Source organism: Silene latifolia, chromosome X (assembly GCF_048544455.1).
Source record: "Silene latifolia isolate original U9 population chromosome X, ASM4854445v1, whole genome shotgun sequence".
Taxonomy (NCBI): Eukaryota; Viridiplantae; Streptophyta; class Magnoliopsida; order Caryophyllales; family Caryophyllaceae; genus Silene; species Silene latifolia.
The window spans coordinates 259,369,768-259,430,715 of record NC_133537.1 but is presented as its reverse complement, the minus strand read 5'-3'; the positions used below and the strand labels follow the sequence as shown (position 1 = coordinate 259,430,715).

At 35.9% G+C, this 60,948-nt stretch overlaps 3 protein-coding genes and 1 long non-coding RNA gene across 4 annotated transcripts; 3 read left to right on the top strand and 1 right to left on the bottom strand.

Annotated features, from left to right (window-relative positions):
* Positions 1-1,155: 1,155 nt before the first annotated feature.
* On the top strand, positions 1,156-3,824 carry LOC141620003 (uncharacterized). Its single transcript, XM_074436989.1, has 6 exons — positions 1,156-1,600; positions 2,941-3,027; positions 3,129-3,260; positions 3,347-3,415; positions 3,493-3,589; positions 3,670-3,824. The coding sequence occupies exons 4-6, from the start codon at positions 3,356-3,358 to the stop codon at positions 3,822-3,824; spliced, it is 312 nt and encodes a 103-aa protein (XP_074293090.1). The 5' UTR covers positions 1,156-1,600; positions 2,941-3,027; positions 3,129-3,260; positions 3,347-3,355.
* A 13,161-nt stretch (positions 3,825-16,985) lies between these two features.
* LOC141620002 (UPF0496 protein At4g34320-like) lies at positions 16,986-17,453 on the top strand. The gene has a single exon (XM_074436988.1). It carries the CDS (start codon positions 16,986-16,988, stop codon positions 17,451-17,453), a length of 468 nt encoding a protein of 155 aa, XP_074293089.1.
* An 8,384-nt stretch (positions 17,454-25,837) lies between these two features.
* LOC141621783 (uncharacterized) lies at positions 25,838-26,259 on the top strand. The gene is made up of 3 exons (XR_012532670.1): positions 25,838-25,868; positions 25,966-26,143; positions 26,232-26,259. It is a non-coding gene; the product is annotated as an uncharacterized LOC141621783 (long non-coding RNA).
* A 3,769-nt stretch (positions 26,260-30,028) lies between these two features.
* Positions 30,029-31,474, bottom strand: LOC141620001 (protein FAR1-RELATED SEQUENCE 5-like). The gene is made up of 2 exons (XM_074436987.1): positions 30,961-31,474; positions 30,029-30,834 (listed from the first exon to the last, which is right to left on the bottom strand). The coding sequence occupies exons 1-2, from the start codon at positions 31,472-31,474 to the stop codon at positions 30,029-30,031; spliced, it is 1,320 nt and encodes a 439-aa protein (XP_074293088.1).
* Between the last annotated feature and the right edge of the window lie 29,474 nt (positions 31,475-60,948).

Below are 60,948 nucleotides of genomic sequence, written 5' to 3'. Positions count from 1 at the left end.
CCATATTTGTATAACTTTAGGCAAATTTTGTATAACTTTAGTCTATTTTTTTATAACTTTAGTCCATAACAGTATAACTTTAGGCAATTTTTGTATAACTTTAGTCCATTTTTGTATAACTTTAGTCCATAAAAGTATAACTTTTGCCCATAACTGAAAAATTTATAATAACTTTAAAAAAACGACATTTGTAAAAATAAAAAAAACAAGACGAATTTTAAAGAAACGACATTTGTAAAAAAAAAAGACGATATTTGAAATGTTAAAATATGCATTATAATAACTTTAATATGTCTAAGATTAATACTAACAAATAGAAAAAAAACAACTCCACCCAAAAGTTATACAAAAGTTGTACCGCTAAAACATTAAAGTTATACAATTTACGACTAAAGTTATACTCGTAAAACATTAAAGTTATACAATTTACAATTAAGGTTACACTTTTTATATTTTTTTTTTGGAGTGTTATTGTTTGTGTTATTTCAAATCTGAGTTTTTTTTTATAAAAAAGCGAGAATTGAGAAAATAAGTAAAAAATAACGAATGAAAAATAAATAAATAAAATACAAGATAACAAAAATAACGAATGGAAAAAAACAACTCAATACATAAAAACTAACACGAAAAAAAAAAGAAAAAAAAGAACAAAAAAAAAATCGTCGGGGCGGTGGCGGAGGCCGAGGCGGCGGGTGGTGGGGTGGTGTCGGGTAGGGTGGTGGTGAATGAGGAAGAGATGAATGAATGATTTTTTTGGGTTTTGATTTTTTGGGGTTTTTGATTTTTTTGGGATTTAGATAGGAAAGAGAATTGAGATGTAGAGAGATGAGAAGAAGTTGTGATAATGAGATGATGAATGATTAGTGAGGTATGTTAATAGAATTGATGAGCTAATTAGAGAAAAAGGTGAAGAGATTAATTTGTAGCCATCCATTGAGATCTAATCCTAGCCTTCCATTCTCTTCATCCAAGGGCCTTTAGAAGGACTTATGGACTCATAAGATGTAATGGACTTAGTTGATCTCTTCTATATATATATATATATATATATATATATATATATATATATATATATATATATAGGGTCGGGGTCGTGTACTAAAGTACGGTGCGAACCGTACGAACTACCCAAAATCAATAAAACACGCGCTTGACATTTCAATTGTAAATTATTCCCCCACTCTATGCTCCCAGACATTCAATTATTCATATCCTCTCTCTCTCTCACACCGACACAGGCTACTATTCCACGATCGCCGACGCCGAACCATCAATCACAGCCGAAAACACAGAAAACCCCACTGCAACCGCCTAATCTACCAGCGATGCCGACCTTCAACATAGCCGAACCCGTCTTATTTCGTTTGTATCCTTCATGCTTCACATCATTGGTTCATCTCGCCGGAAGAACAAGACCTGCACGCCGGAGAAATTAAATTTGTGACGGGAAATCGTCGGCAATAGTATGATCAAATCGTCCTTCATGCTCTTGATGATGAATTAGGGTTCTGAACTCCACTTGATGTGCATTATTTGGGAAATAGATCCATCAAATTCGAAGAAATCAAAATGAGTTACCACCGACAAGTCAAATTCCCAGGTACTCCCGATTTTTTCCCCATTTCTTGTTTAAACTTAAAATTACCATACATTCAGCTGTTAATTGGTTATGAGTTTACATTTTTACTGTGTAATTAGTATTTGTTTGCTTGATGATTTGTCTTCTGTCTGATTAGCCAGAAAATTGTGAGTTTTCCTTGCATTTTTAGATTACAAAAGGTATAATTGATTTTCCCTGAAATTGCAACAATTAGATTCAATTGAAATTGCAACAAGCCATGTTGTGTTATTTCACCTTTACTTGATATTGTAAAAGAGAAGCTTCTTGACCATATTACCTTCACAGGGCTTGTTTCATCATTCTCTGTTTGTTTGTTCTTATACATTTGAGTGTATCTAACAAGGTACGGGTATGTATCTCATAACTTATTGGAGTGTATCTAACTAACTAAAGGTATGTATCTAGTAACTTAAATCAATGTATCTAGCAAATTAAAGGTATGTATGTAGTAACTTAAGAGTGTATCTATCCAAAAGTAGGACGCGTAAGGGTTTAGGGTTGGATTAGGCGGCCCGAACCCAACCCTAAGCTCTTTCCCTTATTATGTATTAGAAAGCTACATGTATCTATCTACTAATTTAAATAAGTGTATCTAGCTAGCTAAATGTCTGTATCTATTAACTTAAAGTAGTGTATCTAGCAAACTAAAGGTATGCATCTAATAACTTAAAGAAGTGTATCTATGATTCATCCATTCATAAGCTAGTTCTAAGTAGGAACTAAGCTAAGTATCGGGATTATATAGCTGTAGGAGAAGGGCAAACAAAATATAAAGTGGTATAATTAAATATGCCTTCCTCATATTTTTAATGCGTATCAAAACTTGGCCCTTCACATGATCCTTGTCCTGGAGGATCATAATAGAGATTTTTTGAAACTACACATAAGTACATAACATAATACCATCCGTGTTGCAAACATGTTACCACAGAATCAATGATAAGCCCCGTCAATAGTCCTCCAGGATCGAACACATATGGAGTTTCTGATAGTTTTCATCTCTGTTGTGTTTGAGGCACTTACCAATTTTTATTTAGAATCTGATGGTATATTGTACAAAGTTTTGTTATGATATGTATGTGTAATATGCTAGGGTTAGTAGCTTAAAACACGGAGCTTGACATATTAGCGTGAGTTGCGGTATGTGCAAGTTTTCGTCGTGCAAGTTTCCATGCTTATTTTATTAAGGAACATTGCTTCTTTGTGTATGATCATGGTAAATCACAGCGGGATTTTTGCTTTATCTATGTTTGCATATGTACTTAATTTCCAAGGTTGACAGCAATGTATTCATGTATAGGTTGGTTTTACATTTTCAGGCGTTGGTGCTGATACACAGATTCTTTGCCTTGTCACTTGTTGTATTTTTCGTGTTATGGCATTCTTCAGGAGCCTCCAATCTGAAGGTAGGATCGCTAAATATTGGTGGTCAGTCAATATCCAATTATAATCACAATTTATTTCTCTTGTAATGCTTTAGCTGTTTTAATCCCTTATTGTCTCCCAGAATTCAGTCGATGCACCTTCTTCTTCAGAACATGTTCAAAATCCTGATGAGAATGACACTAATCTCGCCCAATCAGGTTGGGATGGCCACTCGTGGTACTACATCTCAGTTAGAATTGGACTGTTCCTGTGGGTATGATAATATCCTTGTTTTAAGTGTACCTCGGTTCTCTGTTTTGAAATTAAAGCTTCTAATTTGATGTCATCGTACCTCTTTAGATTGCTTTGATGAACCTGATAACCATATCTTCAACATGGGCAAGAGTTGTTGATGTTATGGATGGCGAGGTTTGTTATTGTCTGCCTACCTTCTCAGTGTAACATGTGTGGATTTCTGTGCACCTGTAAATGTCATTTGCGTTCAGTCAGGTTCAAGATTGTTTGGGTTTATTGGCGCTGGTGCTACACTTGGGCAGCTTTTCGGGTCATTATTTGCGACGGGGATGTCTTGGATGGGATCATGTACGTTCTAAACCTAATTTGTTAGAAATACATGGTATGATTGTTTCCTATAGCAACCTGACATTCTCTCTGGCTTTCAGATTTACTCCTAGTATCTGCTTTGCTGATGGAACTTGCTGCACAGTTATCTAAGGAATCAAACAAGATGACATTCATCTCTCTGAGGAAGATCGAACTTTTAAAAAATTCCTGGCATGCGGAAAGAAGACATGTGGGAACGAGGGGAGCGCACTAGTAGAAAAAGTAGAATAGGCTAGAAGAAAAGGCTATGGTTCCTCTTATTAACCGTAGCCTTTTATAAACAGCTACGGTTGTTGATAAACAGCCGAAGCCATAACTGTGGGTCAAAGAAAAAGGCTACGGTTTAAATTACCTTACTGGTACAGAGTACATGATTTGGGTATTTGACCCTTAGTAAACAATATTTGTATAGTTTATAAGACAATTTAAATTTCTAAAAGTGGAGTGTTATTACAGTTGTTATATTTCCTCACATTTCATGTATGTCTTTTTGAAGATTCTGGGGTGTATGTTGTGTATCCGTGCTTGTTTGATGCATTTCATGCCTTACTGATTGACAAGTTTCAAAATATAAATGTTTTTAAGTGGCTGATTTTATTCATTTTTTAAGTCAATTTCAATACAAACTTGCAAGTGATGGCTTTGGAATTCTAGCTAAAGTGGTTTTGGGTTGAGAAACATTCATAAGTTATTAAGTTACTCTGATTCTATCAAGGATCAATAAGAATAGGGATCGTGTAGCTAAAGTTTGTATTTTCATAGCTTGGCTTAATATGAATTTGCCAATGCTACAATAGTTTTATACTTTCATATAGTAGATCTCGTAGAATTAGACGTTACATTAAGAGATTATATTATTGCGAGATTCTGTCCTTTTCCGTGACTTATGATTCTTGCGAGATTTGCTAATATGAACACTTTCTTGTTGCAGTGACAGTTTTTTGTAGAACCAACCATTCCGATGATGGTAACTAATTATCAAAATTGGGTTATTGAGCTACTGAAAGAGTATCCTCCAGCATATCCATGGATCTCGTGCACTTCAGAACTAGGTACAGTCAATATTATCCTCTGAATTACTGGCCGTGTTAGGGTCTTCATGATTGTGGAATTAGGTTCATTTCGAACTTGTCTTGGTCAATGAGCATTAGGGACCAAGTTATGATGCTAGACTTAGAAATAGATGGCGATAATAAACACTTGATAGTGAATGAGTTAATCAGCAAGCTAACATTTGCTAGACGTAGCAAATAGATGACGATAATAAACACTTGATAGTGAGTGAGTTAATCGGGCCAATATTGTTGGGAAATGTGTCCTCAACAATAGTGCGATCACATGATTTAAATATCATTATTAAATCTCATTTTAAAGAATACAATTGGGAAGTAATTTTGTTACTGTCAACTGGTCAACATATATCGGTAATGATTGGCTGACTAGAGTTTGACATTACTGTCGTGTGACGGTGGTGATCAGTTGACCCCCTAGGTCATACCTAAAGGGCAATACACTTAATTGATTATTTAATTAATCGTATAATGTTACGAGTTAATTAAATTACTTGAAAAATTGACGGACGATTTTGGAAGTAAAATTTTCGTATCAAATTGAAATGTGATTAAATGAGATACGGTCTGAGTAATCAAATTATTACTCGGATGAAATTATTGTTTAAAGAAACAATTGGATTTGAATGAATTATTATAAATGCGATTTATAAACGGTAAAATATTTTGGCACAAGTAATTATGAAATTACTAAGTCGATTTTTGTATGTGACGTATTTTTATTAATACGTTGATTTTTAACATGTTAAAAATTACATAACAAATTTATGTCACACATGACATGTGACATGTTGACATTTGACAAAAATAATATGGACTCCATATTAACATATGTGCCGAAATTGGGAGGATATTTGAACAAATATTGTGTTTGTTTAAATTAATGGGAAACATAATGATGATTACTCATATATAGGCTTGCATACCTAATGCTTTTTGTGTAAGAGGACAAAGGCCATGCATAGGCCATTTTCCCTCACCCTACCCTTGTTCTCCCTTGGAAAGAACAAGGGTTCTTTTCTTATTTTTCTATTATGCACTATATGGATTAGTGTGTGGAAAAATTTTTCATTCATTCTTATCACAAATTATTTTAGTGTGACAAAAAAAAACACTCTTCCTCTCCTACTCTCTCAACCGGTTTTGAGAGCTCAAAACCAAATATTTTTGGTTCAATTTTTCTACAAAATTAATATCACACTAGTATTTGTAATGTTAATTTAATTAAGAGGAAGCCTTGGGTATAATACATAGGGAGAGATCTTACACTTAGATCTTTGTTCTTCCATTGGAAAAGCTTAAGAACAAGAAGAGAAAGGAGATCTCTCTTGTGCCCATAATACCGAAATCATCAATGTAAGGATATGATTTCTCCTCTATTTTATTATATTGTTTGCTTGCATAAGATCCGTTTTAATTTATGACAAATTAATTAGACATATATGAGTATGTTAGAGTGTACATGAATCTACATTTCCTTCAATCGGTATCAAGAGCCACGGTTGTTTGCATGCAAATTGGTTAAAAGTTTTTCCGAGTTATATGAATAACAAAATAAAACTTGTAAAATTTGTGTTATTATGATATATCACGAAATTATTACATGCATGTTAATATTTCTGGTCCTAAAGTGTTTTAGGGTATTTTGGTTAATTTTTCGGATTTTTATTGTTCATAATTTACTATAATGGCATTTAAATGTGATTTTATGAGTAAAAATGTCATTTTTGGTCGAAAATTAGCTATACTTCGAATTTTAAGTTGGTTTTTGGATATGTTGTCACACATATTATTTTGAGATAACCTGTAATTTTTCATAATTTTTGCACTTGTTATGCTCGAAAAATGAATTTTTCATTATTAAATATGGATTTAAGAGAAAAATAGGTTAATATGAGTTAAATTTCGAATCTGGTCATAGAAAATTTATATGTTGTCACATGCAATTTTACAAGATGTGTGTAAAATAATTGGCTATAAAGAAGTCTTTTAGCATGATTTATGAATTTTTGAAGAAAAATGACATAAATAGTGACATTATTAGTGAAAATTAATAAAATATATTCTATGACTTAGGAAAAACGTCTAATGTTGCATTTTATTGTATTTTTCAGATCTAAAATTGAAAAGTTAATGAAAATAATTTTTCCATGATTTTATGATTATTTTATTAAATATCGATAAACCGCAACATTGTTTTTCCTAAAATTTTCAAATTTTTTAACCTAAGATTTTGAACATTATGAGTGTCATGGAATTTTTCCAGAATGTTCATGAATTTAAATTTCAAATTTTGAATTTATTTGGAATTTTTGGATTTATTTGAAGTTTAATAGCTTATTTTTGTAATTTTGGTCCATTTATGAACAATTTTGTAAATAAAAGTTAATTATGGTCAAAATAATTAGTGAAGACTATATTTTGAGTCCTAAGAGGTTAGGGTAATTAACTCATGCATAAATATGAGTTTATGTATTATTGTGATTATAAAATGTTGAAATCACGCAAATCCGTAAAAACCGAGTAATATACGATATTGGCTAATTAAAAGGCGATTTAGCATAAAATTGAGCATGTTCATACATATTATAATGCTGCATTTTTCTTTATGATTCTCATAATTTTAATTTATGTAATTTTGAATTATGTAATTTACTTAGTATGGCCTTAGATTTTAATTGGTATTTCCCGAAATGTATGGGAATATCGATTCGGTTGTAATTTTTATTGTGATCTCGTATCACCGTTTTGTAATTTAATAGATTTAATTTTATTTTAGTTACAAATGTATAATAGGAAATTATGTAATTTATTATGTAATTTTATTCATTCCGGAGTTCCAAAAGACGGATTACTTCAAGAATGGCGTTACATAAAGACGGTGTTACCTCGAGATGTGTGCCACAACCGAAGTTCAAGGGACCAATGGAGTTGGTTTCCGAATATGTAATTGATTAATAGTTTTCTATTTTAGGAAGGCCATACTAGGATTTATTTATCTTTATGCTTGCATTTTATTTTATGTCACATGCATCGCTAAATCGCCATAACTAAAACATGCATCCTTATTTTATCGAGTTTATCGACCGTGTCAAATATAATTATCGTAGTTCACCGCTTTAGTTCACTTAAAACGTGATAGATAATAATTTGACATGACCTCTCGCTAAAACAATCAATTGAGACATAGCCTTACCAAATAGTAGAAACCATGAAAACCTATTTCGCGAGGGAGTGCACTCGGCCACACCGGGGTACAAACCTTGTTACGTAGGGGAAGTGGGTGATGAATGTTTATCCACCGAGTTCATGTTAATGAGGGGTATTTCGGCACACCGTGCCCTAAATTGATATGGGTTTGGATTATGGACACATTTATTCGAAATTTGGGTTGTACTCAACGAAAGTATTCACGACGTATTTCCGGATGTGTTTCGGGCTAGAGATGAATATTAATGTAAATATCATCGACCAAGAGTTCTAAAAGTAGAATCGATTAAAGAGTTAATCTACCGAGTTATATTGATGAGGGGTATTTCGGCACACCGTGCCCCAAGTTGATATGAATTTGGGTCTTGGAATCATTTATCTAGTTGGGTAGAGGTCACTAGAAAAATGCATAAAACTTGTTATCTACAAGTATTATTAAAACGATAAATGTTAAGTTTTCCACTATTCCGTTATCATTTTGTTCTATTTCTTTACCTCGATTCATATACGATATCATTTCGATTTTTCAAAATCTCCATTAAAACATCGTAACTAGAGACAAAATTTGAATTTTCTTCTAAAGACCTCGAATTAACCATTGCTAAGGATCTCTTGTAAAGAGTATAGATTAAAGTTATCTATTATCAAACAGGTTTTTGATTCTGGACTAACACATCTACTTACAATGGATTGTTTTTCATGTACTTAAAAGAATTAAGTACCTTGAAATGATTATTTTGGTAATTAGTTTTGTCGAGAATTCGTAATTGACCAAAATAACGCAACCACCTCAATGAAAGTTTTTAAGACTAAAACAAACAAATGAAGAGTGTTCTTCATGAATTCAATTTTGCTTCTCAAAGCAAAGGCTCATTGAAATAAGTGGGAGCATTCTCTTAAACCGTTAAGATGAGAACGAGGTTCAAGAAGTAAAGATTATAATGGAATTGATACAAGGTAATGTTAAAAGTAAAGTTGTTGAGAATGACGATACTAAACCTATCAATCCCGACCGATAAAGTTTCCATTGTCTCAAATATTGGACACGAGAAAGGAAACTACCCCAAATTTTTGAAGAATCAACTAGTTAGTTGTGGGACATCTAATGGGATCTTCTTCTTTAAATGTTTATTTGATTAAACATAAATTTTGCTAGTACCACTTCGTCAATATTAGAAACCAGTGGTGGTTTTCATCATTATGTTTGATACATAGGATGATTAGAATATGACGACTAGCAACAATGAAGTCGAGAGATAGAGTCATTGTGTACTAAATCTAGTTTTTGGGTTTGGAGTTGTACTTAATTGTGACTATTAAGTACAAAAACTCTAAATAAGAATACAAACTTGTTAAGATACAAAGAAGGTTTCAATTTTTGTGACCCTATACACCACGATTTGATGTATGGCTAGCCCATTATCAAGGTGATAATATTCTAAACCAAACTAGAATGATATATCATGAAGATGATGCAAGACTCAAATTGGCAACCCAAGATTAAACCTTAAATTTTGGAATGATGAACGCAAAGAGTTATCGAGTACTCTTGAAACCATTAGATTGTCAATGGTATATGCGTATCTTGTATTCAAAGCAAGATGTCTCGTGCCTTTTGGTTGAAAAGGAGATCGAGGTTGTAAATCATTGATCCAAAATAGGTTGATCATTTTCTTTTACCAACAATTTAAGTTGATAAGGTAAATAGAGAAATCTTTGAAGAAGTTCAAAGAATTCAGGGAATCACGATTTAGTCGTGATGGGATTATCAAAGTGAAGACTTTGATATAAGCCAAAGGAAATGTGATATAGTATCACAAGTTAATCTCTCTTAGCACGCATTATGGAGTAATGTGTGGTTGGATAAGAAATCAAACGCTATTCGATATGGTTTGGACTTCAATCAAGTTACTTTGAGTTACTTGATCCTTTTGGGGATTTTATCATTTTTGTCTAAACTATTTTTCTACTAAATAGAATCATATGAGATATGAAATGGTAAGGGTACCATGTTTGTAAGTTTTCACAAGAAACAAATGCTCATTTTTCCCTTGCAATTATCACGAGCACGACGGGTTTGCGGCTCATGAAGCTGTCTTTCTAAAATACAAGTTTATTTCTAGAAGACAGAGTGGGAGAAATTATTCAAGAGCCACAAAGAATGTTGTGTCGCAAGAAACTGGTCTTTCTTGGCTACATGAGACGTTTTGTGTAAGACATTGTTTCTTCAAAACCTAGGAGGTTAAATTCGTCACTTGTTAAAAATGATGAATTCATGCTACTTTTAAGAAAGTAAAGAGCTTATAACTTACAAAAGAAATTGGTTGATTCAAGTTGATTACTTCTAGAAAGTAATGAACATATGACTTACATAAGAGTGTTTAAAGTCACAACTCAATACAAGGCTTAGAGCCATGAAAATCCGAAACGAAAAGGCTTGATTAGTGACAAAGGGTTTTGCACTAATAAAGAGATATTTCAAAGCAAGATTGGTTGCAAAGGGTTTTGCACTAATTGAAATGCTTAAGTCTATTTGGATCTTCTTAAGGATTGTGTTTCATTATGAGGTTATGAAATACGTAGCAAGTGAATCTAAAACCCGCTTCTTCAATAGAAGGAATGTATTCAATACATGTCATGAGTTTATTAGATTCTTGCAATCCTAAGATAATGTGAAACTTAAGAGATGGTCTTAAGTAGGACATCAATGAGTTAGAATCAATGTTTTGATCATGTTATAAAACTTTTCTCGATAAGTCGAGAAGTTGTGTTTATACATGGAGTTTAGTGGGAGTTACGGAAATGTTTATTAGTCTTATATGTGAATAACATATTAATCATCGAGAATGATTTAAGACTTTTGGAGTATTATAATACATCTTGAATATCCGGATTTATGAAGATAAATCCACATGATATTAGCGTCAGTAAGAAGTCTTATGTTGATAAGATTCATGACTAGTTCAATTAAATTGAACATATTTGATTGATTTCATTTGCTTCCGCTGCCGAATCAATTGAAAAGAAATGATGTATAACACTTCATATGCTATGAGTATGATGAATTGTTTTCAAAATCGAATTTAAGTAATCTTTGCCAAGTACGCCATAAAGATTACCCTTAAGTGCATACAGAAGCATTAAGGAAGTAAAGCAAAGTGTTTATGATGCAATTTTGTGTAAGTGTGTTACACAAGTGACAATTGACAATTGAGGTTGCGCATGGTTTCCGACAAAACCATAATCAAAACACATTAGGATGGTTAAGATACCATTGTGGCTATGATAATTAAGAAGTAGATTTTCTAGAATCGTTCTAGGCAATAAAGAACAATGAGAGATATTTATAACGAAAATTGAGTACACTTGCGATCATGAGATGTGCAAGTAGGATGAGTCCCACACACTCGTGAAAACAAAGTGGGAGCTATTCTTAGGCTAGAGAGCCTATGTCTTGATTGGATCTCGACACGTACTCAGAAAGTTTTGTAATGCAAATGTATACATTACAAAGGAAAACGAGTATGTAGTGAGGTTGAGTAAGGTACAAGAAGTTGATAAAACCTACTAACCAAAGCCTTCTCAAAGGCTAAACATGATGAGTCATGTCATTTCAATTGAATTGAAATGGACAACTACGTACAAGATCAGATTAGATTATAGAATATGAAATAGTAATCAAGCATTGACTATTCATATGTGATAATCGCATTTGTCGTTCGAGTTTTACTTTAAAACTCTTTTATTATACTTTGTTACATCCAAACGGGTTGTGGAGACAATTGAACCCCGTTAAAGTGAACACGGATTAACATTGTATTCGCCCATAGTCACTTGTATGAGGTGACGTCTCGAAGTGACTAGAGTGTGATGCGATTGATGGCAAGTTCAAGTGCCATACAGTCATGAGAGATGACTAGTCGATCACATAGGCAGATGTTAGGAACACCTTGTCGGGCCTTATGACCGCTTATAGAGTTCTGGCAAATTTATATAGCCTGGTCGTGGCGAGAGCTGCTATAGTATTCTAATGAGTCGATTCTTTTGACTAAAGACTATTCACCTAAGATGGCTCAGTTTCAGATTAACTTTGATTTGTGTTACTACGACCTTCGTAAATGGGGTCAAATGGGCATATTTTGGGTTATGATGGTCAATAGTCGAAGGGAATGAGTGCGATAGGAATTGTCCATCCCCTTGTCAGGGTTAAAACAATATCTCGGGGCCACTCGAGGAGTAATGAATCGAAATGCGTGGCCACGCTCGGAAGGTATCCGAGTGGATAAATCCGGTCAATCGCTTATTCTCCGGATCGAGGAAACCACTCTCGATATGATCACTTGCAAGTACGACCTGAAAGACACCTTGCATTGAGTGGGAGATAGTAATAGGACAAGAGAATTGGTGACGCACACTTGTCGAGGACAAGTGGGAGATTGTTGGGAAATGTGTCCTCAACAATAGTGCGATCACATGATTTAAATATCATTATTAAATCTCATTTTAAAGAATACAATTGGGAAGTAATTTTGTTATCACAACTCGGTCAACATATATCGGTAATGATTGGCTGACTAGAGTTTGACATTACTGTCGTGTGACGGTGGTGATCAGTTGACCCCCTAGGTCATACCTAAAGGGCAATACACTTAATTGATTATTTAATTAATCGTATAATGTTACGAGTTAATTAAATTACTTGAAAAATTGACGGACGATTTTGGAAGTAAAATTTTCGTATCAAATTGAAATGTGATTAAATGAGATACTGATGCGAGTAATCAAATTATTACTCGGATGAAATTATTGTTTAAAGAAACAATTGGATTTGAATGAATTATTATAAATGCGATTTATAAACGGTAAAATATTTTGGCACAAGTAATTATGAAATTACTAAGTCGATTTTTGTATGTGACGTATTTTTATTAATACGTTGATTTTTAACATGTTAAAAATTACATAACAAATTTATGTCACACATGACATGTGACATGTTGACATTTGACAAAAATAATATGGACTCCATATTAACATATGTGCCGAAATTGGGAGGATATTTGAACAAATATTGTGTTTGTTTAAATTAATGGGAAACATAATGATGATTACTCATATATAGGCTTGCATACCTAATGCTTTTTGTGTAAGAGGACAAAGGCCATGCATAGGCCATTTTCCCTCACCCTACCCGGTTCTCCCTTGGAAAGAACAAGGGTTCTTTTCTTATTTTTCTATTATGCACTATATGGATTAGTGTGTGGAAAAATTTTTCATTCATTCTTATCACAAATTATTTTAGTGTGACAAAAAAAAACACTCTTCCTCTCCTACTCTCTCAACCGGTTTTGAGAGCTCAAAACCAAATATTTTTGGTTCAATTTTTCTACAAAATTAATATCACACTAGTATTTGTAATGTTAATTTAATTAAGAGGAAGCCTTGGGTATAATACATAGGGAGAGATCTTACACTTAGATCTTTGTTCTTCCATTGGAAAAGCTCAAGAACAAGAAGAGAAAGGAGATCTCTCTTGTGCCCATAATACCGAAATCATCAATGTAAGGATATGATTTCTCCTCTATTTTATTATATTGTTTGCTTGCATAAGATCCGTTTTAATTTATGACAAATTAATTAGACATATATGAGTATGTTAGAGTGTACATGAATCTACATTTCCTTCAAATATTTGCTACACCATGTTAATGAACTTAACATGGCTTTCTGTATCTGCAGTATTAACATACTTTAGGCTTGGTCAAGTATTGCCTTATCTCAGAGATGAAATATAGCTTGCTTGTACAGTTTTTTATACATCACAGTCGTTGATTTTGAATGCATATTAGTTCTGTGCACTTTGAGAGCGAATTCAGTCTGTCATAAGGTTTATAAATTTTGTTGGGATATAGGTCATTTGTAGCAAGTGACTGCGGCACGTATATTTGAATTGTTTCTATCTATGGCATGGCCTTCTTATGGTTCCATAAGTATTGTTTTCAAGCATATGAACCTACCGCTACCATAAATTTTGGCATTTTATATAATTTTGATATGAAATTTTTCCTTTTCTGAAACATTCATTAGTCACTGACATAATTCTTAGGCTCTTGAAGGGCTCTTATTTATTCTTTATCTGGTGTGATAGGGGATGTTCGATGGTGCCAGGTTTCAAGCCTAAGTGTACATTAATCATACATAAGGTAGCATTAGCTGTATAATGCACCAGATTCTGTTTCTAGATTAACCAAGTGTTCTGTAGGGTTAAAAGTGTTTAAAATACGTGTTAAATAGTCGTGTTGTTTTTCTTATGTTGTGAATGTTTAGGTGTGGGATGATGCAATCATTGACACAGCCTTGGAAAGATACTATGGTTCAAATTTGACGAGCCTGATAGAAGCAATCAAGAGAAATACGACAGTAAGCTTCTTGCCTTTCTAGTATACTTAAGCCTTCATCGTCTAAATGTTTCTTTCCGTTAAATCTTCATAAAATGCGAACCATAATGTTTACTTGTAGTTTAGTAGTACAAAACTTGTACCTATACTTCTTGATTTAATTACTGAATAAGCTTTAAGATGATAAGATCATAATGTGCTGCTGAATTGAGATGTATTTATATTAACATATACTCGTCTTTGATAGTTAACGATTCCTGGTCATTAAGCTGCATGGATTAGGGGTTTGGTGAGAGGAAATATGATGCATTTCTGATTATGTGTGTTCTAGCAGAACTTACACTTCTACAGCTTTGAAATTCAGACAATCAGTTTTGCATTATATCCTTATTTTAACGTCTTTTTTTAAACTGGTTGTTTTAATTTCCTTACGCATTTAACTACTAGTATGTTTATGGGCGAGCAGAAAGCTTTGCATATGGACATAATATCAAGTCTTCTTGATCAAATTTGGCAGGCCCGAAAACATATGATGTATAAAATCAAGTCTAATGATGCTCTACTTGAATCATGGAGAATATCGGGGGCTTCAGCTGTCCGAGTAGAATATGATTATTTATTTTGTTTAACTTTGAATATTAATGTTGATTTGTAATGGCAATTGTAAGTTAAACATTGTAATTAATTATTATCTTTATAAAAAGTTTACATTCACCAGAAAAAATATATTGGAAATAATTTTTTTTTTTTAAATTTTAATTGAGAAACGACAACGGTTGTTAAAAAGGTCCGTAGCCTTTTATCAACTTATGGCTACGGTTTAACCTTAATAACCGTAGCCAAAAGTCACTTTAGGCTACGGTTCCCAGATATAACCGAAGCCAAAAGTCACTTTAGGCTACGGTTTCTAACCGTAGCCGTAAGTACTTGATCTAAGGCAACGCCCCGATTTACTACGGTCGAGGGACCGTAGCCTAAAGCCTTTTTTAACCGTAGCCAAAAGCCATTTGTGTACTAGTGGCGAGAGCAAAGCTAGTTCAAGTGGCGGGATGTCTTCAAGTTCCCCAAAAAGGCTTGTTTAATTATGCATTTATAGTTGTAATCCTTTGTTTGGAGAAAAAACAAAGGATGAGAGGGAGGGAGAAAGAATGAAAGTATGAACAACTCTTCTTGTCTATAAAATCCTTTCTATATTGAAAGTGTTTTGATTTGGATACAATTATCATGTTTGTAAATACAAAAACCTTGACGTTTGGCGGGTAGGCACAATCTCCCTCACCACACTAAAAACCTTGGAAAATCCTTCCAACATAACATCAACATTAGCAAGACACCCTCTTTATGTTGATGACCACCCTCCCTTTAAACCACAATCTTCCATTAGTTTTTTCTTCTGAAAATGGTTTAGTATATAATTACCTAGCAATACGCCACGTTGACAAATTGTACCTCATATCATTTGTGGGATACATATATTTAACTTGTTAGATACATTTCTTTAAATTACTAGATACATATCTTTAACTTGCTAAATACTCCTTTAAGTTACTAGATGCATACCTTTAGTTTGCTCGATACATTAATTTAAATTACTAGATACTTACCTTTAACTTGCTAGATACACTCCTTTAAGTTACTAGATACATACCTTTAGGGTGCTGGATTCGCTCTTTTAAATTACTAGATACATACCTTTAACTTGCTAGATACACTCCTTTAATTTAAATGAGTGTATCTAGCTTGCCTAAGATGCGTATCTAGTAAGGTACACGAGTGTATTTAGCAAAGTAAAGAAGCGTATCTAGTTTGATAAAGGAGTGTATCTAGCTTGCCTAAGATGCGTATCTAACAAGGTAAAGAAGTGTATCTAGTAAGGTAAATGAGTGTATCTAGCTTGCCTAAGATGCGTATATAGCAAGGTACATGAGTGTATTTAGCAAAGTAAAGAAGTGTATCTAGTTTGATAAAGGAGTGTATCTAACAAGGTAAAGAAGTGTATCTAGTAAGGTAAATGAGTGTATCTAGCTTGACAAAGTTGTGTATCTAATAAGGTAAAAGAGTGTATATAGCTTGTCAAATACGTGTATCTAATAAGGTAAATGAGTCTATCTAGTTTGTCAAAGATGTGTATCTAACAAGGTAAAGGAGTGTATCTAGCTTGTTAAATATGTGTATCTAACAAGGTAAAGGAGTGTATCTAACAAGGTAAAGGAGTTTATCTAGCAAGATAAAAGGGTCAATTGGGTCGGGTCTAGATCGGTCCATCTTAGGCACATTATACATTTCGTTTCGGGTTAATTTCGGATGTGCTTTTGTCGGCACATTTTTGGGTTTCGCTATTAATATTCGCAATAAAAATGATTGATAACAATGTCAGCACAACTCGAAAAAATGAATGCTTACAGATAACGGAAAGCAAGTACAATGCACAAAGAATACCATAACAGACTGAAGAACAATACACTTTCACTATAAGATAAGTGTCATACGCGAATCTAAACGGAGCAATACAACAATGAACAATCATGTGCTGTAAACAAACATCTTAAAAAATAAACAAATGTTACCACTATTGGCGCCCACCACCACCAACACCATTGAAATCGACAATCTGCAGTACATAACCGGTCTCACGTGATAAACTCGTTAGCAGTCGGAGTTGAGGTTCGCTCCCTTTCGTTTGATTCCTTGAAGGAAATGACTTGTTTGTTAGACATGAACCATGAAGTTGTCAAAGTAATCCTGGAATGCAAGCAAGATATTTGGAAAACCCCTGATTTATTCGACCTTGTTGAAGAATACTTCGAGAACAGTTTACAAACTCTTGATTTAAATCTTTGCCTTGAGAAATGTCTCAAAAGGGTTCGAGATGGCCAGTTACTTATAATGGTCGCGTTGCAGCAATTTGAAGGCGAGAAAAGTGCAGGGGAGACGGAGTATTTGAAAACATTGGAAGAGCTTAAGATTTTCAAGGAAGCCGGAGATCCGTTCACTGATGAGTTTTTCCATATATTTCAGTCTGTTTATAGACAACAAGCATCAATGCTTGAGAAATTGCAGATTCAGAAAAACAAGCTTGACAAGAAGCTGAAAAACGTTCACGCTTGGCGAAAAGTTTCCAATATCATATTTGTAGCCACCTTTGACGCAGTTGCTCGGTGGTGACAGCCGCTGTTGCTGCACCCCCAGTGGCAGCAACTTTTGATAGCACCGACCAATTAACTCACCACACCACCACCACCACCTCAATCGACATGCCATTGCAACTAACGTGGCTGATACAACATCGCCCCTTCATCACCATTGTTCTCATCTACATACACAGCCACAAAGCCACAAGTTATCAGCGGCGGTCACGACTATCCGACAACCACAACTACAGTACAGCCACACCTCAGCACTTATCCGACCTCCTCTTCCTTATCTTATCTTGCACAACTATACTTTGTTTTTAATAGATCTAAGATTACAATAACAAATATTTAAAGAATATATAGAATAATTGAGATTTAAACCACCAAAATAACTCAATGAACTACCAGCTTAGCAAAGTCACCACCATTGTTCGTGGTAACCAGTGATGTCACCGATGACGTCTTCTGGTTTAAGAGAACATAGAAACAGGAAAGAAAAAGAGGTCGAACTCCGGCGACACGCTTGTCGGAGTGTCGGGCAGATAGCTTGTCGGAGCTCCGGCACCGGCGTCACTTTATTAACCAGCAGTAGAAGTTAGTAAAGCAAACTTAGTAGGGGTGGGTAGTGTGTGAGAGTACTCGTGGAAGTGGTAGTTGGTGTGAGTGGAGACCATAGATCTGCTTTTAATTGAAGGTTATTATTGAGTTCGTAAGTTCGCACCGAACTTTAGGTTCGCACATGATCCTATTTCTATATATATATATATATATATATATATATATATATATATACACATATATATATATATATATATATATATATATACACATATATATATATATATACATATATATACATATATGTATATATATATGTATGTATATATGTATATATATATGTATATATATATATATGTATATATATATATATCTATATATAGAGATAGGTTCAGGTAAGTCCTTCATTTTGGTTGAGTCCCTAAGTCCTATTCTCAGCCACACATTTTCTGAGTGTAACTCTACTGTATTATGAGTGTAACTGTATTCATTTAGTGACTTTTTAATGACTTTTTAATGTAACTTTAACTTTTATAGTGTAACTTCAACCTTTTCAAGCTTTTTTTTTTCAAAAATTTTAATTTATGGTAAAAAAATGTAATTTTAAATAAATAAATTTGAATTTATGTAATTTTAGGAGTGTAACTTCACTGTCTTATAAGTGTAACTTTAGTCGTTTTAATTGTAACTTTAGTCCTATGATGGTTTCTATGCATAAATTTGAATTTATATACTTTTACGAGTGTAACTTTACCCCTTTTAAGTGTAACTGTAGTCGTTGGAGTCGTAACTTTAGTTATATATTAGTTTGTATGTAAAAATTTAAATTAATATACATTAATTTTGTAATTTTAGTCCTTTCAGGTGTAACTTTTGTTTTTCAAGATTGTAACTTTAGTCTGGAGGTGAAAAGTTTAGTCAATAGAGATGTAATTTTACTGTCCTACGAGTGTAACTCTAGTCCTTGAATTTGTAACTTTAGTCCCCAGAATTGAAACTTTATACTAATAAAACTTACTTTTATCAACCACCTTCTACCCCCATCCACGACTGCACCACCACCACGGTCCCACCACTAGTAAAAAAAAACACGGCAACCAATACTAACCACTTATTTTCTCAGATCTGAATTTTTTTTTTTTAAAAAAAAAAAAGAAAGAAAGATGGAGAGGAAGGCGGCAGAACCACCGCGCACCACCAGCCGTATCTCCCACATACCGCAACAACCAACCCCAACTCCTAATTTTCTCATATCCGATTTATAAAAAAAAAAAAAAGAGAGAAAGGGAGGCGGCAGACCCACCGACCACATTTCCCACATCCACCACCACCACCAAAATGCAACAACCAACAACACCAAACTCTTAGATCTAGAAAAAAAATGAGAAAAGAGAAGGGGATAGAGGCGGCAGAGGAGGAAGGTGTGGCGGCGTGGTGCGGCACAGGAAAGGAGGTGGAGGAAAGGAGGCGCGGCAGAGGTACGTGGTGCGGCAGGGGCGACAAGAGGAGAAGAGGTGGTGATGGTGGTTGATTTAGGGTTTGTTTAGAGAGAGAAGAAGAAGAGAGAAATTAGGGTTAGTGTGTTGTGAGAGCAGTGAAATGAGAAAAAATGAGAGGAAATAGGGTTTATATTCAATTCATTCTCAGCCACATATTTTAATCTAATCTCAACCCTTCATTCCTTCATTTTGATCTAATCTCAACCCTTCCTTTTTTCCATCCAAAGGCTTAGATTAGAACTTATGGACTCAACCAAAAAAGGTGGACTTACATGATCCTTTCTCTGTATATATATATATATATATATATATATATATATATATATATATATATATATATTATAGATCTGGGATCCTATGAGAACCAACAAGATAATGAGAACCATGAGAACCACTTATAATTGAACCCAACTTTGTAACACACGCTATTACCCAAACCCGTCCCATTTCTATTGTACAAATTCCCCTTTTCACTCATCTCCCTTTCTCTCTCTTCGAAAATATCGTTCTAGATCCTTCATCACTTCCATTGTACAAATTCCCCTTTTCAAAAATATTCCGATCAATTTCCTCGCCGATCAAAATCTTCGACGCTTTTTCCAGCAACAGATCCTGGTAATTCAACGAGGTAAACTTCCGATATTCATGATTAATTTTTAGCGAAATTAGGGTTTCTGTGTTTCTGTCTTTGCAATTTTTATGTCGACTAAATTAGTTGAACTTAAGCGTTCATTAATTTGTTATAGTCGTAATTATGAATTATGTTTGTCAAATTAGGTACATTATTTGAAATCATGAAATTAGGGACTGATTTTGCGAAATTAGGGTTTCTGTGTTTCTGTCTTTGCAATTTTTATGTCGACTAAATTAGTTGAACTTAAGCTTTCATTAATTTGTTATAGTCGGAATTATGAATTATGTTTGTCAAATTAGGTACATTATTTGAAATCATGAAATTAGGGACCGATTTTGCGAAATTAGGGTTTTACGTGTTTTTACTGTCTTTGCAATTTTTATGTCGACTAAATTAGTTGAACTTAACCGTTCATTAATTTTTTATAGTCGGAATTATGAATTATGTTTGTCAAATTAGGTACATTAGTTGAAATCATGAAATTAGGGACTGATTTTGTGAAATTAGAGTTTCAGTGTTTCTGTCTTTGTAATTTTTAAATTTGTCGACCATATTTGTTGAATTTACGCCTTCATTAATGTGTTACAGTCGGAATAATGAATTATGTTTGTTAAATTAGGGTTTTGGTGAATTAAATTGGGGGAAACTTGGAAATGAGGGTTGGGGAAGTTAAGAAACTAAGTACATTAGTTGAAATCATGAAATTAGGGACTGAACTTCCAAAAATTTTGCTAATTACGCTAATTCATTGTCCTTATATGGCAGATTCTTAGATTTGTAGTCTGGTTGTTCACATTTTCGCTAATTAACCTAATTACGTAATAATCAAACCCTGATTCCCCATGTTGTTGATGTTTGTTGCTGATTTTCTACTGAAATTGTTTCAATCTCAAGCTCAAACAATGCACACTAAGTAGAATATGCGCTGTGAGTAAAGCTACTAACGTTAGTAACTATTATACTGAGTCAAGTAAATTTTTGCATATTTTCTCCATTAAAAAGTATTCCTTCTTTTCAATTCTGCATACAGAAACATTAAAAAATGGAAAATTGGTGCAAAGGTTGGGTAGTCAATCGCGAGGAAGTAGAACAAGAACTTTTTATCCAACATTATGTCAAAGAGAAAACTGACTCTCTGACTTACTCTTTCTTTTCTTCCCGTATTCACCTGGTGTTCTGATAGCTTACCTGCAAACTTTGCGATTTAATGACATTAATGGCGTGAGGATAGCGCGTAGTCGTGGTAGACTAATTTCCAAAAGATGCAAGTGTTTTATGACGGGTAATATGGCAGCCAAATTCGTCATGCATGTTCACCAACGAAGAAATGTTTTTCAGAACACCCATCTCAATCCACTTAATGACAGTCAAATTAAGCAAGTTGATGAGATGTTACGAGATATGCCACCTTTGTCACATGAAGAAGCGAAAGCAATAGCAACACCCTGACTAGCTCGTCGAAGGTTCTCTTATGTTGAAGTCATTGATTTGACGTAGGTCTATCAGAAGTTTGTACAACTTTCTGGCCAACGTACTGTATTTGTACTTAGGCCACTTACGGTATTGAACGTTAAGGTTTAAATGTTCCTTTTTATCAGGCTTTACTAATAATTATGTAATTAGTTTTGGCATTTTGGATTGTAGAAGTTGTTATGAATGTTGGGTTGACATATATATATATATATATATATATATATATATATATATATATATATTATATTTTCGGTTTGACTTTCACAGCTTATTTTCATTTCCTAATTTTACTTAGTTTTCATCTGTATTCATCAAGTTGTATTATGCTTTTCACCATTGTTTTGCAACATAATTAACTGTGAAATGCTGCAATCTGCCTTCATTATAAACATGTGATTTGTAGAACAGTTTGTCTTTCAACTGTCTTTACAATATCCCTCAAATGATTGATAGATATGGGGCGAAAGAGTGTTGCAGCAAGGAAAAAAGTTCTACTACAACGAGGTCGGTCAGTCAAAGATTATTTTTCAGCAAAATCGAAAGCTGCAACAACTGATGCTGTTGACCCAAGCAATTTGAGTAAGAAAATCAGTTTACTCTTGCACATTCATGAAAACAAAATTCCTTTCTCGTCTCGTTTTAGGATACGCGGCAACATATGTTTATTAACACAATCGTGTACATGCATGACAAAGCAGAGTATGTGCATTAAACAGTCTTCCACATGTCTGAAAAATAAGGGAAAGGGTTGAGGGTTGGATTAGGCGGATCCGCGGTAGCGGTCCGCCTAATCCAACCCTCAACCCTTTCCCGTCCCGTTTTAGGATACCCGACCCTCTACTTTAACTCCCGTCCCAAAAAAAAAAGGGTTCACTCATCCTCTCTAGGGTGTCTTCTGGTCTCGCGGTCGATAATGTGAGAAGGGAAAGGGTTGAGGGTTGGATTAGGCAAATCCGCGGTAGCGGTCCGCCTAATCCAACCCTCAACCCTTTTCCGTCCCGTTTTATGATACCCGGCCCTCTACTTTAACTCCCGTCCCCAAAAAAGGGTTCACTCGGCCTCTCTAGGGTGTCTTTTGGTCTCGCGGCCGATAATGTGAGAAGGGAAAGGGTTGAGGGTTGGATTAGGCGGATCCGCGGTAGCGGTCCGCCTAATCCAACCCTCAACCCTTTCCCGACCCGTTTTAGGATAGTCAGCCCCCTACTTTAAATCCCGTCCCCAAAAAAGGGTTCACTCGGCCCCTCTAGGGTGTCTTTTGGTCTCGCGGCCGATAATGTGAGAAGGGAAAGGGTTGAGGGTTGGATTAGGCGGATCCGCGGTAGCGGTCCGCCTTATCCAACCCTCAACCCTTTCCTGTCCCGTTTTAGGATAGTCGGCCCCCTACTTTAAATCCCGTCCCCAAAAAAGGGTTCACTCTGCCCCTCTAGGGTGTCTTTTGGTCTCACGGCCGATAATGTGAGAAGGGAAAGGGTTGAGGGTTGGATTAGGCGGATCCGCGGTAGCGGTCCGCCTAATCAAACCCTCAGCCCTTTCCCGTCCCGTTTTAGGATAGCCGCCCCCTACTTTAAATCCCGTCCCCAAAAAAGGGTTCACTTGGCCCGTCTAGGGTGTCTTTTGGTTTCGCGGCCGATAATGTGAGAAGGGAAAAGGTTGAGGGTTGGATTAGGCGGATCCGTGGTAGCGGTCTGCCTAATCCAACCCTCAACCCTTTCCCGTCCCGTTTTAGGATACCCGGCCTTCTACATTTATCCCGTCCCCAAAAAAGTGTTCACTCGACCCCTCTACGGTGTCTTTATTAAAACAACCTTGTACATGAATGAAAAATCATACTATGTGCATTAAATAGTCTTCTAAATGTATGACAAAGCACTATATGTGCATTAAAAGTTTACATCTGTTGCTATGCTATTTGATGCAACTTCTGTTGATACATTAATGCTAAAATTTCTCATTTTAGGTGAAATGCTGAAACATTACTACACTAAAAACTTCTGTATATGACCTAATTGATGTTGTTTAACATTTGACAGATGATGGGGATGCCTTATCAGAAACAGTTGACAACGAAGCTACTAAAACAGAAACAGTTGACAAGGAAGCTTCTAAACCAGAAACAGCTGACAAGGAAGCTACTAAAACAGAAGCAGTTGTTCCGCGTCGAGTTAGTCCTCGTATTAAAAGACCAGTTGATGAGGATGTCTTACCGAAAGATGTTGAAGAACCATCTACCAAGAAAAGGAGAGTGTCCACTGTTACTGATAACAAAGATGCTAGCAGCATTGCTAGTAGGAAAGGTAGCCCACATAGGAAGTGTGGTAAAGATTATGATACGCTGGTAACTAGGATGAGTCCTTCTTTGATAATTAATTTTATCAAGTCGAACCCGTCTGAGAAGCAAATTGAAGCTATTCAGACCATGGGTTTCGGAGAGCTGTTAAAACTTCAGTCGGAAGAAATCCATGTCCATTTGGCTAGATGGATTGTGGAGTCTTTCAATCCATTCACTTGTTCGTTGATGAATGGGGATTTGACTATCACAGATGAGGATGTCTACCTTGTCTCGGGAATTCCTATGGGTCCATTAGATATCAATCCAGTTGGGAGGTACTGTAAAGAGGAGGGTTATTTAGAGGCTGTCCGGAGATTTAAGGAGCAATTTAGTACCACACATATTACCAAGAAGGTTTTACTAGAGAAGATGATTGAGCAGCGGGATGCTGGAGATGATTTTAAGAGGAATTTTCTTGTATATATTGCTTCTGTTCTGTTGATGGGGGTAGCTAGTGATTATCCCAGCACTCGTATATTAAGCTGCCTGTCCGATCTGTCTGATGTACCTAAATTTAATTGGTGCAAGTTTGCACGAGTCAACATGATTGAAAATGTCATTTCCTGGAAAAAGGCAGCAGCTAAAGACCCTGGTACGTCCTTTAAGGGACCAATTCTCATTTTCTGTCTTATCTACTTGGATAGAGTCGTTTTCAAGACAAGAACGGTCGTTCGATCTTTCCCTTTGTTAGCCAATTGGTCTGACGAACGTATCAGAGAGAGGGTGAAGATGGAAAAACATGAGGCAAATGGTTTTGGAGAGGGGCGTGTAGAAGACAGATTTGTTTATAAAGCACCCGTGTCTGAAACTGACAAACGGGTTGATGATGCAGTGACGACAAAGGGAAAGGAAAATGTTGAGGGTGCTGGAGTGACGACAAAGGGAAAGGGAAAGGTTGAGGATACTGAAGAAGGAGGTCCCGTTGATAAGAAAACAACAAATTGTATCAAGTTTTTAGCGGGGACTGATATTACTCTTGCAGACAGTTATGGTGCATTCTCAAAGGCAATCATGCAAGCAAAGTTTGTGGTTCCTGGTATGGAAGCTGTTACCAAAATGTCGACTTTGGCAGATTTGTTATTTAAAGGTTTCACTTTCGCAGCAAAGTAAAGAAGAATCTGAGATGGAAGAAGAGGAGAGAAAGGATGAGGAGAAATATGACCATGAAATGGAGGAAGAGGAGAGAAACGATGAGGGTAAAGTGGAGGATAAATTTGAGAAGGTCAAGGAGAAAGATGACCATGATATGGAGGAAGAGGAAAGAAAGGATGAGGGTAAAGTGGAGGAGGGGAAGAAGTATGTGGATTATATGGACTCTGATGAGTTTTACAATGATTCCAACATCTTGGCTGATTTAGAGGGGATTCTGAATAGTGCAAATAACCGTGTTGGTGAGGCATTTAAAGAACACCAAGTTACGAAGAAAAAGATGGACAAGGAACTCATGGAGGGACCATCTTTCAGTCTCTTTCACGGTGAGGATGCGTTATATATATCTCAAGAGTTCCGCGAAGCACAGAGGTCTGGTGATATGTGTGATGTTCCCCATGCGAGCACGTCAACTGCACCTATCATTCCATCCCCTCCCCGTGCAACAACGTCAGCTACACCTTCAATCCCATCCCCTCCCCGTGGAAGCACTTCCGTTGCACCTTATATTCATTCCCCTCCCCGTGCAAGCACATTAGCTGCACCTTCCAATCCATTCCCTGCATCACCAATACTTATCTCGTCACAACTGTCATTGAATGAATCTCCAATTATGCCTTCTTCTCCGCTTGTAGAACTGTCCCCAACCGTCCCCTCCCAGACTCGGAAGTGTAAGAGAAAAGTTGAGTTACCTGACGTTTTTCGTTCATCTTTTTTCATACGAAATGTGAACGTGATGGATTCCTTGAGTCAGTTTGAAAAATTGATGGGTGACTATGCATTTGCTGCTGACTTAGATGAAGGGTATGTATTAGTCTATTAATTTTGCTTTTTTTTTTTTTTCTTATTCGGTATATGTATTATATTTTCTTTCTATAACACTAAGGTTTTATTTTTGTAGCGAGGTTCTGTTCAGCCGTGGCGGCAAGATTCTTACACGATATGATATGAAGACCTTGCTATTTGGTGGTAGCGTTAACATCGACGTGATCAATGTGTGGTGTGATTATCTGAATAATGGAAACAGGTTAAGAGATCGTAGATCAATTTCCCGTCTCTTTCTCACTGAAACAACTGATGTAAGTTTGATATTTAAATTTTGTTGGTCTAAGTTATCAACTTGTATCTTTTTATTCTATAATACGGGTCACCTAATTGAAACAACAGATAGCCTCATTGGATATCAACTATAGAGATGTGAAATTGGTAAGTTGTTCAATATTTTAAAAGTTTTCAAAATACATAATTAAATAATATAAAAATCCAACTAACCATTGTTTGACAAGTTTTATTCCCTGTTTTTGCACCCAGCCCACTTCTTCATTGTTTTGATATTGATCATAACTTGTATGAAGTTATACACCCGTGTGATCCGGGGTGTGTAGATTTTCATGTCAGTGTTCAATATGTGGTATGTGTTCACACTCTTTGGCAATAATTATGTTAAATGTCTGATTTAATTCTTATATAACGAACTTATTTGCTTGGCATTGTCTTACATCTAATGAAGAAAAGCGATTTAAGTGCAAAGCTTTCTTCCATGATTCCAAAGCTGCATGCTACATATTTTGTAGTAGCCAAAGAGTATGTTCCGAATAAAAGTTTCTCTGTCGAGCGTGATACTGGAATTTACATGATGCGACATATGGAGACGTACAATGGGAATAAGTGTCGATACTTTAAAGTCGCTCAAGCACGTAAGTCTCCATTATTTAAGTCAAATTTTTAGTTGGTGTTTCTATATTTCCGACGCTTAAGCCATCAACATGCATGTATTAGTTTTGTTCTTTCATGAATCAGCCTTGTATGTGTATTAGATATGTAGGTATGTGTATTAGATGTGTAGGTTCTGCGGTTGATTTCACTTTATATCATTGTTCAGAGAACTGATGTGAAGCGTTAAATTGTGAGGGTTTGCAATGAAATTTTGACTTGGCAAGACAACACGTGAAAGATCAAGTGACGTCTAAAGCAAAGGCTTACAAGAATGGTCATGTGATTCGAATCGAAATCTTTTACCAACAATGCTTCTCATTACTATATGATGACTCCATCGTTTATTAAAAGTGTGCTATGGTTATGTAATTGTTCTGTGTTTTCCCTTTTTCTCGCCAGGAATAAAGTTCCACGAGACTTGCCCTATACAGATGAACACTTGATGAATTTTATTAGGACAAATGTGGCAAATAAGGAGTAAGTTATCACTGACCATATAACATCTTTTTGAGTTGTTTTTGTCCACTTTGCTGTTCTGTGTGCATCTAATTACAATATGTGCCTTATTAGTGACATTGTGGTAGACACTCCATGGCTGCAAGTAACCCAAGAAGGAATGTCGACTTTGTTTGGAGAAAAATGGATCATGGATATGGTAATTGACCTTGTTGGTCTTCGTTTAACACTTGAAAGACCAAATCTTGTGTACTTTCCGACAATAATCAAGGTATTCATATTCATCCTTAGTAACCGCTAATGTTTCTACTTGGAATTTCCAACATTTTTCACAAATTTTCTCAACTTTCAGGATGTTGTCGCTAAAAACAGTTTTCAAAGTCAGTACATTAACCTTCAGTACTTGCCCAAAAGTTTAACCAAAGCTAAACTGGTAATTATCCCGTCACTTTTTTATATTATTATATCGACGGAATTTACTACTTGCACAGGAAAGAACTTAATTAATTATCTTGTCTAACCTGTTTGTATATTATCCCGTCAAACTGGTAATTATCCCCTCACTTTTTCATTTCCCTATGGGCGTTTTTGCAGGCTTTCTTCCCTTACCGTGTTGACCGTGAACATTGGTTTGCTTGCGTGTCTGACTTTGTTAAAAAGACCAACTTTATACTTGACTCAAACTTGCCTAGGCGTCCTGACACAAGATGTAAATTTTTAGTTGAAACGGTATGATTATATCCGTATGCCTTATTGGTTTGTTACCTCAATTTTGTGTTGGTTTTCCTTCGCTTTTATATTATTGTGTTTTTCTTTTTTTGGTTTTTTGTAGTTATTTCCTACTTTGGGGATTATGGCAAGGGACTTTCCAGGATACAAAAAGCTATTGCAAATAAACAATTTTCCGTTTGTGAGTGTGGATGTGCCTCGACAAAAGAATGGGTACCTTACATGTTTAAATTATACTCTACTCGTTTTTAATATTTTCGATGGGATACACACCATTTTAAAGCGTTTAACAAATTTCCTTATTTCAAAAGGTATTCTTATGAGTCTATTTGAAGTTTCTAGAAAACTTGAGTTGTCAATCATTATGGTCCGATCAGACTTGTTACGAGGTAATGATGTCTAAACCAAGTTATATTAGTCAAATATTATTCGGCATATTTTATTGCAACACTTTCAATATTGTTGTCAAATATATATGCAGAATTTGGATGAATATGGTGAGAGTATGATTGTAGATCTTATCAGATGGGAGGAAAACAAGAGAATGGTAATAACAATATCTTCCGAATGCTTTATCTAATTTTGTTTCTATTATTTCCCAATCTTTTAACTGCAAGACTTTCAATATTGATGTCAATTGACTTTAAACGTAACAATATTTCCCTACCTTTTTATTGTAGGATTATAACTAGGTGTTATTTTTGCATAAATATGGTGAGAGTTTGCGTGCTTAGCAAACGGGAATGGCAGAGAACCTTCTCACTGTCTTTTGTTGATTCTTTGATTTGGGCAGGCATTAGTTTGTAGGTGGAGTAAATTTGTTGGTTGCATATGTGTAGGTACTCCAAATAACTTTTGCGTGTATGAAAGACCCGCCTACGTGCATGAGAAGACGTTGTATGTGTATGCAATACCTTTCTACGTGCATGTAATTTGTCGACTTTCGGGTCCATTTAACGAGACTTGAGCGTGCCTGAGGAGGCGCGTTATATGTGTATGTAACAGCCTTTTTAACCGTGTGGGGCACAATTATGTCACTAGATTATGGCCTTTTTTAATGAGACTTGTAATGAGAATTACCCCATTTGTCAGGGTGTTGTTGTTTTAAAATCCCCAAGTAACTTGCATATTTACATGCATGAGAAGGCGTTATATGTGTATGGAACAGCCTTCTACATGCATGAAATTTTTCAAAACAAAATTACTTGCATTATTTAGAGTTCGCCTAGGCTATGCTCGGTCATGGCCTGTGTCATGCTCCTGTCGTGCTTGAGCGTGCCTGACTAATTCTTCAACTTTAAACCAACTCCTATGTACTTTGAGCGTGCCGTGCTGGGCCGTGCCTAAAGTGCTGATAAGATTAGCCCGACTTCTTCAATAATCACTCACATTTAAGTTTCGAGACTTGAAATGAGAATTAAAACCCACATTTAAGTCTTGAGACTTGAAATGATCCTAAAAACAAGTGTTGTAATGAGAATTAACCCATCTCATGGGGATTATCCCATTTGGGTTATCTGTGCATAAAATGGCCTTCTATGTGCATGGAATAACCTTTTATGTGCACGATATTAAACGACTTGTCGTACACGATGATGATTCAACTAATCACATTTTATTGCTGGCATAAAATGATCACATGTTTCAGCTTTTTAATTACCAAATTTGGAGAAATAATTATCACATGTGCATAAAATGACCTCGTACGTGCATAAAATGAGCTCGTATGTGCATGCCATAATTGCTCAGGGAAACATATGTTTTGTATTCTTAAATCGAATGACAATTTCATCTTCTCAAATATACAATTTAAAAATTGAGAAGACTCCAGTTACATTTATTACAAAACAATTGTAAATGAAAAAAAATAATCCTAAAAACAAGTGTTGACTTCTCAAATGATGCTCAAAAATTCCGCTGCACAAGTCCAATTCCTCGCAAAAAACTTCAATCTCACACATAAGAAAGCAAATGTCAGCAAAGATAAAAATTAGACGGAAACAAAAAAGGTAAAAATAGAAAACTTGCGCTAATAAGAGACATCACTTATACTCGACTATTTGTCAGTGATCCTTTGGTCGGTCACAATTCCTGCCGTCGTGGTTTGCCATCTGCCCACAAGCCTTGCATCTTCTTAGTGGTTTCTTATTGACTTCCCCCGCTCTTTCTCTTTGTGAAATCATTCTTTTTCCCGAGCCTTTGTTTTTGCATTGTCTTGGAGGCAAAATTGTAATTTCGCTAGGCACACTTGTACCCAAGAGCATTCCAATTTCCGCATTTTTGTCCCTTTTCTTTCCAATACTACTATAACCACCATCATCAGCGACACTACTTGTTGTTTCTGCAAGTACCCTTTCCTTGAACCCGCGTAAAATGGTTAGTAACTCATCACAATTAACATGACTCTGTTCAATTAGTGATACACAAGTGAACATTTCTGACCACAATTCAGTCAGTTTGTTCTTTTGTGCATCGACTGATCTGCAATCAGCAAGCAACTGCCCATCAAAATTGAAGATTGGCTGGCAGGTTGCTAGTTTACTCCACCTATTAAGTAGGTATTCGCTTGGAATTTTCTCAAAACCATAATCTTTAAGGACACAGAGAATATGTCGACAAAGTATTCCATGTCGTTCAAATTTCTTGCAATTGCATACTAGTTTCATTTCAGCTGTTTTATAACCCACCTTATAGTCTTTCTTTCTCTCACGATCCTTGACGTCTATGTAGAGAATTACATGATTCTTATCTTTTTCTTTGTCCCCAATGGCACATGTAAAGCATGCTGCTTTTATTTCCACTTTGAACTCCTCGAAAATTCTCGGAGTGTAGGTTTCTGCTGCATGCTTTTCTAGGTCTAGAGGAGTAGCTAAGTCAGGAAACGAGTACTTAGATTGTGCAATCAGTTTTGATTAAGCCCATCGTTGTGTATCCATTGCACTCTCAAAGCGCATCCAAAATTCAACAAGGGTCAAATTTGGATTAGTGAAATTGCCAAAAAAATGATTTTCTGACTCGGACTTTGAGGTGGTTCTCATCAACCCTCCTAAGAACAAGTCACGAAAGTAAGCTGGAATCCAAAATTGTCTAATGCCATACTTTTCCTGAAGCCACTCATTATCCGACAACCCATGAGCTTCCACAATGGCTGTCCATCTTTCCTCAAATTCAAAGAGCTCCACATCTTCGCCCCAAACACATGAGTTTATCTCTTTCAAAAACTCAGTTTCTCTACATATCACAGGCCCTACCTTCTCTGGCAACTTCTTCAATATGTGCCACATGCAATATCTATGTTGCACTTTATCTTTAAAAACTTTCTTAAGTCCTCCTTCTATCCCCAAATCTTCGTCAGTTATTATACACACAGGATAACGACCCCCCATAGCTTCTAGAAATTTCGTAAATAACCAAGCAAATGACTCCTTGCTCTCATTAATAAGAGGCCCAGCCCCAAAGGTCACACATCTCTTATGATGATCCACCCCTGTGAAAGGGGGGAATATCATTTTATACTTATTTTTCCTAAAGGTAGTGTCAAAGGATGTCATGTCCCCAAATAGCAAATAATTTTTTATACTAATAGGGCCAGCCCAGAAAACATGTGACAATCTACCTTTCTCATCTACCTCAAAGTCAAAGTAAAAGGATGGACACATTCTTTTATTTTCATAAAATGCTCAATAAGCATTTGAGCATCCCCTTCTGACAAGAACTTTTTGATATCCCTTGAAAAGTTTTTAAAGTCTTCCAATGAAGCACCCACATTCTGATAACCTCTGACATACTCCTTAAACATTATATAGGTCATAACTGGACCTTTGTTAACCTTTGAGTTGTCAACTATCATTTTTTTATGAACTATATTCAATTCTCTCGTTTGCGTCAGATGTACCATTGTTAATGGTGTAGCTCGCATATGATTATGCCCTTCAACAAAACCATAAATTTGGTATTTACCGTTAGCAATTCGTTTAAAGTTAATCCTAGCAAGGCAACCTACCTTAATCCTTTGCCTACGGTGTTTTTTGCCTTTGGCTTCACATTCTCCAGCCTTATTACACAAACAAGTTTTATGTGTAGTGACACCCTGTTTATTCTTTTGTGAGCCTTTTCTAGTCACAAAGCCACATTCTTTTCCATATGCTTCATAAAAGGCAATACCGAGTTCAAGTGTATCAAAGACCATACCAATAACAGGCTTGAGATGGGTAGGACAACCAAAAATCCGATTCATGTTGCTTGAACCGGACGCCTCCTCCTCCTCCTCTGCATCCTCTATTACCTCTGCCTTCTCTATTACCCCTGCCTCGTCTACTACGTCATCTGCAAATGTGATGAAATTAAAGTAGAGTTAGGATTTAGATTTACTGAATAACTCAAGTATACAACAACACAGTTATATAGAACAGTATCTGATCATTCAACAGTTCAACAGAATTGTACCTTGTACGATTTCAGGAACATCAATGTTAAGGGCAGATATTTCTGATATGGATTGAGATGCAATAACTTCAACCATCTGTCCTTCATTTGTAATGTCATTTGTAATGACATTAGAAGAACTACGCGACCTCATTGAACTAAGAATGTCATTGCTGCAATAACAACGACTTAAAATTAAATAACTGACAATAAAATCATATCAAGGAATTATTACTAAAACTAAATTTAGAAATTTTGATGCACATAGCAATAATTTGATGCACGTAGCTAATAGTTTGAAGATTGTAAAACCTGTCTAATTCATAAAACTGAGCCAACAATATCACGATTTCAACCAATTTAAGCAATTTCTAATTTTACCGAACCCTAATTTCTTAAATTACGAAACCCTAATTGCTCAAATTCAACAACTTTAATCGATTAATTGAAAAATTACAAACAGATCAAACTATAAACCCTAATTTTAATCGATTAATTGAAAAATTACAAAAAGTTCAAACTATAAACCCTAATTTTAATCGATTAATTCAAAAAATTACAAACAGTTCAAACTATAAACCCTAATTTTAATCGATTAATTGAAAAATTACAAACAGATCAAACTATAAACCCTAATTTGACGCACATTGCAACAATTTGATGCACGTAGCTAATAATTTGATGATTGTAAAACCTGTCTAATTCATAAAACTGAGCCAACAATATCACGATTTCAACCAATTTAAACAATTTCTCAAATTACCGAACCCTAATTTTCAAATTCAACAAATTAATCAACAATTTCGAAATATTACCTTGAATAAAAAGGTTCCATTCATGAAGGACGCGTCAAATAGGTAGATCGTTGAAGAGATTGATGGATCAGTAGTTGAGGATCAATGGCGCGCATAAAATGGTGTTGTGAAGATGGTGATATTCGAGGAGAGAGAAAGAATGATGAGAGGGAACGAAAATCGGAGAAATGACGGAGTTTAGAATGTTTAGGGGTAGGTGATTTGGCGCGCGCGTCTAGTATTGTATTAGATTAAGGTGGTTCTCATGGTTCTCATTATATGAGTGGTTCTCACTGGATCCCGACCTTATATGTATATATATATATATATATAGGAATGGGATCATGTAAGTATACCCCATATATTTGAGGATTGAGGATTAGTGTAGGTCGTCCGATCAGAGAGATCCAATGGCTAGAGACTCACGCGTGTTTAAAACTAGGGGAATAATGTCCTAAAATTTAGGACGAGAAATGGTTTAGGGTTGGATTAGGCAGCTCCCCGGACCCTAAACCCTTTCCCTTATGATGGGAACGGGTTTAACTTAAAATTAATGTCCTTAACCAACATTAATTAGATGCAACTGGAGAACCTTTTAATGCACATGTAACCTTATTCCATGCACATAGAATCTTATTGCATGCCCATATAACACACTTATTTCATGCATGTACACGGTTGTTTGATGCACATATATTGCTTTTTCATGAATCTATAAGGCTACTTCATGTGATTGTTGCAACATTTAAATATACCTAATACACCTAAACTTGCAGAAGAAGGATAGCATTTTGTAAGGCAGAAAACACAAAACTCAAATATCCAACCTGTGACGTCCAAATAGTACACAAACTAACAAAAAGAATACTCATATCGCACTAATATTCAGCAATTTTATATTCCAATCATAGTTCATAACAATGAGCAGAAACTGGAAGCAAATTAATTCTCTATTGAAATGTTAATCTAAGCATCCATCAACTCATCAGAGTTAATTTGCACTTAAATTTTTAACTGGCTACTTAGACCTCTATCATATCACTTCTAAATTTGGTTTCTGACTCATAAACATCCTCATCAACACTATACGAAAACTTTAAAAGAAAAACTTTTTTTTACCACAGCAACATTCCAACCTATAAATCGATCATATCTATCACCAAGTAAACTGAAAGAGGGAGTAAGGTATAAAGTCATACTATTTCAGCTAGCCAGTTGAGTCTTACGTCAGGGCGCCTTGGCAGGTTTGAGTCAAGTACAAAGTTCATCTTTTGTTTAAAATCAGAAACACACGATAACCAATGTGATTTTTCCACGCAAAAAGGAATGAAAGCCTGCAAAATATGACAGTTAATTAGGCTGCGAATATTTCAGGAATCAGTCACAGGAAATAATGCTAGTTTGAGGTTGAAGTGAAGAATTAATCAAATGTCAAACCAATTCCATGAGATGCCGACCACGTTATTGCAAATCAGGAATATATAATGTAGTATACTAATAACGGAACGTTTTCGATCTGAGTAAGAATTGATTGCAATAATGAATCATCTATATGATTGACACTAGAATGAGTCCAACCAAATGAAATAAACATGGCAGATTTCAAAAAAAAAAAAAAAACTAGGAATCGTCATATACTAATGATGTAGCATTGTTGGTTGAAGTTTTCTGATTACCGAATGCCATTTGTGACACCCTCATTTTTAGCGTAAAATAAACACGTAAAATTTTACGGAAAAACTGACAGGATATGTTTGTAATTGGTTCAACCAGATAAAACCTGTAATTTTAAAAACTTTTCTAAACCAACCACAAACACTTCCAAATGAAGAGTGCCAAAACCTGCAAATACTAACACCCTAATTTACATAACATGCTAAAGTCGCGAGAATAAAGTGATACAAACCAAAATAAGAGAGGGAGACATATGTCCCTTCAAAATATAAACACAACCAAATGTTTAAAGGTTTACTACAAAATAGCCAAACTAAGTCCAAGGTTCTTTTGCTCACTAGCTCGTCTGTGACCCCATCTAATCATCATCAACCTGTCAATCGCATTTTATACAAACACGAAAGCCACAATTCAGTGGGGAGTAACTTCGAGTCCTCCCAACCACGAAATGTCATATTTAATGTAACATGTAACGTAACATGTAAACCACATCACAAATAATCTAGATATCAAATATTCTAACAAGTGAACTCTAAACCGACCAAATTAAACTATCATGTGAAACATATAACAAGCAAATCAAACTTTATCAATTGTAACCGGCTTGCATCTCACCTATTACAATTCATAAAATCACCATACAAGAAAGGACAATATAACAAAGACAGGCATAAGTTCTTAGCACGGTCAATAGTCACTCAGTAACTCGAGTCTATACCACGAGGTAGGGAAGGTAATCGAACCGGTATCATGGCTCAGAGGTTCTATCAAAACATGGCCAAGACACAACACAACCCTAGCCTAAAATCACAGAGACCTAGACATGCGGATACATACCACCGCACCCAAGACCCACAATTTTTCTAAAACAAAGTGAGTACCCTAAGGAGTCCACCAAAGGGTTGGCTAGTACTTAAGCTGACCACTTAATATCAAAATAAGTAACGAGGTCATGCCCCAACTTGGATATAATCCCACCAAGTCGGAACACAGAGGTCATCAAGCAAAGAACATACACTCGTCAAAGACTATAATGGCCTAACTATGATGAAGGCCGAAATACTCACCTAGGACCTAAATAAAACCAATCTAGGTCCCAGCTTGAATACTTTAGCCCACACCACACAAGACAAGTAGGACACCCAATTAACCAAAAGAGAGGCAAAGAGTCCAAACTTGACAATATTAAAGGTTTCAGGGAATCTAGGGCCGTTTCTACAACATAAGAAACCATTCAAATCAACCAACAACATATGTGAAATAAAAACATAATAAATGGCCTAAAACAAGAGTAAGGCCAATTATCCAATTTACACAATAATTTCATCCAACCGAATTTTTACCCGCAACCCTGACCTGCGACAGTGCACGGTTCAATCGCGTCGACCAATCACACAATTGATCGACATCGATTCATCAAAGGGACTAAGGCTCGATTTTGGCATAATCATCCAAACATTACAATTATCGCTATAAAATTCATTTTAAGCCTATTCATTACAATTTCATATTATAACCTATCCTAACATGTGCAAACTACTAATATAAGCATAATTTTACCAACATCATTATATCCACTACTAACATTATTCATTTCATATGATTACCCATTTACTACTTATACTAAATATAACATTAATTAACCCGAAACGACGAACAACGCATGAAAAACCGCGAATCAAGCAACGGGCCGACCCGGCCAACCCCAAGGCAGCCGTGGGCTGCTGGCTCGCCGGCCTAGTGGGCCGCCACCCCAAACCCTCCATTTCTCCATTTTTGTTCGGTTTAACATCGTCCTCAAGCATCAATTAGTCATTCCCAATTCATTCCCATACTAATATGTGAACTTAAACATACAAAAGACATGAATTTAACCCATATTATCATGTGAAATAAACCACTCAATTAACAATCACAAAATCATACAAAAAGCAAAGAATGTGACATTTAATCGTCGAGTAACTCGAAATATGTTACCTTAAGCTAGAAAAAGGCAAATAACCCTTGAGAAAACCCTAAAAACAGTAGCTACCCATCATCCTCTACTACATAGGAGTCCCCTATATCATTCTCATAATCTTCACCTATTAAAAACAACAAAAACACAACAATAATCACTAAAACCGAAATTATGCCCCAAAATCATCTTAAATCAACATAATGAAAACTGAAATTAAAACATACTAGGATGTAGATCTTGAAGAGAGGATTCCGAAAATATAAATTTTGCGAAAATCGGACTAGAAACGAAGAAATTATGATGAAATTACGATTGTAAGATTATCTTATTTTTTTTTTTTGTGTGGGTTTCGGTCAAGAGGCACAAAAGAAGAACAAAGGAAGTCCTAGGAAGGAATGGGAAGGAGGAAGAGGAGGTGTGCCGAGAAAGGAGAAAGAGGAGCGGGATTTGGCGGAATTTCATTAGTCGGTTTTGGCTTGTTTCGACGATAATTAGAACCGTTTGTCAAATACAAATTCCGACAAGGCCAAAGTTCTTAAACACGAGATTACAAGAATATTGAGTACTCATATGACCCATTTCCAAAACCGTTTACCCAATTTTCACAGAGTTGCCATTTTTCCCGATATGCCCTTATTTCAAATAAAAGGTTTTTACACTTTTAAACTATTTTTAAACATTTCGAAACTATCAAAATAAATACTTTACTTCAAAATATAATAGAATTATATTTCTTTGAATTATTTTTACTTCAAATACATTAATATTAAATTCAACTTGACTAATAAATTACTTCCGCAATATAATAACGGTCCGAAATTACGGGGTGTTACAATCACCCCTCCTTTTAAAAAGTTTCGTCCTCGAAACTTAGAGGAGAAATTATAGTAAACAACATCTTAATAATATAGTCATAAGAAAAGTATAGGTATCTTTCCAATGAAACGGTGATACTCTTGTTGATCAGACAAGAACATCCACACTTCATATCAAGATATAAAAACATTTCTACACCAATAAATGAGAAAACCCATTATTGGGACGTCTCCAATAACGAGATTTAACACTCATTAATGTTAAAATCATTAAAAATCATAAAAGTATTTTCAAAATTCTAGTTCAAAGTTTTATTATCGGACAAATCAAAATACGAAATCATTCGCGATAAGTGCGTAACTAGTTACTAGACATCTCTAATAACGAATCCTGACAACGAATCAACGCCAAAACAAAATGAAAGCGAAAGGTTAAATGCAATTGTTATAGAAAAATGGTAAATCATTTTTCAAACTTTCCAAAAGTCAAGTTTTCCAAATCTAATACAAAGTTTAACAATGAATTGAAAAGTTAACTCACATTGGTCCGAACTTACACAAAACGAGAAATAGCTTAGGTATCAAATCGAACACTAAAGTTGAAAGAGAGTGAGGAATCATTTTCAAATGTTATAGAAAGAGGTCAATTTGTAGATTTAACTCCCAATTCAAAATATTGAACCAAAAGTTTACTCAAACTAGATAGAATCTATGCAAGATGGAAAACCACTCGGGAACGCGTAGTGCAACTCGCGATAGGGAACTCACAACCAACGGATCGGAAGGAACCGAACTCTTGAAGGTGGAATTTTTGGATGAAGTCAACAAAGATGTCAATGAACAAGATGCTTTACTCAGAAAGTCAAATGAGTTCCAAAAAGGCGAACCCAACTAACAAGCCGAATAGCAAGAATGACAATTGTCGGAGATCTAATTAGGAAGATCGGTACCTCGAGAAAGGTTCACTCAATTTCCAACCACAGAGTCATCCTACTAGGTCCTCCGAACATCAACAGGGCAACAACCAGAGGCCACACTAATCCAAAGAGCCATCAGAACCACTCAACGACAAGTTTACTTATAAGCTAATCTTTGAGACAATCATATCCTCTACAATTATAACTTAACAATTTCCCAATCAAAATGTTTCCACCAATATCCTCCACCGAACAAAATCAAAATCCAAAGTCGAAACTAGTAACAATATTATACCCTTACCAAGATTCAACATTCCCAAACGCATTCCTACTTGAAACCAACCCGCAAGCAACAAGTTGCACTATCCTATCCATAATTAGCACTAACTATAAGATAAATGGGTTCATCACACAAATCATCTGATCAGTTTACTCAAGATTCACTATCCTACTTCCCAACAATATTCCAATTCCAATAGAAAGATTACTCAAAGAATTAAATATAAGGTCCAAACTTACAATAACATTCTACTAACTTAGCTATCAATCCCCAATACCGTAAAGTAAGGCTCAGATGACAAACGAACAATCCCCGAACGAACAATGCCCAAAACAAATCCAAAATAACCATAAGAATACTCCACCAAGGTAACCTAATCCCATTAGTCTCATCATCAAATCGAAACCAAAGTGAGTCTTATACCACCAAATAACGGGAACCTCAAATCGCAAGGAGACTACAACATTGCCATCATAAGAATTCCATCAAAAATCTAGCTCTCATATTACATGGTCAAATACAGACACAAACTCCTACACCAATTCCCGACAAAAACCAAAATACAAAAATCCTCAAATCACATCCCACTAACTCTGTAAACATGGTCAACAAGGTACCAACTATACTAAGTAGATAAGGAGTGATAACGGAATAGAGAAACGGTAAAATATTTTCGAAGGGTACATGAGCATGACAAGTTAGGAAACTAGGGAGTCGGACCGTAAAGATAATGGTTGACAGAAATAAGAGGTACTCGAGTTAAGAAGATATCTCGGGCAAGAAGAAGATACGTAAACTTTGGCATAAATACAGGGTTCAACGAACGCTAAAGAGAAGGAGAGGAGAACAGAAGCGGCATAATGAAAGGATTACCGCTTAACCAAGCGCTCCTCAGAGCTTATGATCAAGGACGAAGGGAATTTAGACAACACTCAAAACGGTTCCAAAACTTCCTAACAACAAAACTCATAACCACATCACTCCCAAGGGTTTCCTCAATCGCTCATGTTACCTCATCCTAATCTATTCCCTGAAACAAGGTACTCCACTATAAGTGTGATCTTATCTCTCCAAATCCTCAAACATACAGAAACAATTTCACAAGCCTAAGGTCAAGGCTTCCAACAAAGCTATATTCGTATCCAACTAGGGTCAATTATGGGTTCCTCAAATATTCCCCAAGGTTCTCCTTTCAAAACAAGGTAGTAACATACCAACCCAAAATCTGAAAAATCAATAGGATCTCAAGTTTCTCTATCCTTTTACTTATTAAGGATTCCCAAAAGCGGAACTACACTCAGCTACAACATCATCACATCATCTCAAGTACCCAACGCGACCTCAAGGTCTATAAAACTATAGGGTTAACAAATTCATCTCCATACTAAGTCTCTCTCAACTCAAGAACTCTCAAGAGCCAACTAATACCAGATCACATCACCAATCCATTATGGTCATCAACATCCCAAAGAGTATTCTTTCACATTTGACATCTTAAAACTTACTTACCATCAAATTCCTCAAGAAACAAGGGCTTAAATGTAACAACACTTTATCACCTCAAAATTCCTAAAACCATAAATTGAAACTATTTTCTTTAACCTAATAATTGGTGACAACCATACCTCAAGTAGTAATCAATACCACTCGCTAAAACCAACTAATAATCCCACATTTAACATTTCTCCCATGGTAACTTATACATTATCAAACCCTCATATCCAAAGTGATTATGGAAGCCAACCACAACCTCGACTACTCAAATCAATCCTATATCCTCAAATTCACCATTCAGTTTCATTCATTTAAAGTCAAGTACTAAGCACTAGTATCCCAAACATAAACAACAATGTCATGTTCCATAACCTTAGTAACCAATGCAACTCACACTTGGCACACAAAATCCACCAATCCAACGCACTCACTTTATCAAGGATCTATGGGTTTAAGAACCATCAAGTATGTCTCATCACACTACCTAAGTCTTTCCAACATCAAATCCTCTCAAAACCAAGAAAGGGTCAAACACCAACAAACTCCTCAAAGATCAAATTTCCAACCAAGGTCAACATTCCTCAAAAGAAAGAGTACCATCAAAAGGCGTTAAGGGAGGATAAGCAAGGAACAAAGGACAAGTTAGAGAATATAAGAGTGACTTACAAGGAATAAGAAAAGAGGATTTAGAAGAAGGAGTAGGCATTAAGAAGTAAAGAACAGGGCAAGGTACACAAAGAATGAGAAACATCTTCGAGGAAGTAGAAACATTCTTCAAAGTTGAACAAATCTTCAATCCTCAAAGAATAGGCAACAAATCTTGATCACCACATTGTTAAGCTCACAATCATTGATCCAAGGACACAACACTCATTAAATGACAATCAACAAACATGTTAGAACCTACCAAAGAGCAATCACAAAGAGACTACAACATAAAATCTTAAATCTACCCATCCTACCCATCTCTCAAGTTTATTATTTTAAGGTCAAATTATTTATATTGGGGTGCACAAACGTGCGTCGAGCAACAAGCTCGATACCAATCGTGACACCCTCATTTTTAGCGTAAAATAAACACGTAAAATTTTACGGAAAAACGACAGATATGTGTGTAATTGGTTCAACCGTATAAAACCCGTAATTTTAAAAACTTTTCTAAACCAACCACAAACACTTCCAAATGAAGAGTGCCAAAACCTGCAAATACTAACACCCTAATTTACATAACATGCTAAAGTCGCGAGAATAAAGTGATACAAACCAAAATAAGAGAGGGAGACATATGTCCCTTCAAAATATAAACACAACCAAATGTTTAAAGGTTTACTACAAAATAGCCAAACTAAGTCCAAGGTTCTTTTGCTCACTAGCTCGTCTGTGACCCCATCTAATCATCATCAACCTCACAATCGCATTTTATACAAACACAAAAGCCACAATTCAGGGGGAGTAACTTCGAGTCCTCCCCTGACCACGAAATGTCATATTTAATGTAACATGTAACGTAACATGTAAACCACATCACAAATAATCTAGATATCAAATATTCTAACAAGTGAACTCTAAACCGACCAAATTAAACTATCATGTGAAACATATAACAAGCAGGAATCCAAACTTTATCAATTGTAACCGGCTTGCATCTCACCTATTACAATTCATAAAATCACCATACAAGAAAGGACAATATATCAAAGACAGCATAAGTTCTTAGTACGGTCAATAGTCACTCAGAACTCGAGTCTATACCACGAGGTAGGGAAGGTAATCGAACCGGTATCTTGGCTCGTAGGTTCTATCAAAACATGGCCAAGACACAACACAACCCTAGCCTAAAATCTAAGCAGACCTAGACATGCGGATACACACCACCGCACCCAAGACCCACAATTTTTCTAAAACAAAGTGAGTACCCTAAGGAGTCCACCAAAGGGTTGGCTAGTACTTAAGGTGACCACTTACTATCAAAATAAGTAACGAGGTCATGCCCCAACTTGGATATAATCCCACCAAGTCGAGAACACGAGGGTCATCAAGCGTGAACATACACTCGTCAAAGACTATAATGGCCTATCTATGATGAAGGCCGAAATACTCACCTAGGACCTAAATAAAACCAATCTAGGTCCCAGTTTGAATACTTTAGCCCACACCACACAAGACAAGTAGGACACCCAATTAACCAAAAGAGAGGCAAAGAGTCCAAACTTGACAATATTAAAGGTTTCAGGGAATCTAGGGCCGTTTCTACAACATAAGAAACCATTCAAATCAACCAACAACATATGTGAAATAAAAACATAATAAATGGCCTAAAACAAGAGTAAGGCCAATTATCCAATTTACACAATAATTTCATCCAACCGAATTTTTACCCGCAACCCCACCTGCGACAGTGCACGGTTCAATCGCGGTGACCAATCACACAATTGATCGACATCGATTCAATCGAAGGGACTAAGGCTCGATTTTCGATAATCATCCAAACATTACAATTATCGCTATAAAATTCATTTTAAGCCTATTCATTACAATTTCATATTATAACCTATCCTAACATGTGCAAACTACTAATATAAGCATAATTTTACCAACATCATTATATCCACTACTAACATTATTCATTTCATATGATTACCCATTTACTACTTATACTAAATATAACATTAATTAACCCGAAACGATGAACAACGCATGAAAAACCGCGAATCAAGCAACGGGCCGACCGGGCCGACCCCAAGGCGACCGTGGGCTGCACCGGCTCGCCGCGGCCCTCTTGGGCCTAGTGGGCCGCCACCCCAAACCCTACATTTCTCCATTTTTGTTCAGTTTAACATCGTCTGAAGCATCAATTAGTCATTCCCAATTCATTCCCATACTAATATGTGAACTTAAACATACAAAAGACATGAATTTAACCCATATTATCATGTGAAATAAACCACTCAATTAACAATCACAAAATCATACAAAAAGCAAAGAATGTGACATTTAATCGTCGAGTAACTCGAAATATGTTATCTTAAGCTAGAAAAAGGCAAATAACCCTTGAGAAAACCCTAAAAACAGTAGCTACCCATCATCCTCTACTACATAGGAGTCCCCTATATCATCCTCATAATCTTCACCTATTAAAAACAACAAAAACACAACAATAATCACTAAAACCGAAATTATGCCCCAAAATCATCTTAAATCAACATAATGAAAACTGAAATTAAAACATACTAGGATGTAGATCTTGAAGAGAGGATTCCGAAAATATAAATTTTGCGAAAATCGGACTAGAAACGAAGAAATTATGATGAAATTACGATTGTAAGATTATCTTATTTTTTTTTGTGTGGGTTTCGGTCAAGAGGCACAAAAGAAGAACAAAGGAAGTCCTAGGAAGGAATGGGAAGGAGGAAGAGGAGGTGTGCCGAGAAAGGAGAAAGAGGAGCGGGATTTGGCGGAATTTCATTAGTCGGTTTTGGCTCGTTTCGACGATAATTAGAACCGTTTGTCAAATACAAATTCCGACAAGGCCAAAGTTCTTAAACACGAGATTACAAGGAGATTGAGTACTCATATGACCCATTTCCAAAACCGTTTACCCAATTTTCACAGAGTTGCCATTTTTCCCGATATGCCCTTATTTCGAAATAAAAGGTTTTTACACGGTTTAAACTATTTTTAAACATTTCGAAACTATCAAAATAAATACTTTACTTCAAAATATAATAGAATTATATTTCTTTGAATTATTTTTACTTCAAATACATTAATATTAAATTCAACTTGACTAATAAATTACTTCCGCAATATAATAACGGTCCGAAATTACGGGGTGTTACACCATTCTTGTAAGCTTTTGCTCCAGACGTGACTTGATCATTTAAAGAGTTGTCTTTCTAAGTCAAAATTTGTTTGCAAACCCTCACAATATAACGTTTCACAGCAGATCTCTGCATAATAACAATTAAGTGAAATCAAGATTAGAGCCCTACATATTTAATGCACATACAAGCCTAATTCATGAATCTCAATGGCAGTTTGATGCACATATAACCCTAACTCGTGAAACTACAAGGCAAATCCATGCATCTTCATGGCTAGTGTCATGAGACTTAAATAAAAACACTAACTAAAACATAGACTTAACTAATAGAGACTTACGTCCCGTAGCAGCTTCCTAATATAGCATGGCTTAACCCCACTGTACGTCTCCATATGACGCATTAGGTACATTCCAGTATCACGCTCGACATCCAAAGTTGAATTCAGAACTTACACTTTGGTTATTAAGACCATGTACCATTCAGTCTTGGAATCTTATCAGAAAGCTTTGAAATCACCAACTTCTTCTGATAAACAAAAGACAATGCCAAGTAAATAATTTAAGCAAAAACTAGACCTAAATCAACCATTTAACAAGCTTATTGTGAAACGGCCTTAAGACATACCACGTATTTAACATGGACAGAATAATCAGTTCCAATTGCATCCGTCGGGAATATAACTTCAAACAAGTTATCATCAACATGGAAACAAAACAAAAGAGGCAGTAATGGAAGCCTAATGACAAGTTCTATGATCGACGAAGCAAAATGAAGCATTTTCGCATGTTAAAAATGAAATTAATAAATGAGATGACAAATTAGGGTTTGATTATTGTTTAATTACGGAAACATCTGGAAAATGCAATCCCTAATTTCATTATTTCAACAAATTTATGTAATTTCTCAGCTTCCCCAACCCTAATTTCTTAATTTCCCCAATCTAATTCACGAAATCCCTAATTTCACAAACATAATTCATCATTTAACACATTGATCAAGCCCTATATTCATATAATTTAATCGACAAATAAAAGAACTACAAAGAGAAAAAGACATAAACCCTAATTTTGTAGAAATTAATCATCAATATCGAAAGTTTACCTCGTCGAATTACCAGGATCCGATTATGATCGTCGAAGAGTTTGATTGGAATGTTTGTGATGATCGAACGTAGAGAAAGAAGGAGAAAGAAGGAGCTACAATGCGTCGAATGATGTGATAGTCGAAGACACAGAAAGAAAGATGAGAGAGAAAGTCAATTTCGTAAAATGAATGACAATTGAGAGTTTGGAGGTGTGTCGTTAACAAAATAAGAAAGTTTGTTTTACTGTTCATCTCACCGTCAATTATAAGTTTGATCTAAGGGCTGTGAGTGGTTCTCACTGTTCTCATTATCTTGATGGTTCTCATAGGATCCCGAATATATATATATAGGATCAGGATCCGGTGAGAACCACTAACATAATGAGAACCGTGAGAACCCTTACTAAATCCCCCCCCCCCCCCCCCCAAATCCTGTTTCGCAATTTTGATGGATCATTTACCATTAGTTTAGTTTATTCAAACACATTCTTTAGTATAACAAAACAAAATTTATTGATTTTATTAACAAAATATAAACTTAATGTACAAATATACAATATGGTATACTAAAACGGTTATAGATGCACGAAAACGAATACTAGGTGCGTGAAAATTGTCACATGCATGAAAAAAGTTACTACGTGCATGAAAATAACAGGCTCTAGGTGCACAAAAAAGAGTTGCAAGTGCATGGAAATTGTTAGATACAGGAAAATGAGTAGTAGGTGCATAAAAATTAATAAAATGTCTCTCGCCTCGATTTCCGTCACTAATTTATACTTTTTAGACCAAGAAATATATTATCTAGCCATAAAATTTTATGGCGAATCCAAATATGTCAATATTGCTTTTTAAAAAAATTCCGTAAGGTGGAGTTCTCACAGTTCTCATTATGTTAGTGGTTCTCACCGGATCCCAAATTTTTATATATATATATATACATATATATATATATATACATATATATATATATATATACATATATATATATATATATATACATATATATATATATACATATATATATATATACATATATATATATATATATACATATATATATATATATATATATAGAGAGAGAGAGAGAGAGAGAGAGATTTAGGATCCGGTGAGAACGATCACTCGGTGAGAACGTACTAACTATCTCTTTTATTAATAATCACACACATCTCGTTATAAAAAAAAAAAAACACGCACACTACCTCAAAATTAATCAACTCATCCTCATCCACCACTACGACCAGCAGTCACCGGCGACCACCACAAGGCACACTCCGACCAGCCACCACCATCACCAGACGCAGGCGACCAGCAGCACCTCCACACACTAGCTAAATGTCCACCTAACCACCTTAATTTTACATACCTCCTTAAACCGTAACCACCTCTCATCTCCCTACCACCACTCATCAGATTGCGTCGTCGCTGACGTCATTAACCAGCGTCGCCCTCAATCCATCGGCGATCACCTCTGTGCCGGCGCAACTCCGACAACAACATTGAACACCACAAACCCCTAACATCCCCGATTTTTGAACCCCTAATTTCTCGATTTGAAGTTCCACCTCCTCGACCATCGTCAGAGCACAGAGCCACCTCTCCCATCGTCGGCCATCTCGTCGGAGCACAGGGCCACCTCGCCTCGCCGGTGCACACACTCTGCTTCGGTCGAAATAGTTAATGTTTAATTGTCTCGATCCTTTCATTCTCTTCACCGTCCTGTACAACCGTTGCCGCCTCCTCCTTTGTCGGCCATTGAGGCGATGACGACCATTGATTGCTCGGATTGAGGTGAGGCGTCAAGGCATTGGTGCCTCGATTCGATTGATAGGTTGGTTTTGTGACCTTTGTTCAATAGAAAGTTTGTTCGCCCGACTTGTGGCGAAAATGGCCTCGTCGCCAGTTATGCTCCGGTGATGTTTGGCATAAGTGGTCATCGCTTGTTGACTTTTTGTTGGACTCCTATTGACAATAGTTAATTTTAGTTTATAGTGTTGGGGTTGCTAATAATTGGTGGTGCAAGTTGCAACGGACACTGAGATGAACGATTGTTAGGATGGTGGTTGCGTGGTCATTTGATTGGCCTCAGTTCATTTGTTCGCAGGTTAATGTCGAGAAAGAGGAGTGACAATTATGCATCTGTCCTGGGTTTTGTGGTTTGACTCGTGATGATATTAGTACCACCTTACTTACGTAGTTACCTCAGATTTCTTGGTTTTGCGTCTGTCTCAGTGGAGTAATTGAAGGGTGTTGCTGCTCTGGTGAGGTCTGGGATTACAGCAGCTCGCTAGTTGTGCTGTGTCAGGCATATGGTGGTCTACAGGTGTGACGAATTTGCAGTAGCTTGTATGGTGTTCGTGTGTTTTAAACTTAGTATTTAATAGCTTATGGAATCTTTCTCTTGCTTTTGGAAAGATTCAAAACTCATGGATTAACTATTTAAGTCTTTAGAAACATTAAAAATATTGTTAGATATGTTAATTACATTATTAGATGCATTAATCAGAAGTGACAAAAAAAGATTCGAGAAAATGTGTCTACACACATGTATCTAAAATTTCAGAAAAAAATATACCTACAATGATTTAAAGTGTATCTGAAATTTGATTGTTGGAGAGTTGGGGACTGTCAGATGATTGTTGGAGAGTCGGGGACTCGAGAAAATGGGGTTATAAGATGCGTTAATTATAATACTTTGTATTAGATACATTTAAATTCTTAATAAACTATATAGAATTCAGGTAAAAAGTGTACCTAGGATAGAAAAAAGTATATCTACATCCTAAAAAAAGTATATAGAATTTAGGTAAAAAGTGTACCTAGATAGAAAAAAAAGTGTACCTACATTCTTAAAATGTGTATATAGAATTTTGGTAAAAAGTATACCTATTTTAGTTAAAAGTGTATATGAGATTTGGTAAAAAAAAAAAAAGTGTATCTACATTCTTAAAATGCGTATATATAATTTTGTTAAAAAGTGTACCTACTTTAGTTAAAAGTGTATATAAGATTTGGTAAAAAAAAAATGTATCTACATTCTTAAAATGTGTATATAGAATTTTGGTAAAAAGTGTATCTACTTTAGTTAAAAGTGTATATGAGATTTGGTAAAAAGAAAATAAAATAAAAAGAGGTGTATCTACTTTCTTAAAATGCGTATATAGAATTTTGGTCAAAAGTGTACCTACTTTAGTTAAAAGTGTATACGAGATTTGGTAAAAAAAAAAAAAAGTGTATCTACATTCTTAAAATGCGTATATAGAATTTTGGTAAAAAGTGTACCTACTTTAGTTAAAAGTGTATACGAGATTTGGTAAAAAAAAAAGTGTACCTTTTATATATTTTCTAATGTATCTAGTGCGTTCTCACTGTTCTCACGGAATCCTCGTTCTCACCGGATATTAGAGTGTCCACATCATCTTTTTTAATTTTAGGAAAGTATATTATAAGATATTCCAAGATTATGACAAAGATACTATGTAATATTTTTAATATCCCAACTATATTTTACATAAAAGAATCATTTGATTATTAATCTAACCAAAAAGTATAATGCAAAACATTTCAAAACTTAGATATTTGGATTCGTAGCGAAAAATGCTTTCAGTTGAGTATAAATTTTATATTATTTACTCTTCCCCCCTTCCATTGAAATGTTTACATTTACTATTTGCACAAATATTAAGAAAGTGGGATATATCTATTTTTCGTATGTTTACTTACACAACTACTCTCATGTAAGCCCCTCATATTTTGGCACCCACGGGCCACGGCCCACCCACCAAAAGGAATAAAAGTAGACATGGATATGCGTTCATTTAATTGATAAAAAAATATCCATAAATAGAAACGTAGACAATCAAGCATAACAGACTAAAATAGAAAATGTAAACAATTCAATGGTATGAAGGAAGTATATTATTTGCTCGTACTTTAATTATGATAAAAGATGGTGTACTTCTTAATATGTTGTTTGTTCCACATTGAAAAACTATGTAGATATGGTGAATATATTGTATATAAATAGTAGAATTGTCCCACATCGGAAGATTACCATTAGGTGGGTGATCCTATGATTATAAATAGGAGGCATCTTGAAACTTAGGTATCAAGCCAAAATCTATTGAATCTCTTAAGTATTGTCTTAGAGAGCTCTTAAGAGTTTATATTATTAAAAAAATAACTTAGGAAAGTATCCTAAATAAATTTTTTAATATAAAAAATATAGTGGATGATCTTTTAATTATTATAGTTATATTATATTCGAATAGTGATATTTATAATTTTTATATAAAAACGTTTACATTTCATTTGACAAAAAACTATTGAAACAAAAATTATGAAAATAATATAATTTGATTGGTGGTAAAAAAATGTTATCATTATGACAAAGATACTATGTAATATTTTTAATATCACACCTATATTTTAGATAAAGAATTGTTTGATTATCAATCTAACCAAACAGTATAATGCATAACATTTCGAAACTTATATATTTGGATTCGTAGCGAAAAATGCTTTCATTTGAGTATAAATGTTGTATTATTTACTACATCCTTTTTTTCATTGAACTGTTTACATTTGCTTTTTGCACAAATATTAAGAAAGTGGAGTATCTCTACTTTTCATATGTTTACCAGTTGGAAAGCCCGTGCGATGCATGGGACTCCCATTAGGATAATTTTTAACAATATGCATGTTGAACATCCTAATAATTTTTTGAACAACAGATTGTACGTAAATATTGGTTTACATGGCCATAGTTTGGTAGTATGTAGATGTAACACCCCAATTATCCGGCCAAGATTATTGGAGCCTTACCATCTCGGTTTCCCGAGGAAGTGTTTCAAAACTTCGATAAAAGAACATTTTATAAATAAACACAACGTTTAGTGAATTACAGAAACGTAAACAAATGAATGAAAGTACAAATCATGACATCTATACTCTTCTAATCAACTAGACTCGTCTCATGACTCATCAAGCTCGTCTTGTCTCCCACGTGCTATCCAAACAACCTGTACATAATCTGCTCCCCAAATGACCAAAGGATATCATATGCATCGACACAGGCCACCCTAAAAGAGATAGGTGACAAATACACAGATACAACAAACGTCAGTTGCAATAAATAAAGTGTGACACAACTCAAAGTGTGTGAGTATGCAACAAGACTATAACATGAAGGAACCAGTAAAAAGAACCACCACGACGGCACCGGGACATGCCCAGACATACCGACAACCACACTGGTACCGGGACACGCCCAGACATACCGACAACCACACTGGTATCGAGACATGCCCAGACATACTGATAACCACAAACAGGTACCGGGACACGCCCAGACGTACCGGGTTCGGAAGCCAACCGGATCCCCTACCAGACGTCGTGTCTCAACCACACGCGTCTCTCCAAACTCAAGCCGTTAATGTGCACATCCCTCTTGGAGTCGGAAGCTCCAAGAGGCGACTCAAGCGTAAGACGGTCTCCCAACCATCTTACGTCTCCAAACAACAACGACAACAACATCAACAAATGCTCAAACATATATGATAATAGCCAATACATGAACCACACTCAACATATCATAATCATCCTCTTAATGATGTGATTACCACTAAACATGTTATAATGCAAATGCCCCAATTATGTAAGACTAACTACAACATCAACATAAACAACATCACATTATTCAAACCGAGTAGGATTAACCTACCTTTTAACATTCTTCACAAGCAAATCCGAAACCACCAAGCATCCATATCATAAAATTGTCTCATCCTACATAATTCCATAACAACTATCACAAAATATCCTACAACAACTAATACTACTAATTTACCCTTCATTATTACCCATTAATTATTCCTAATACTAATTAATACACTAATTAACAACACTCATTAAAAACCCCCAAATTATAGGGTTTAGTCTTAAAACGAATTATCCAAATTAAAGGAAAAAAAGGTAGTAGAAGACTCACCAAGTGACAAGGAACAAGGATATGTGAATGAATCTTTCAAAATCTTCACCCTTAGTTGTAGATCAAGGATTAAGATAAGGAGAGGGGTGGGAGGGGTTTAGAGAGAAGGAGTTAGTGTTTAGAAATGGGAAAAATTATCAAAGCCCATCAAAGCAAGCCCACACGAAACTCAGCGGTTCCCGTGACACTCGGTCGAGTGATATGTTCACTCGATCGAGTGACACCGCACTCGGTCGAGTGAACCACTCACTCAGCCGAGTGACAGTCGGCAGAACTAAACTCAACACTACACAGGTCTACTAGGTCGAGTAGACCAACACACTCGGTCGAGTGACTTCCACTCGCGCGAGTGTCGCACCGAGTAATTATAGAAATTCGGGTTATTACAATATTCCCTCCTTTAAAGGAACTTCGTCCTCGAAATTCACCTCGCTCTCTCGTTACCTCAAATCTCCTTAAGTTTCATCACCGACTCTCATGCACTCTCTCGAACCTCACATGTCTATCAACCGTATACACTCTTTCTAACATCATACTCATCCCAAACTTCTTCACTCCATTCTCATTACTTTCTCACATTCCGTACTTTCTCTTTCCTTAATTTCTAAATTGTTACATTCACCCCCCCCCCCCCCCTAAAAGGGAACTTCGTCCCGAAGTTCAACTATCAAACCTCATAGTGTGCTCTCATACGGTCATTACTAAGCTCCTCAAATGACTATGTTCTAGGTTCAATACTCTCTCTTACCCATTGCCAATCCGTTATCAAGCCTCATGTAGTCATAATTTCAATGATCTAATTCCCCCCATCTATAAGCCTCCCAAAAGTCAAGTGTCAGGTTAAAACCACGGTTTCAATCTAAGTTCTATGAACAACTCCCAACTCATGTTGGTTATATGTAAACATATCTATCACGGGGTATAACTTGATTATTATTATGTATCTATATCGCATCAAAACTCATACATTCACACGTATGCACATCAATCACGAACATGCGGACTCCAAGAAACAATCAAACAATGCCAAAATTACTCGTAATATCACTCAACCATGTTCAACATTCCCATTTCCGGACATCATGCCACGCATATACCGCGTCAAATCCACCACATAATCACACATGTGTTTCCATATCCGTTCCCATCCATCATCAACACTTCCGTTTATACGGAAGACCATAATCACAGTCATGCAAACGACTATTATGCAACACAAAATTTGCATATTTCCTCTTACTTTTACACAACCAAATAAAATCACGCCGATTAACATACATCAAACAAGGTTATCACATCATTTTCGCCATCAATCCATTCATGTCGAATCAATGATTTCCATTTACTTGCAAAATGCCACACCATATGATCAAACATAAACAAGTCACACATATCACCCATGTAAGGTCAATCATGGTCACAAGTCAACTAATATAAACCGCTAAATAAGGGTACATGTTCAATATTTGGTCAAATATCAACAAAACAAGGGTCAAAGCAGTCCACTCGATCGAATGTAGGAAGCCACTCGGCCGAGTAGGCGACCACTCGGTCGAGTGCATGGTGCACTCGGTCGAGTGTCACCTGGGGCATAATGTTTTCATTCTCAACTCGATTCCAAAATTCCTTATTTCATAACATAAATGCTAATAAGCTCCGATGGTGCCTAACACACCATTAAATAATCGAATTTTAAGCATACCACTTGGCCTTATGACCATCATCATCACACAATTAAGATAAAACATACGAGACACACTACCGACACAAAATACTATTTTATAGTTCTTTTCGCGACCGTTCTATTTTATCCCCCATGCCCGACGATGGTATCACCATACCGTCATCAACAACCACAATAGTCACGTCGGTAGCCACAACTTATACTATCTCATGGACACGGCCCTAACCACTCATTACTCTCAAAGAATAACAACATCATCACCCAAATGGACACTACAAAATGATCACAATGTATACCATAGACGCTCTACCTGACCATTGGGAGGCAACTATACAACATCTATACTACCACTCATAGGGTCAGATTCCCACATAACCACGTTCACACTTCATGCGTACCCACTCAAATTAAACGATTATACTCTATAACACCAATGATCGAATACCTCAACAATATGATTGAATCCTCAATTATTAAACGCCACACTCTTGTTCTCATAATCACGAAAACAAAACTTGTAATATTAATTTTTACCATTATGCATTTCAATCATCTATCAACCATAGTTTCCAAGTTATGCTTAACAATAATATTCCTTAATATGTAACTCAACTTCATTCACTATCCATGATTTCAAACACTCAACAGATATTCAACTTAGATCGCACATCACTCATTATCCACAAATTACGTCATATAATCATCTTACTCAATTCATGACACCTTACGCAAGCTAAAGCCGCTGTCTTATACTCTTCATTTCCAAACAAGAACTTTATACCAAAATCACAACTCAGCTTCTCATTTTAAATCTGCTAACCATACCCATAAATTTGGATCGCTACTCCGCGTAAAAGAGTCCTTTCTCCAAAGTTAATTTCCCTCATTCGGAATACCTACATCACCACTTATCGAATCCAATTTATCGAATCAAAATTTAGACCAAGAGCACCCTCATTCATCAAATGACTTTCTCTCTTTCATGACATCATATACCTATCTACTTACACGGTTCAAATCTAACTCAAACGAAACTTACATTAATCCCGATAAAACACATGTTTCACACTCATAACTCTCAATACAACACTACCCATCACAAATTATTAGCATTTGCCCAACTACCCTCATCAAAACTACCACTCAACAAATTATCTACACGTCTTTATTCATTAAAACTATACAACCCAAAAGGTAAAAAAAAAAGCATTGATCCGTATATAAGCAAAACACATTATTAATAAACATTGTAAGCTTGCGGCATAATAAAACCAAGTATTAGGCATATAAATCAAAATTTTAGCCTCAACACTATAATTTCCACACATATATCATTATTGACAAGGTTTGGGCACTATGAGATAATTAAGCTCTGTTTCAAATATAAAAATCAACATTTAGGGATGTACACATGAAATATCAAAAGAAATTGGTCCACTTTTAAGATGACAATTTCGATTTAAACTATGTTATTATGGTGATACTCATAAAGATTACTGCCTTAAAACACCGTTAAGCCAAATTTAAGATAAAAGAAAAAAAAATCAAGATTTGATCAAGATTTTATGGCGGAATTACCCACTTAAGACAATACGTAATATTACTAATGGGAATTGAAGCATTATTACTCAACTAATTCAAGAAATCTTTTAAAAAAACAAATTCTCAAATTTTGAGACCATGCTTAACCCCGTAAAATAACATTTAAATCTTTGTTACAATATTAGATAAGAGTGCAGTATGAAATCAAGATTAGGTCATTTTCGATACAACTAACATACATGTCAAAATTTGAGGGGCTATTTGTAAGGCAAAACTCCTAGGTTCATGCAACACAAGAAACAGTTAGATAGTGTTATGAGTGCAAAAATCATAATCATTCATTTTAAGATGAAATTGGGCTATTTGGGCCTCTTTAGTCAACTAAACTACGTTTTAAGCACTAGAATAAATCGAAACTCAAACATGAACATCCAATGCTTCAAAAATTTGGTGATAAAATTTTCAAATTCATGATAAGAGTTAGCAACAACAACCAAGATTTAGTGTTTGTTAAACAATTACCCATGCAACATACACAAAATCAGATCATTGACTCAAAACACACATTTTCAAGTTCATAAAAAAAATTGAGCAAAATTCCACATAAAGATTTCATACTTGACATCGTAAATGTTGTAAAAAGGCGACTAACATTATGAATCAAACCAACACACCATAAGTTGACAAAATTTGAAAGAATTAGTGTAGGTTTAAATAAAATCCAAACCGGAAAAGAATAAGAGAAAAGAAGACACCACTTATATGATGAAATTAGCCAAGTAAGGAATAAATGAAGTATAGAACTCGAATCCAAACCATAAACATCAACAAGGGAATTTAAGAATAGTTTTAAATGACGAAAGAATAAAGGGGTAAAATAAAATAAGGTAATAACACAATTTTTGCGAAACTTACAGCCCAGAAACGGGCACTCGGTCGAGTGCCCACTCCACTCGGTCGAGTGACTCACTTCCAGAACTTGAAAAGTTTCTGGAAATTGGCCCACTCGGTCGAGTGGTGGGGTTCACTCGGCCGAGTGGCTGGTACTTAGTCGAGTAATAGCTCGCACTCGGATGGGTGCCTCTCTATGGTTGGTAATTTCCGACTAAGAATTACTTCTTATATTAGTGACTACTTTACTAATGACTATTACTAATCACACTCGAACTATGGCATTGGTGACATTCCATTATATATACGATATTAACATGCTAAAGGACGGGGCTAGTGCCCCTCACACACTAACTCTAATTAACCATTTTCAAAACATGTTATACACATTATTTCTTTTCATCCAATTTTCACATATCAAATTGTACTAAAGGAATAACTACATCATGCATGTAATACTACGGTTTTCTATGTCTATGGGTACCCTATCGAGTGGGGCTTACTCTGTCGAGTAAGTATGTTTTTATACGAAATAGTAGTCTGCCTGATGGGTACTCGATCGAGTACGTGTGACACTCGATCGAGTATTGGGCACTCGATCGAGTAAGTCACTTACTCGATCGAGTAAGTTGGTCTTACGAGTTGTTTTAGCCGGGTTTTGTTAATAACGCGTGATTAGTATTTAAGGGTTCCATCATCTTTCTTAATCAATTTTACTTTTCTAAAAACCTTTCAAAGAGAGAAAATAGTTGCGTTGCTTTGTTCTTCACGTTATTATCAAATCCCAAAGGCTAAGGTTGTCGGATCGTCGTGTTCTTTATGCCGTTGAGTTCGTCGTGTCAAGGGTATGATCCTTATATAGTTTTTATATTGTTTTGCTGATTTTGTTTAAAACCCTAATTGGGTAGAATTGGGGGTGTAGGGAGTGTTATGTTGATTAGATGGTAATTGTATGAATATGTGATTATAGAAGGAGGTTTCGTAGAGGAGCATTACTGATTAGCTGCTTATGACGGTCTCGTGGTTGCTTAATCCAGGTAGGGTTTTTCTACTCGGTTATTGATTACATAGTGTTCTTGATGGTTGTTTATGGGTTATTTGACAAGAATAATCCAAACTATGGGTGATCTTCTCAAAATAATCCGAACTACATTTTAACCTAAAATAAACCCAACTTTGTATATACTCTTCTCAAAATAGACTCGCAGGAATTTGACTTGTTATACCAGGTTATAAATGACCTGTTAATGACGTGGCACTAATTATAATAATAATATTATTTATTAATAATAATAATCATAATCCGCACCATCCGCCTCCGTCCATCATTCACACCACTCATTTGGCGCCTGACCAAGCACAATCCCCACGACCCACCAAACACCCCCTTCCACACCACTCCCACCAAACTCCACACCCACTCCGATGCGGTGCTTGATAATTGTGTTTCTGTTATCCTCTAAATTAACAAGTGTGGTGATTGATAATTGTGTTTCTGTAACTTAGAAAACTCATCACGATACACCACCTCCTAACTTAGAAAACCCCCCTTCGTTCTTCTTTTGTTTCTGTGACTTATCCTAATCCATTAAAAACCACTATTTTTTCTCCTAAAAAATGAGCATTCGGGCATGGCTATCCATTGGAATCAACCCATCAACAAATAGATATGGAAAGAAAATAGTGATGCAATAGTAATCCCCAAATTCAATTAGTTAATTAAATCCTGCAAATCTCCATTTCAGTCCAGCGACCATCGTCTACCCAACTTCGCCACCAAAATCATTATTTATTACCTTGATCTTCTTCCCAAATCATCAACACGAGGAACCTCATCATGACTGTCTGCGCCGGCAATTCGCGACCGACTTCAGGCGAGATAACTGGTGTTTATGAGAATAAGGACCCACTTCAAGCGATATTTCTGGCAAATTAATGGTGTCTACTTTTGATAGCAAGTTATCGTTTTCCGGCGTAGTGTGGGATAAGAGTTAGTTGGTGTTATGGTCAGTTGAGTTTTTGGTGGTCAAGCGATTTAGTGGTTGTATGATGAGAGTGTATTATTGGTGTTGGTGACTTGGTGGTGGTTTGTGGCAGCAACCTGACGGTGGTGATTTTTGAGTGTTTTGTTGGTTGGTGGATAAGGAGTTTAGGGATGAAGGGAAATAGGGAACGAAGTAAATTGGACTTATGGTAGTATAATATCTTTTTAATTTTAATGATTTTTTTAGAGCGTGACCTGACAAATAGGTAATAGGTCACTGAGTACATTATGAGAAGATGAAGTTAATAGTACGGTTTATTATGAGATTAAATGTAGTTCAGATTATTATAAGAAGACCACTCATAGTTTGGATTATTCTTATCAAATAACCCGTTGTTTATTGTTGTTGATTCATATCGTATTGGAATTGGTAATTGGCAATTGTTATGGTATAATGAGGTTGGTTGTGATTGTTTATCTGTGGTTCTCGAGATGCGTCCTCGGCTGAGTGGAGTCACTTGCGGGAGTGGCTTCACGCCCTTGATTCGCCCTTTGTGGAACCCGCCATATACGGGATGTGCAGATTAAGAACCATGGGTTATCGCTCGGATGAGATGAGCGGGGCTTAGGTGGGAACGGTTGCGGTCCCCCACTGGCCGCATGGAATACTTGTTGCGATGGGTATTCTGGAAGGACTACACACTATAGTGTGTAGTCAGGTGTGTGGAGTTATGATGGAGATTGGGTGATTGTTTATTGTTTCTGTTATATTGTTTTTGTGTAATCAGTAACTGACCACGTTTAAATGTTTTGAAAACTGTGGTGATACATTCGGGGATGGTGAGCAGTTATTGAGCAGGTATGAGATGGATGCGCATGGGATAGCTGGGTTGAGTTGTAATACTACGGTTTTATGAGTCTCTGGGTACTCTATCGAGTAGGCCTTATTCTGTCGAGTAAGGGTGTGTTGCGTTTTAAAAATAGTTTCTGACCTGTTGGGTACTCGATCGAGTAACCTTGATACTCAATCGAGTAAGGGGGCACTTGATCGAGTACCTTAGATACTCGATCGAGTAGCCGGTTTACGGGGAGTTATTTCTTGGGTTTTGTTAATAATGTGATTAGGTATATAATCTTTTCCGTCATTGTTCTTAAACACTTTTTCAAAACCTAATCACTGTCAAGAGAGAAAACAAAGTACGTTCTTCGCTTTAATCGCATTGTTAGCAAATCCCGGAGTTTGGAAGGTCGGATTTCACCTTTCGTTATACCGTTGAGATCCTTGCGTCGAGGGTAAGATCTATGTACCGTTTTTACAGTATTTCCTTTAAGTTGGTTAAACCCTAATATGGGGATTTGGGGGTTTTGTGTAGATTGTGATTTGGTAGTGTTTATGTGTTTGTATGATAGGAGGAGGTTTTGTAGAAGAGGCTTTTTGATACAGTTGTTGATACCGTCCGATAGTTGTGCTTTCCGGCAGGATTTCCTACCGCCGTATTAGTCCCGTAATGTGATGTTGATGTGTTGTGGTTGATTGAATAATATATTAATTGTATTGTGACGGTTGTTGATTGTGATTGTTTGTCTCTGGTTCTCGAGATGTGTTCTCGGCTGAGTGGAGTCACTTGCGGGAGTGGCTTCACGCCCTAGTTTCGTCCTTCGTGGAACCCGCCACGAAAGGGGATGTGCACATTAATGGACAGGGTTATCGCTCAATTTGAGGAGCGGGGATTTGGTGGGTACGGCTACGGTCCCCCACTGGCAGGGCTGGTCCAGTGGACAGTCGGTGATTGAGATTGATGGGACTGGTGTGATTGAGTGTGTGTGACGGTGTAAGCTGTCTGTTTGTCGTATTGTTGATATATATAAGTTGTGTGATTAGTACTGACGCCGGTTGTTGTTTTGTAAAACCTGCGGTGATCCATTCGGGGATGGTGAGAAGTAATTGAGCAGGTTTGAGTTGAGTTACTGGGATAGCTGGGATGTGCCACCGTCTGACGATAGAAGTCTTCCGCTGTAGCTTTACTAGTTTTATAGACTTTTCAGTTAACTCAGTAGACAGTTGGTTTTGAGAACATGTATCGTATTTTAGTATTTGGTTTCAGTTGTAACCTTTCACTAAAGTTATATTATTTAATGTTGTTTCGTTATTTACTTATGATTATCATGCCTCGGGTAATCGAGATGGTAGCATCCTTATACCTGAGTGGTCCTGGTAAGGCACTTGGAGTGTGGGGGTGTTACAAATGGTATCAGAGCGACGATCCTGAAACCTGTAACCAATGAATCTAATGAATCTAAGGAGTCAATTAAAATGAACCCGGGGTAAAGGTTATAGGAGCTAATGCAAAGGCTCGGGAGACGTCCTAAAGTCGCGAACTCGCCCTACAATTTTGAACCGGTCACATGGGGGGTGTATGTCAAGGTCGTATGTGATGCTTGTTAGTTCGTATGTGGATGTGATGATGTATGTTGTAATTGTTGGATGTTGTAGTAAAAGGTTGAGATTGTGAATGCAAGGTTGGTGAAGTATATAGAACTGTTGTTGATTGAAAGCATGTTGCATGGTAATTGGTTTACAATGTTGGTTGGAATTGTAGGAAAAGTATATGAGAATGATGAATGATGTGGTAGAAAAAGGAAGTAGTTCATATGTGATAATATGTGATGAATGATGATGTTGCAGGATGGATGATTCATAATGTGGCATAATAATAATATGTGCATAGGAATGTTGTGTCGTATACGTATATTTTGTTTGCATAAAGGTGTATGATAAGTTTATGTACTTGTCCACTATTGTTCATGTGTATATGTGGTAAGAAGTGTGTAGCAGTAATGGATAAATTGGTTGGAAGAGATTAAGTAAGTAGTTGCATAAAAATATGAAATTCATGTGTGGAACATGTTTATGTGGGTAATGGATTTTATAATATTGCGATGTTAGTAACATGTGAATAGGGGATTTTATGTCGTATATTATGTTATTGTGTAAGTAAAGTTATAAAATAAAAGCATTTGGGTAAATCGTGATTGACAAGTTAAATAACCTATGTGCATGATGAATGTTGTTGCTTGGCTTTTGAAAATAGTAACATATGATTATGAATACTGGTTTTATGAGTTTTGGACTGGTTTTGTTTGCTTGGTTGTTTATTTAAGTCGTTTGGAAGTAAAAATCAAATAGTTATGTCGTCGATTCATACAAAAAGTTGTCTTTAAACTGTTATAACTTGAGATGCATAAATGATTTTGATGTGATTCCAATTGGAGGTGATAGCTTGTTCTTTTACGATTCTAACGATAGGTCACACGCCCAAAACGACCAAGAAATGAGTGAGTTATGACTGTTTTACGAAAACTGAACAGTGCTGAGAAATGCGTAGGTACTCGATCGAGTAGCCTTGGTACTCGATCGAGTAGGGGGAACTCGATCGAGTATGTCAGTTACTCGATCGAGTGGCCCTGTTAATTTGTTTTACGTGCTTCTGATCTTCACCTACTCGATCGAGTAAGTCACTTCCTCGATCGAGTGGCCTGTACTCGATCTAGTGACCCCTATTTTGGGTCATATGTTTATCTTTTGACTTCGTTGGATATTATGTTTAATTCAAAGGTGTTAAA

Coding starts and splice junctions, on each gene's coding strand:
- LOC141620003 (XM_074436989.1), top strand. CDS start 3,356: ATGAACCTGATAACCATATCTTCAACATGGGCAAGAGTTGTTGATGTT. Junction 3,416..3,492: donor TTGATGTTATGGATGGCGAG/GTTTGTTATTGT, acceptor ATTTGCGTTCAG/TCAGGTTCAAGATTGTTTGG. Junction 3,590..3,669: donor GATGTCTTGGATGGGATCAT/GTACGTTCTAAA, acceptor TCTGGCTTTCAG/ATTTACTCCTAGTATCTGCT.
- LOC141620002 (XM_074436988.1), top strand. CDS start 16,986: ATGACTTGTTTGTTAGACATGAACCATGAAGTTGTCAAAGTAATCCTG.
- LOC141620001 (XM_074436987.1), bottom strand. CDS start 31,474: ATGATATTCCCCCCTTTCACAGGGGTGGATCATCATAAGAGATGTGTG. Junction 30,835..30,960: donor GTCAGAAAATCATTTTTTTG/GCAATTTCACTA, acceptor TTCCTGACTTAG/CTACTCCTCTAGACCTAGAA.